Here is a 72,089-nt window from a genome sequence, read left to right as displayed (position 1 = left end):
ATATGATCAAATAAAGGATATATTAAAAGGTATTTTCTATACCGTTTTTTATTATCCAACAACTAAATCACAAATGTGAGAAATATGTTAATTCTATTTTACAAAAAAAAAAAAAAAAATACCATGATATGAACGAATTTTAAAAACTTAAAAATAAAATGCAATTCGCATTCATTTTCTTTTTTCCGTTATATTTATGTTCATTCCTGTAAAATATCGCAAACAAATTTTACCAAGTGATTCTTGTTTTACTTATTTGGATAATGAAGGAATCATATAAAATCCCACAAGATGAATTTAATTGAGGAAGCGGTTGAACAAAGATACAAAATTTAACTGAATATTTTTCTTTTAAGCTCGGTGTATATTGCCTATACTGACAGTCTTCCTAACAAATGTTTTCTTGTTAGTTATATTCCAATATTCGTTTGTTTACTTTTTTCAGTCGTGTAGTTTTTTTTACGTATGTATTCCTACTTCACTTTCATTCGCAAACCTTCTATCTTTCTCACTTATCATATCAGTCAGATTATTAATATTGTGCTCGTTTGATAGATTTTCACACTGCTTGTAAACGAGTTTTCTTTTTGGGAAAATTTTTATTTCCGAAATTCTAGAACAAACTATTTAGTATATCCTCTTGCTTAGTCCTATGATCTATTTTACCATTCTGGCTGCATTATTCAAGACAATTACAGTTGGAACTTGGCTCAAAAGATCAGAGACATTTTTGGTACCCCCGACTTTATTGGATATCAACTCTGCAACAATCATTCTTTTATTGTTTTACAGTACCGCCAGCAGTATTACGGATATACTTTATCGTTTTATTCGGCAACGTTTTCTATCTAAGGTAAACACGCTGTTTATTCACTTACTACTTCTAATTTCTGTTATAATTTCCATCAAGCTACTTCGTTCGTAAATCGAACCTTCAGAACATGTATCACTAACTTCCACACTCTCGTATTTTTCATGGTAAGCGCCGGGAAATCTCTCAGCAACGTTTATATTTTCTACGAACTAATTTGTCATTATTCACATCTTCCATTTCTGTGTCTTAGGATACATTTTACGAAAAATGCTTAGTTGGAATTTATCTTTCTTCTATAGCAGTTAGTTGAAATTTATCTTTCTACTACAGCGGCGATGCAACCGATGCGTTATGCTCATAAAGACACTTAGTTTTAGAATTAAAGAATAATATGAAGTTAACGGCAAGTTTCTCACTTGAATGGAAATGAACTTGCTATTAGTTTTAAAATTAAAGATGACTTCAATGATTAACATTTGTGTGTTCGATATTCGATTTATAAGAATCCAAGTAACAAATTACCGCAAAAAATGCACCATAATATTTGAAAAACTTGTAAAGAAGATTTATAAGACAATCATCATATTTCGTGCTTAGGATTGAACTTATCTTTTGTTTTTATATTTTAAACATTTATTATTCCTCAAAATTGTAAAACTGTAGATAAAAAACTGTATTCTAAACTGCGGCTTGGTTATTATTTGAATAGTGCAAATCCAAACTTACGAAAATATGTCCAATACTCAATTCCCATTTAAAACCGAATAAACTATTTGAAGCACACTAACGATTCTTCTCTTTCTTATTGTTTGACCGATTCGTAAAACTGGAACTTTTGCTTCTCGCGATAATGACAAACTAGAAAAAGAATTCAAAAGTACAGAACAACGGAAAAGAATGAAAAGCGAATATTGCTCCTTTCCATCAAGATTTTCTCACTTCCTGCTTCACTGTGACTGAACACTATTTGCTGGTAACCTTTGTTTTTTTTTTTCATTTTTTTTGTGAAAAGCTTGTGCTGTAACGGCAACACATATTCTTACGTAATGTTGTTGTAACATTTTAATTTGAATCCGGCATTTCTCATGAAATTCTCACGAAAAGAGAAAACAGTATTCTTTTTATGGAAAAAGCGACAATTATTACCGGTCGTTTTTATAACAAACGAAGGAAAATAAAGCAACAATTTGCTTTAATTTTAATCAATCAACTGTTTGCATCTGAACAATCTTGGATCGCGAAGCAAATTTGAATGCGTCGAATTTTTATTTTTAATAACAACAACAAAAGATGAAAAGTAAGCAAAAGTTTGTTTTAATTCAATCTGCTGTAAATCCGCAGCAATAGCCCCACTATCATATTCATGTCTTGTGAAAGCCAAAAGCTAAGGAAGTAAACCCGGATACAAATTTGATTTGGAGTCCCGATAGGCGCATGGTGAAGCTCTGCAAAATCTTTTTAGCGATTGGCATACACTATATTGACATGCCTTTCCATAGACGTCTGTCTGTAACCCTACGTAATTTTATTACCACCCTAGGCCTGCACCCGATAAAATCTCCCCAACATACTGTATCAGCGTAGAAACAAGTCAAGTTTTTAGCCTAATCCAATTGGCATAGATCCAGGCACAGTGGTTTGTTTCTGAGAGTTAGAGGGACTTTTGGAGTCTACTGAGCAGTCATTGTCACCCTCCGGCAATAAGGTACTACTCCGCCACAACTTTTTTTGTCATTGGGTGTATGAAGATTAGACAGTAAGAAAGCATACTGTAAAAGCTAGCACCATGTGAAAAGGAAACAGAAAATGAAATGAAACCACTAGCTTTGCGGCTGTCAACTTGAAATGTTAGAACTATTCGTTCTGCCCCCTCGAACGACCTTCAACAGATTGATGACACTACAAAAACAGCAATCTATCCAAACCGAACATTGACATTGTTGCCACCCCCAAGAGATACAACTAGCCGACAATGGCAATCTCAAGGAAAAGTTCAACACATTCTTCTGGCAAGGCCTATAATCAAATAGGCACCGAAACAATGGAGTCGATTTTGCAGTTCGCGTCCTCATTCTGTCGTCAGTGGAGTTCTTTTCCAAAGAACTCTAGCGCACACTGTCACTACGCTTCATAAACTTCTTTTTAGAATATATGCCTCTGCAAAGGCCAAATATTTATTCTACGAGGAGGTGGGGCTAAGATAAGATCAATCCTAGAAACTGCTCGGAGAAATCAACGCCTGAGTGGGCGCAGACCACAGCTCCTGGTCATACCGCATTGGACACTTTAGCGTTGGCTAGCTCAACAAGCTCTTCTTCTACAGGAATCTGTGCATTACTAAGACTTTCTATACAAGCTAAGTTACATTACAGAATGTAATGGATAAATCTCAAATCTAAGCATTGGCACCAGATGGATTTTTTCACCGGGAGATCTATGCTGAACAAGGTAATTTTCACACGCAGTTACCACAGTGCCGACTGCGAAACTGACCACTTCCTAGTCGGTAGTAAGGTGTGTCTCCATAGATACTGTTCTCATCGTGAATGCTATGCCCACAACGTTTCGAATAATGTAATCATCGACCATCTTCAGGAGCATCTTGTTGAATTTGGGAATCTCTCTAATTCGGAAACTCGAGATTTTATATGGGATTTTAAACTAAACCCATTTTTAAATCCATGAAGGTAGCTTGCTCCTATTCTATTAGCTATGCTCGGATAACAGTCTTAAGTAATGGTATTCTTAGTATCGTCTGCAGTGAGGATTGAATTTTCAATGTCTAGAAGCATTTCACTTAGAACTGATTACTACTTATCACTTACATGCCATCGTTTGAAACGTTGTGAGAATAACATCCATGATGACCGATCGATCGCTTCGAGCACAATGGTCATCCTCATGTTGATATATCAAGAATGTTGATACAAGAACCCCGTAGACGTTTGCCCAAAGGCATTCGACAAGGCTCTTAATAAATGCCACACAGATTGCAGCTAGGCGCGATGGTACTTCATCGTGTACAAGGCTGCCGTTGATAATTTTGGAAAAAGGGCAAAGAAGAATGAAGACTGGCCTGAGGCTGGGATAGAGATTATAGACCCTGTCATCACTGCTGAAAGTGGCAGTATAAGGAGCAGTCCCGTGAGACTGTTATGTAATAGGTGTTCTTGAGTGTTCATATTAGTGTGAGATCATATTGTGAGTGAAATAGACAGGGCATATATAAAGAGATAGGCAGTTCTGAATATATATAAAGAGGCAGTGTACATGTTAATACAGGAGAGCCGACGGCATGTAATACACAATGATAGGAGATTTGATATATATATATATATATTATATAGATAGTTAGATAGATAGATAGACAGATTGATAGTGATATTGAAATTTATACTGTTGACAGTTCTGTGAATGGGAGTGTTTCTATAACATTAACACATATATTTCTTTACCTATTTTTGAGATGATGATTTTCACAAAGTTCTTATAATATAAATTCACAATACCTTTCTGTTGTTGAATAACATAAACACGAAGACGCATATACACAATTATGATGATATTCGTTTATTCCATTCCGACCAGTCAATGGCTTTGCATGATTCTTTCTTCTCCCCTTCGCTTCCAAGGCTCCATGTATGCTCTGTCTCTGACTCACTGACTTCTCTCTTCTCCCTTGGCAAACTGACTTACCCTTTGCCAAGCTCCAACTATATTGAAAACTTATGATGTCGTTGCATGACGGACACTTTCATATCAGACACGCGGCCTGACACGCCTCACGTTTCCACAAAGCCGACTCTCTAACCTAATTTTTGATTAACCCACTTTACAAACATGTTCCATTGTCCGTTTTTAAATTCCTTTTTTTAATTTCATTCCTTTAACAGAAACAAAATTACATCATTATATTCCTTTTTCAATAAACAGATATCTAACTATTTTATGTGAAATAAACAATGGTAGTTCTACATACCATTTTCAATAACATTCTGTATTATTTATTTTAACTTATGATCGGAATTCTCAATTCCAAATAAAGCTTCGCAAGTTTGAATCCTCGGCTATCATATCTCATATTTACTCACTGACAAGGACAGACGACTTGTTCTTGTAACATCCCTTCCTTCCTTATTTTCAAAAAATGTACGCATTTTTAATTCTAGTACATTTTTTCCTCTATATCTACACAACTACACTGTTAAGAAAGATGTGGCTAAAAAACTGACTTCACAATTATTTATTTATTTATTAATTTATTTTATTAGATCAGACCCTCTCTGATCTTCTTGGCATTTACTTTTTGGGTGTAGGGTATTCCTCCCCTGATCCACGTCAGCTGCTTTATCCATCCATCTTTATGCCCTAAACTAGAAGTCTCACTTTACCTCTTTCGAAACTGACGACTTCTTTCGTCCCAAAAGTGCTTTGATCGTATCCTTTGCCCGGTTGTTGTATTAAGTATGGCTTTGTTTTCATTTGTAACTATCTTATCTTTTCCGGGACATCTCAAAGCTCATAATTAATCTTCGTGGTTGGCTTCCAAATTTTAAGGCAGTGTACATGTTAATACAGGAGAGCCGACGGCATGTAATACACACTGATAGGAGATTTAATATATATATTTATAGATAGATAGATAGATAGATAGATAGATAGATAGATAGAGAGATTGATAGTGATATGTACATTTATACTGTTGACAGTTCTGTGAATGGGACTGTTTCTATGACAATGACACATATATTTCTTTACCTATTTTTGAGATGATGATATTCACAAAGTTCTTATAATATAAATTTACAATACCTTTCTGTTGTTGAATAACATAAACACGAAGACGCAGATACACAATTATGATGATATTCGTTTATTCCATTCCGACCGGTCGATGCCTTTGCATCAAGGTATTCAAGTCTTTACATGATCCTTTCTTCTCCCCTTCGCTTCCAAGGTTCCATGTCACCTCTGTCTCTGACTCACTGATTTCTCTCTTCTCCCCTGACTAACTGACTTACGCTTTGCCAAGCTCTATTGAAAACTCATGTCGTCATTGCATGACCAACACGTGCATATCAGAAACGCGGCCTGACACGCCTCACGTTTCCACAAAGCCGACTCTTTAACCTAATTTTTGATTAACCAACTTTACAAACATGTTCCATTGTCCGTTTTTAAATTTCTTTTTTTAATTTCATCAAAATTACATCATTATATTCCTTTTTCAATAAACAGATATCTAACTATTTAATGTGAACTATAATAATGGTAATTCTACATACCATTTTCAATAACATTCTGTATTATTTATTTTAACTTATGATCGGAATTCTCAATTCCAAATCAAGCTTCGCAAGTTCGAATCCTTGGCTATCATATCTCATAATTTACTCACTTACAAGAACAGGCGACTTGTTATTGTAACAAGACGATATTTATAACCTATAGAGAAACCCGCAGCAATTTCAACGACGTCTGGATGAGATTATGTGGAGACATCCAGACAGCTGCGAACAATAGAAATACCAGTGTTACGTATGATAGAATAAAGAAGGCATTTGGTCCCAGTTACTTTACTATCAAGGCCACCTATGGTGAGATTATAAAAAATCGCGGTAAACAAATGGAGAGATGGTTATGAGATTAATGAAAGTTATGATGTGGATAATATGGGGCGTCGTGTACTAAGGTTTTAATTTACTAAGATAGGGGTGGGTAGTTGTAAGAATATAATAATAATTTTCAGAAGATAATATATAGTAATAATCCTAGGGTTGCGTTGTTATTAGGTGTAACTGGGGGGTAAAATATAAGGCAAATGTACAAAGATAGAGGAGTAACTTTGAAAGAAGGAGATAAAGAGGCAAAAATAATTAAGATGTGACGAATGGCGCGGTGGAATAATAGGGTAATAATAATAATAATAATAATAATAATAATAATAATAATAATAATAATAATAATAATAATAATAATAATAACTCAATAAATAAAATAAAAAAATAAAAAATAAAAATGAAATGAATAAATAAATAAATAAACTAAAATTTAGTTAATTGGAGACAGAGTTGGAGAAATAGGATACATGTATACAAAATTAAGGCACAAAAGTATATATACGTTTCGCCAGCAAAGCAGAAATTTCGATGAACGAGAGAATATCCCGATACAAATGGAAAATGCATGCAGATGCCATTATTATAATCCGTAACTTCTTGGTCAGTGACAACAGTTATTTATGAACAAGCAAGATATAAACTACAAATTATATTTAGGCTTATATTTGACGTTTCCCATGTATGGAGATTCGATGAAGTGTGTTATTGATGCTAGTGAAAAAGATTTGCAAATTCAAATCAGGAGTTCTATTTTGAAGGAGATCTGAAGGATAGGAACATTATCTCTGTCTTAAATAAAGGTGATAAAAAGATTGAGGAGTCCGTTAGGTCCAAGGTTGGACTTAGTATTTCCGTATTTTTCGTATGTTTTCCTTATATGGTGTCCTAGGTTTTCCTTAGTGTAATGTCATTATATTATTTCCTTGGTGTAATGTTATTATATTATTTCCTTGGTGTAATGTTATTATATTATTTCCGTGGTGTAATGTTATTATATTATTGCCTTGGTGCAATGTTATTATATTATTTCCTTGGTGCAATGTTATTATATTATTTCCTTGGTGTAATGTTATTATATTATTTCCTTGGTGTAATGTTATTATATTATTTCCTTGGTGTAATGTTATTATATTATTTCCTTGGTGTAATGTTATTATATTATTTCCTTTGTGTAATGTTATTATATTATTTCCTTGGTGTAATGCTATTATATTATTTCCTTGGCGTATAGTTTCAAGAGGGAGTGAAAAATCTGGAAACTAGGTTGAACCAGCTAGCTGGAGACTTCAGAGGCTTTCAGCGAGAATGAAATCCAAAGGTTTGTGAGTGGTAGGGGAAAGGGGGTTATGGAATTTAAAAGATAGTACTGATTTTTAGACAGGGGATAGAGGTATGGGGGTATGCATGTTGGAGGGCGAATTTGATGGAGATGAAGGTCATTTGCCATTGTCGTTAAAATTTTAGTTCATTTAAATATGAATATTTCTGTTTTGTATAGGTTAGGATGTATTTTTTCTAATTGCATAATTTTATATGTGTTTTAGTATATAGTATGGTGTGGTTTAATTAGTTCTATTTGTGTAGGGTTTTGTAGGTGGAAGAAACAGGGGGGAATATCAGGATATTTATTTTTGGTTTGTGGGGTGAGGTCAGTGGAAGCGGAGCGGATGAGTTTAAGTTACTTTTTTTAATTAAAATTTGGCTTTAAATTGAGGAGACCACAGTTTGGGTATAACTAGCGGGAATTGCCTATTAGGGTGCAATTGAATAGGTAATGCTAAATGTTAGATGTGGCTTTAGATTGAAATTTGGTTCGACATAACTGTCTGTAAGATTACGAATAAAATAGTTGTGGGGTAAGTTCAATCTTGCCAGCGAAAGAATGAGTTAACATGGGTCTGATGTTGTAAGGTTATATGTATGTTCCATGTTTAAAAATTATATTAGGAATTTATATTTAAAAATTAAAGTCTTTGTGGCGAAAGCAGCTGGGGAAAAGTGGGTGGTGTTAGAACCAATGATTCGCAGGTAAAGAGGTGTTAAATGACTGCATGTTTAGCCTTAGACGTTATAAATATTAATCCTTGCCTGGCGGTGTTTTTTTCGGTGGAGCTTTCGGTATTTTCGTATTTGAATTGACTTTTGTGCCTGCAACTGGAAATTATCTCTGGTTTAGAGTTGAGAATATTTATTAATTCGGTGCCGTTATTATCTCGGTCGCCTCTGTGTTGCAAAGTAGAATGCATTTTGAATCTAGGCTGTATGATTAAGATTTTCTTAATATTTTCCATTTTAATGAGAAGTTTCCGTTATTTTCTTTCAAATTTCTAACATTTCGATAGGGTGGTTTTTGTCTTAGGAATCTCTCTGGAGAACGATTACAAGTGATTCGAGATTTTGGTTTTCATCGGGAAAGAAGATAATCGTATGTACGTGTGTACTTTTGGGTTTAATTGTGGTGTATTAGAGTTATTTTCGTTTATGGGGGGATTAATTGAGTTTAGAGGTTCTCTACCCTTTTGATGATAATCATTCAGCTTCGAAATACCTTGATATTAAGAGTCCCCTTTATCCTCCACCTTATTAAATAAATGAATCATTCTATATATACCAATGTATAATTTTTCCAATCTTATTGTCTCATATATATATATATATATGAAAGAGATTTTTTTATTTTAAAATATTATTGAAATAAGGAAAAATACAACTTTTATTTATGGTATGAAGCTCTGTTTTCAAAATATATTCATTTTGGAATTATACGCTAACTGTTTTGAAAAGGTTTCTTTATATGCGATTATTATATATTGAAATAAGCAAGTTTACGTTATGCAATGATCTAAGATCGAAACATGACTACTTTTATATAGTCATTAATCATGTCTTATAACTTACATTGTGTGCGTGTTTTTGGGTGCATACATTCGGCTATGCTTTTCTATACCTGCTATTATATTACACTGAATGTAAAGTGCTTGCGGTGTAATGTGTTCTATTGTGAATAACAATGCATGCGTATATGAGAAATTTCCGGCTTGATACACACACACACACACACACGCACACACACACACACATATATATATATATATATATATATATATATATCCATAAGTATGTAAACACATTTATATCTACGTCAATGGCGGTGTCCTTTAATATATATTAGAATGCGCATAAAACGAATGAAAGGAACATACTGTGTCATCTATTCAATATAGAATGATGCATTGAATTTCGCTCACCGTGAAACAGTCTGTGATAAACAAAAAAAAAGCCAGACTGTCATGTTTCTGTAAATAAAGCGAAATCGTTGAAAAGAAGGTCGACCAATGTTTAATGAATACAGATTTCACTAGATACACAACAATTAGTGAGCCATGTGAACTAGTCGATGGCGGGATCAAGTGACGTCGCACCTAACAGTGTATCGAAATGTTATTCAAAATAGCAATTACTATCAACACAATCCAAATTTAAAAAAAAACCTCTTCTGTTAATTAATGTTAGCAGATTTTAAAACCAACTGTGTTTTCTACCATAATTACCCATTGTATCATTTTTTAAAATATAAATAGAATATATGTCAATAGAGTCAATTACAACAAATATTTAAATCCAATTCTGAACTTCATTTATATGCATTATATCGTCTCCTTGCTCACAAAAATGTGACATCATAGATGTAGTTCCTGTCACGAAATTCGTCACATGATTAGCAGTCTCTTGCGTACTAAAAGCGCGACAAATGCGTTGGTATATCTGGTACTTGCATTTTTATATCTATTTACATAAAGTTTAATACATACATATATATATATATATATATATATATATTTGCATGTATGAGATTAACAAACTTAATACGTCATTATTAAATTTTCAATATAACAACAAGCCTATATTTAGTTTAATTATATTCTATACAAAGAATGTAGAAAGTGATATTGGTTATAAAAATATTATCAATACGTACACCTTGTAATAAAGGACAAAACTACTATCAGAACAGTATATAGAAACTCGCCATGAAGCTAGCGAACAACAGAAGATGTGTTTTGAAAAAAAAACAGCTTACTTTTTTTTTTACATGGGCATCACCACTTATCAAGGCCAAGAGGCCACTCGGGGATAAGGGTTAAAGAGTGTAAAGTAGAATTTGGACAATATAGAAATCGTTAGTAATGGAAATTCGGTAGATTTGTTAACTTATATGGAACAGCTCATCAAAAACTTGTTTAAGTTAGACTTGAAGACAACCATATTATAGTCAGCTGGAAAGCGGGAAAACGGAAGACAATTTTGTTCATGGAATCTACGTTTAGGTTTAGGCACAGATAAAGAGTGGGGGGAATTAGTGATAGTGTTGGCTTGTATATACTAATGTTTATCAGCTTTTTTTCATTTGTGAAGAAATCCATTTCGGATAAAGTTAATGTCGGTTGTCAAGATTAAAAACGCGCCTTTCTAGGGACTTCCTTATCTTAGTTTTTTTTTTACTTGTATAGAATGGTGTTTATCGTTTTTAAGGGGTATTTCATTGTAATTCATAAGTTTATTTACTCATAAATCATGTTCTTGAGGAGTATATTTCGTAGCATCCCTCAGATAATTTTAAGTTTCGGGGCCTTCCTCTCTACGGCCCAATTATCTGAATTAAATTTGAATAAACTGATTGAAAGCCCAATTACCTGAATTGCATTTGAATATACTGCTCAATACGATTAAAAAAAATGAGATTTGATAATTAAGCGGTTCCTGTTACTATGTCACACATATTCATTACGACGCGCTCATATCGAATAAAATAATAATGATAATATTAAAAATAGTAATAATAACAACCATAATAATAAAATTAAAATATATATTAGAAGTTCCGATTGTCATATGTGTGGTCGGGTTTCGATCCTGGCTTGAGGTAGTGGCTTGTCTAGCCGCACTGATGAGCTGTGAAACAGTACTGTATGTGGATGACTATATATATATATATATATATATATATATATATATATATATATATATATATATATATATCTTGGGTTGAGCATATTGGAAAGTGATATACAAATTACCGTTAGCATATGAAGTGATGCTCTTTGTGTAAACAAATTGAGCTTAGGTATTTGGATAATGTCAAAATATTGTTAATTCACTGCTCGCATAGCAGCAGCTGAATAGCTTAACAGTTAGAAGATACGACTGTCATATGGGTGGTCGGATTTTGATCTTGGCTTGAGGTAGTTGCTTGTCGCACTGATAAGCTGTGAAACAGCGAGTCAGTACTGTATGTGTATTACTATATATATATATATATATATATATATATATATATATATATTTAACATTAAAAAAATTATAGACGTAAATAAATTTTTAAAATTATTAAATAAATGAATAAATCTACTCACAGAGATAAATATACTGTAGACGCATGATACTATAATATGCGGTATCCCTTTTCGCCTATAGCCACATTACATATTGTTCAGTTACCTCTATGAGGCGTTTACTAGCTGCAATTCTTTTTTAGCCTGTAATTATAATCTATTATAAGCTATGAGACACCGATTTTGCCAGATTTCCTTAATTCCAATTTTTATAAAAGACGGATAAGCTTTAGACTTTGGATATTTGCTAAAATCAAAGTTGTGACATTGGTTTTGATAAGAATGAGAATATATATATATATATATATATATATATATATATATATATATATATATATAGCTGCATGCTGCCCAACGTTGCTCGGTCTAAAATACATTTAATTCCTGCAGATTTCATATTTATTATTATAAAGCCAGTACTGTATTAATTATTATATACAATAACATAGTTTCTACTGTCTGACCTAACTCCATAAGCGTATACGAATTAATAAAAAACAATGTACATTGCGCAGAAACGTAGAAATAACATGTACATTCGACTTATGCTTGCCAAGTCTATTTTTTGGACCTAGTAGCTACTGTTACCGTCTAAAAACTAAGTAGAGTTCGATCAACAGGTCTAAACCTCATTTCAAGTCACTAGACCAAAAATAGAAGGGTAGTTTGGAAGAGACCGTTCTTTACACAGATATAGAGACACACAAACAAGGTCACATTATATATATATATATATATATATATATATATATATATATATATATACTAGCAGAAGTGCTCGTCGTTGACTGGGTTCAAAAACAGCCTACAGAAAATGGACTGTGATTGATGAAAGTATGATAGGTTATGAAAAGGAGGGGACTGTAAAGAGATAAGTTTTGATACTAAAAAATTTTACCCTAAGCAAAATATGATGAAAGTAAAGATAATTTTCGCGAAAATATATTTTTTATATCAACTTTGTTTCCATTCGTAGCCAAGAGTGACCAACAAAATGATGTTTCTTACAAAGAGAAAATGCTATATATATAATAATATAAATATACAAGAAATAAATGTTACCATAGTCATTAAAAGTTACTTTTATATGAGAAAAGTTCATTGGTTTGTATTTTTAAATAGTTTATAAAAAAACTGTTTTTTTAATTCACGAACAGGTTTAAAAAAAAATCAAATGGCAACGACTTTGAAAGGGAGAGTCCCGTTTTCAATTTGAAGGAGGGGCACCTGAGCATTCTGTGTTAACAATTTAAGAGAGTTCCGTCAACGTAAGGAATATTTATAAACATATTTTAATGTTTTCCGTTATTTTGTGCTTGAAGAATATTCGATTATGGCATGTGTAGTTTATATAAAAATTCATTTAAGTAGTTATCGCCTCAAATTTCGTTTTAATTTCGGTTCGCTGAAATTATTTCAAGTAAAGAGCATTAAACACTATTTAAAATAAACAAACATGAACTGAACTTTTATAGACTATGGTAACATTTATTTCTTGTGTATTTATTTTTTCGGGTAGTCGTTTGTTGGCTTTTCTGCTAAACACTCTTACTTAATAATATCGACTAAATATCGAAAAACAGTTTTGAAAAATAATGAAGCTTTACTTACTTTAGTAAAATAATCTGAAACAGCAAAATGGGATATTAAAAAAGTAAACACTTTAGTATTTTAAAGCAAAGAGTCGATATAAATATAAATAAGAAGAAAATAGCGCCCTTTTGAAGCAGAACAGCTTTGTTTCAGTTTTACAGTATTGAACGGTGTAGTATTGCGCTGTAGGATTTTGGGTTGTACGATTGTAATGTAAAGAACACGTAGAAAGGGTTGTAATCAACTGAAGTACTTCTAGTACACGGACAAAAATAAAGCTTAAACAGATATATAAATACAAATTAAAAGGTTATGTAAATGTTTCAATAAAGACATAATCACGTAGGTAGGATTTTTTCCTTCGTTTGACACGATAACAAGTAATGTTCTTATTTTTATTATTTATATATTTATCTATTTTCGAAAGAGTGCCACGTGCAAGTGGATAAGGAAAAGACAGAGTTATGCAAAATTTGTGTCGAGAATTGTCTAAAGTTCCGACTTTTTTTTTTTTGGCTTTCACTTTAATCAGAAAGAGAATTTATGAAGTGAATTTATTCAACACAATATGATTCAACTAAAAAAAATAAATAAAAGCTAACGTGAATTAAGATTAAAGTTAAGGTGTTATTGTGGACACTCACCCCTTTAAAAAAACCTTGTTAAACTTTGTGACATATTTCCATTCTATGGAGGTCAGGCGCGAACGAACACCCCATACTTTTATTATACCATATTTCTTCAAACTGAAACATAATTATCAAAATATACTTACGCAAATAGATATGAAAAGTCTTTATTAAAGTTTGTGCAATATTTCCATGGAGGACAGGCGCGAACGCAGACCCCACAATTTTATTATACCATCCCTATTTAAGTTGAAACATGTTTATCATAGTATTCTTATGTACATATATATCAAAACCCCTTCTAAACGTTTTCATTTTTTATTTCCATACTTTGGGGGCAAGGCGCGAATACAGACCCCACAATTTTAATGAACCACCGTGCTGCCAGATCAAACATACCCATTTCTGATCCTCGATACATCTATCATTATATGTAATCAGTCTTTTGAAATAGTCAAACATATAGGACTCTATTCGTGACCAGAGACACAAACAGACGTTCAGCTTTATATTATATTATATATATATATATATATATATATATATATATATATATATATATATATATATATATATATATATATATATTTCAAGCCCCCATCTTTGGGTAGAGCACTGTCGTGAATAATCTTAACCGATAGTTAATTTGCTGTAAATGCGAGGCTTGTTCCTTGTTTGCAAATACAAAGACAAGCGGCTTCAACACCATAAAAGTGGTGGATGAATGTTTGTTTGAAATAGATACTTGTTGAGATCATTTGCGGGCGCCGCTCCCGTGGGTCGATGGGTAGAACTGCCGACGCGGTGGGTCTAGGTTCAATTCTGTTCTCAGGAAAGGTGATAATCTCGACGAGACGCACTAATGAACTGTGATAAAACGAAAAAGTACTATATGTGAATGACCACACACACACACACACACACACACACACACACACACACATATATATATATATATATATATATATATATATATATATTTCTCCTCCCAATTCTGAGACGAGCGCTTATTGTAACTGATATTGCCTGCTACTGCTTTAGCATAAATGCAAAGCTCTTAGTAAATAAAAACTCATTGAGCACTGTTAGCGTGGCGCTTAATGTTTGTATGAATTATTGTTATATATTATTATCGACGGCGCCTGTCACAATAGGCTGATAGATAGAGATACTGAGTATCAACCCAATGTTTGTACGATTCCGGGTTTGCCAGGGGTGCTGGTGACGCCACACTGAAAAACGGTGGTATAACAAAACGGTCTGTTAGTGGATGATTATCTTACATTTAAAAGCAATGTAAATCGTGAATGAAATCTGATAAGGCGTCGTGGTTATTGTTAAAACACTAGCTTGCGGATAGTGTAGTCGTAAGTACGATCCTTGTTGATGGGCTATCCATGCTGATGACTGGTTATACCTAACAGCGCCATGGGTAGATTTCATGCACGTAATCATATTTAAATAAAATATTTTATGCACGTTAAAACTATTTAAATAAAATATTTTATGCGCGCTAAAACTATTTAAATAAAATATTTTATGCGCGTTAAAACTATTTAAATAAAATATTTTATGCACGTTAAAACTATTTAAATAAAATATTTAACTATTTAATAAATAATTATAAAATAAATGAAAATACGCCCCGGATCGAAAGCGAAAAGTAAATACAAAAATAAGCAAAGATTCAAAACTGCTTATATATTGCTAAAAATAACGATAATATATTATACATGTAGATGGGACAAAAATCGTGCATGAAAGCCGACAAGGCGCCGTGGCTCATTGGTGAAACTCTCGGTTGTTGGTAGTGTTGTGAGTTCGATCTTCGTTGATGCGTGATCCCCATGCCCATGGATAGATTTTATATACATAAAAATACTTTATATATATATATATATATATATATATATATATATATATATATATATATATATATATATAGTATGTTATAAAATGTATATGGCGATTAAGCTACACTGAATATTCCGCGTTTCATCCACTCTAGGAGTCTGCAGGCTTATGTGCATAAGCCTGAAGAGTCCTAGAGTGGATGAAACGCAAAATATTCAGTGTAGCTTAATCGCCATATAGATTTTATAACTTACTAACTAGCTCTACCTTCGTATTGAGCACTTTTGAAGTAAATACTTAAAGTTTACGCATAAATCTATAATTTTATGTGAGTAAATTAAGTATATATATATATATATATATATATATATATATATATATATATATATATATATATATAGTCATCCACGTACAGTACTGTTTCGCTGTTTCACAGCTCATCAGTGCGGCTAGACAACCAACTACCTCAAGCCAGGGTCGAAACCCGACCGCCTAAATGACAGCCGGAGCTTTAACCATTGCGTTATTCGGCTGCTGCTATGCGGATAATGAATTAACAGTGTTTTGCCACTGTATATATATACAAACATATATATACATATATATATGTATATATACATGCACACACACACACACGGCCCTGTCGGTGGGGCATTAGAATACGCCGACTGCCCCTCTGCAGAGGGTAAAAGTCCCTCAATGGGGTTCCTGGATATGACCTTAAACTATATCCAGTGGTGAGGCCCCAGCTTGTGGGCTTTGGGGAGTGTGGAGCCACCCTTTAATTACCATTGCTCCCAGGTCCACTCTGACCTGGAGTGGTAGTAACTGTTAGGGTCCCAACTATGGGTTGAATAGGAACCGACGTGAAAACAACAAATATATCCTGTTAAAATTTTTTTTTTCAAAATCTTTGGATTCGGCATTAAATAACCCGAAAAGGGTTGATATGCCGTAAAACAAAAACAACCAACCAACCAACACACACACACATACACACACACACACACACACACACACACACATATATATATATATATATATATATATGTATATATATGAGGCATATTTGATATACTATTCCTGATGAGTAATTGTGTTTCAAATCCGACAAAGTACTCAGTAGTATCATACGACAGAGATTCTATTTTCAGCTTGAGCAGATAACAGATCTAGCAGAGAGGTGGCAGTGGCTAAAAGGTTAACGACACGGACTGAAAACATATTTGTTCCGCAGAAATATTTTCACTTAGATATGTTGACAACCTTCTCATTTTCCATCCCGTATGCACCCAATATATTTTGAGAAATAATTCTAACGAGAAAGATAGCGAGGAAGCGAGTGTCAACAATAATCATTGGATTCATAAGAAATGAATGAATAATGCATAACATCATCATAATCAACAACAACAACAACAAAAACAACAACAACAACAAAAACAACAACAACAACAACAACAACAACGAAAAGTAACGGATACTTCAAAGATGACGACGACTTTGTTTTATATACTGAAATGGTTATGTGACGGTATTTCCTAGTATGGAACTGTACGGAATCTAGATATATTGTAGTTACGTTCGATTCTTTCTTATTATAAATGTGTTGAGTAGAATTTCAGATAAGAGAATTGAAAAAAATAATATGGGACATCGCCACATTATCGTAATGATTACGATTAAATTTACAGAAGGATCATATTGACTTCAAAAAGAGGCTTGTTGTATACGCGATTATTTGAGTCACTGTTTGAATTAGGACTCAGTGAAACATGTTATAACAGAAATACATTTTGTATCCGTGAAATAATTTTTTATTACATTTTCACCCCAAACAAGGCACATTGCCACTTTGATGTAGGGGGTTACTATCAGGGACATAATCTACAGGGGTACTATGTGGGAACTTGGCCAGCAAGGTGTTGGTTCACGTTACACTTGAACTTCTGCATATCAGTACAGTTAGGGAAGCAGGAACCCGGAAGGGAATTCCAAAGTCTAGTGGTTCTGGGGAAGAAACTACTAGAGTAGAAGGCTCTCTTACATCTAGGGATCTCTACTGTGAAGGGGTGTGATTTAGCTGTTTGTCGGGTTTGTCGGTGGTATTTAAATCGAGGGGGTCCGAGTGCTTGCAGTTCGTCGGAGCATTCAGCGTTAAAGCACTTGTAGAACAGGCAGAGGGATGCTACATCTTACTTTCCGGTAAGTTGCTGTTCGAGTCGTGTTTATTCACTGGAAAAATAATAAAGTCGATGCATGCATCCATTACTTTTGCGGACTGTTTTCCTTATCTCCATAACTGTTGTTGCTTCACTACGTTTTGGCAAACACATCTTGTGATCTTCTTCAAGGGAAGATGAGTTGGCCGAAAGGTGATTAAACAACAACTATGATGAGGAGGATAACACCCCGAAAATAAGAATGCATACACAATTTATGAACCCTTATTCCAAAGGATTCCCCCTCCCCCAATGGCAATGCATGCCTGTATTTACAATACCAACGGACTATTTTTACTGCGCAACATTAAATAGTCACTTTGTAAAGAAACCATAAAATATTTTTATAAGATGCAATGTTAACATTATTCTAAAATAATTCTAATACATTGATGAATAGATAAATAGACATATTGAACATAGAGATAGAATGTCGATATCAGAATGCAATCGATTACGCGCAATTATAAACGCACGTTTACTCCTTTCTTTTTTCTCTCTTCCTCTTCCTCTTCGCACACACAACACATCCCTCAATACGATGGAAGCGATTAGCAGAAAAATAAAAGATTATATTTATGAAAGAGATATTAGCAGATAAATTGTTAGCGAGCGCGTTGAATAACACAGATCGATCGAATAGACAGTGCTTTCGGTGGCGGTGACGGTGGCGGCGTAGTTGATTGCACGATCAAGTGTAAGTGCGTCTGCTTCCTCCTAACGGGAGGAGTCGTAGGAGGAGCATCAGCGGCATCGGCCGTATTTCAATGAGTACAAGAACAGAAGATGGGCGTGAATTATGAGTAGCGATAAAGTCTGATTATTGTTGAGTTATTGTCGGATCTAGCAGCGGGTCTGAATGTTGAGCGGGAAAGGAAAAGAAAGAAAATGGTTGCCATTGAACGGACAAGTTTTGGCGAGTTTGTTGCGACAGGTGGGGCGTGGACTAGCGATTGCTGTTAAGTAGGATGATACTGGTGCCGGTATGAATTAAAGCACATAGATTTGTGGAAGGAAAACATTATCGAATTTCCGACATGAAAGTTTGCTAAAAGGATTGAAAGATTAAAAAGAAAAAAAGAACAGAAATAATCGATAGATAGATCGATGAATATACGAATGTTAGATATTTCTGAGTGTTTGCGCTGGTAAAGTGGATACTGATCTCGTCTGGAAACTCAGAATGCTGGGTTCTAGTCATGTCAGTTCCTTTAAAGCACTTTTAATTTAGGATATTAGTAACGTCTCTGTCAATTAATTTAGGATATTAGTAATGTCAAAATACCGAATTATATAGGAGGGAGAACAATGTGAACCAAACAAAATCACATGAGTTAAAAAATGTAATCTTAGAAATGTACACGCGAGTAATGATATATTAAAAATAATATTCGTATTATTCAGACTATTGTTCTCATTTTCAGTGTTATTTTTATAGAATTTCGGTCGATGCAATCTCCGACATTCTTCAAGTGTATCTTGCCGAACCCGGAAATCTTTCTCTCGAACTCGGGAATCCTTCCGTCGAACTCGCATGTCTGCACAGAATTTCGAACGGAACATTTTATTTAATCCTGATAGGTAGTATGCTCTTGTTATGTAAGCCAAACTGGTTTGAAGTACTAAGTAATTCGCAATTGTACTTCATGTGTCGCTTGCACTGAGGGTTAAACTTACAACTTCCAGAAGAGTGCAACTGAATTTTATCAAATATATTATCGACTACGCCACGGTTCCTTGAAGACCTTCTCGAGTTCGACAAGATACACCCCAAAAAGATCGGAGGTTACATCAACGGAAACGTTATGAAAATTACACCCAAGATGGAATGGTAGTTTAAAGATTCCATATAATACTAATAATCAAACCTCATCTAAAAAAAATTCAGAAATGTAATGATTTTGTTATTTTAGCATAGAATTACTGATATGAACAAAGGACGCTGAGGTATAATTGCAAAAAGAATTATTCTTGTGACATTGAATTAAAGTTATAAAGTTATAGATTGGAAACTAATGAGACTCGATGTGAAAATGAGTATGCCGTCAAGAAAAATAATGCAATTAATACACCTATGCGAACAATCTGGATATAAAGTACTCAGAATAATAAAAGGAAAACCCATAGATTCGTGGATAGAATATAGCTTTCGGTCTAAAAGTTGTAAGAGAGTCAAAAACATTCATAGAGATGATATATTATTTTATAGCATTGCTTAGGACAGAACCAGGACATATTTTTAATACCATTTTGTGGGAAGGGGGATTCACATGAAAATATAGTAGGAGGTGAGATATAACATTTCTGATAGGTAATTAAGTGGGATAGGCGAAATAAAAAAAGCAGATAAGAATGAGATGGATATCAATACGTTTTTAAATAAAAATGCGACTTTTTACCCCTTAGCCGTTCAAGTTACGCTGTTAGCTGTGCTAGTTTAGTGTATGAAATATGGTTTAAGATTCAATTGCCATCTTTCTTCTTGCATCGGGAGATAAACCATACAATTCTTAAGCGTTTTGACACATGAATGTGTATGCGCGTGTGTGTGTGTGTGAGAGAGAAAGACATTAGGGGGAAGAGAGAAACGAAAAGAAAAAAGACAGAAAGAAAGGAAGACCGTTTGAGAAAGGAAGACACTATTTACATGTATATCAAATAGTAACCATATTCCTAAAAGTATATACTATTTAAAATAGGAAATTCAGAATCATGCATGATTTAACATCATGTCACCATCCAGTCATAAGAAACAACATGTACCTCCTTTTCTGAAGCAAGGATTCCTCAATCGCAACTACAATCGATATTGCTTGATTCCAGTTGCAAGGAGGAGTCCAGAACGAGGGGAGACAATGTCGAGATAAGATGAGAGCAAATACAATCTCTGGTACGCCAAAATGATCACCCAGTTTATACTGGTCACGTTCAACGTCTCTTAATTTTGTTGAGCTAATTGCAACCGGTGTGCCAACGTGGTCATGTATATGATTTAACAATAACTTACGTTTTCTTCATTATTTTTTGGAGATTATCTTAATCTAATAATGTTGCGCCATTAGTGGCAATACGTGATGTGGTATAGGTGTATAGCAATTTAGGTAAATGCCGTAAAAACTGTCGTCATTGAAATGTGTATATATTAGGTTGAGAAGAAAGTTTTTCTCGAATTTTTAATCTTGATTTCAAATGATGTATTTTCAAATACGTTTTCGTTATATTGCCTTTACTTTATATAATATTTAAAAGTGCCCTTTTCACTATCTAAGCGTTTAAATTACACGATTTTTTTTCAGAACGTATAATACAAGATGAAAAAAAAATAAAATTCGCACAATTTTCTTTTTTCAATTCAAGCTAGGTCAGAAAGCTGCTGAAACGAATCGTGATATCAAAGAAGAGTTTGGCCCAAAGAACCACTACTGAATAGACAGTACAATGGTGGCTTAAGAAATTTCGTGGCGGCGATGAGTGTCTTGAAGCTGATGAGCGTGGTGGTCGACCATCGGATATTGATAACAATCAATTAAGAGCCTTAGTCGGCGCTAATTCACGCAGAACTGGTTGAGACATAGCTTCTTTAGAAGACTGGGTTATGAGGGCGAAACTCTAATCCTGGACTTCCGGTTGATTTACTGTCGTTGTTCGGCTGTGGAATTTATTATATATATATATACTAGCGGGGGTACCCGGCGTTGCCCGAGTGTTTGTTTCCGGGATGGGGGGGGGAGTTTTAAAAAATGTTATGGTAGGTAAGTAGGAAGGATCAAACCCGGAGTCATGAGTAAAAGTAGGAAAATAAAGTGTGAAAAAAAACAAAAAAAAAACATCTGCAACGTTAACAGTTCGGCCACCAAGAAAAGTCCATTCCAGTTATTTAGGAAAAAAAAAACAAAAAAAAACGACTACGGTAGGTCGGCGCGAACCAATACGCCACAGAGCACTGCGGCTTAGTTTAGTGATTTTAAATAACTTCACATGAAAGAACTACGAAGCCAAACCGGTGTTCTCTTATCAACTGTTCCTTGTGAACGATCCCCAAACGGTGTTAAGTGGTGGCAGGGGGAGGAGGAATTTATTAGAGAGAAAATATTTTACCACTTCCATTGATCTTAACCGATTTTGGCCGTGACTTCTCAGCAGAAAAGTATAGAAATCTAAGATTATCGAGGAATTTGAGAAATAATAAGCCTATAACACACCTTAGATATTGTTCTGCCGTTTGTGCATATTATATTTGCATGAAATATCTTGATTTTTAATCCTATTAATGTCAAAATCAGACGGGAAAAAATGAGTTCATTTTATATATATATATATATATATATATATATATATATATATATATATATAACCAGCGTTAGCAGGTTTCTGGTGAGCCGCTCCCTTAAGTAAACACTTCATCAAATCTCCACACTAACGTACTTTCAATGACCCTTATCCCTGAGTGGCTTCCGGGCCTTGATAAGTGGTGACCACCGTGTAAATATATATATATATATATATATATATATATATAGACGTAACGTATACGATGATTTTCAACAATTTAAAAGAGATTGGAAAGATAAAAAGACTTGATGGATAGGTGCATCACGAATTGAACGTCAGCCAAAAGAAACGCCGTTATGAAGTGTTAAATTCCTTTCTTTTCGCAAAAAGAACGGTCCGTTTCTGGACTGGGTTATGACGTGAGATGAAAAGTGGGATCTTTACGACAACTGGAAACGCCTAGCTCAGCGGTTAAATGCCTACGAAGCTTCAAGATATTTCTCCAAGCCAGACTTGCACTAAATGAAGGTCACGCTGTCTGTTTGGTAATCTGCGACTGGCCCTAGCCATTACAATTTTTTGAATGCAATCGAAAACATAAGGGCGGAGCAGTACTGTCAAGAAAGGGATAGAATGCATCAGGAACTTCGACAACAACACCAAGCATAAGTCAACAGAAACGGCCCAATTCTCCTGCCGACAATGCCCAACCGCCCGTTGTCAAACCGATCCTGCAGAGGTTGAAAGAATTGGGCTACAAAACTCTGCGTCCTCTGCCATACTCTCCAGACATCTCACTACTGACTGCCACTTTAAGATGTCTTACCATCTGTGTTGAAGAAATTTCTTTAACACAGATGTTGAACATGTTAAAAACACGGGGGGTATTTTCTGCCCGATGTAGTTTTTACAGAATGAAAATGTGTCAAGATACGTACAAATTTGTATTTTTTCCAACATATCTGATGATGTGTAAGTAGGAAGCTTTTTAAATAATATAAAATTTTAAATTGTCTGGTTTATGTCGAAGCAATTGTAATATCCGAAAAAATACAAATATGATATTATTCCTTCTTGTTTTTGGTTTTTGCCAGTATATATATATATATATATATATATATATATATATATGCTCGATTACCGAAATGTTAATCATGTTGCTTAATATTTGACTCAATTCACATGGCTTAAATTCTTATTGATATAGGTATACTACTATTGGTTAATTGATTTTAAATATATTAAATCTTTTCTTATATATATATATATATATATATATATATATATATATATATTTATATATATATATATATATATGATTTTCAGAATATAAAAGAATATATATAATAAATTCCGCAGCCAAAGAACGTTGCAGCCCACAAGCTATGCAGTCAGCGGAAATCCAAGACTCGAGTTTTGCCTTCATTTGGGCTCATCAGTTAGACAACTCCGAACTCAGAATTCGAAATTCAAGCCTCTCGCATTTGAGTCAATCACTCTGCCAACTGAGCAAACGCACCGCAAACAAGAAATTCTATTAACTAACACAGATCAAGAAAACTGCGCCGAAATCCGACTGTAAAATGGACCTACTTCGTCTCGACAATGGAAGTGGTCATCCAACCAGCTAATAACTACAAGTTGATGTCTCACAAGAAGTAGTTTCAAATCGAAATGACGATGCCATCCGGCAATGATAACCTAGCGAGCAATTAATGATAGGATTTTCAGAATGTGAGAGAATATATATAACAAACCACAGCCAAACAACGTCGCAGCCTACAAAATACATGACAGTCAACGGACCGGAAGTCCAAGATTCGAGTTTCGCTTACATATCGGCTCATCAGTTAGACAATTTAATTTACTGATGAGCAAAAAGTAGGGCGAAACTCTAGTCTTGGACTTCCGGTTGATTGACTGTCGTTGTTTGGCTGTGGAATTTATTATTATGTATATACATATATATATATATATATATACATATATATATATATATAGAAAGAGAGAGAGATAGAGAGATAAAGAGAGAGAGAAAGAGAGAGAGAGATCGCCATGGGCAAGGAATATGTGCCTATATTAAATATGGCTTTCCATGTGATAGGGATATCTCCAGAGAAGATCTTAACTTACCCTATATGTGTTTCCGGGTTGCACTAGCTCACACTACTGCATTTATATTTACTCTCTATCGCCCCCACAACAGCGGAGTTACTATCTTTAAAAGCATATCTGAGAAAATTGACCAAGTCCTATCTGCTTATCGTTCAGCTAACATGTACGTATGTGGAGACTTCAATGTTCACAACGTCAAATGGTGGACCCACTCAAACAAGACCGATGATGAGGGAAGGTTCTGTCATGATTTCTCCATTGCTTATGACCACACTCATATATATGTATATACTATGAAAAACAAATGACTATAATAAAAAAATTTATGGCTGTAAAAAAGTGCCAAAATTAGGCTCTGGATTATGGATGACCTCCTTAATGTGCGACCTTAAGTGCAAATGTTATATAGCCCACTATACAATGCAGGTCATTAGCTTTCTCAACGAGTAGTCGCTGAGATTTGGAACTTATAAAATTGCCGAAAAAGGTAGCATACACACACACACACACACACACATATATATATATATATATATATATATATATATATATATATATATATATATATATATACCTCTAGCCAAATTGAATATTAAAATATTCATATTTTTGCTTATGGGAACGAAACTACATGTAATTTTCAAGCATGTTATTATTTTAGTACGTATTATTAGTCATAAATTATGAGTTATGCACTACAGATTTTTAACAGATGTTTATATATTGGAAAGAGTTTTTATAGTGTAAGAGTTTCGCCTAGATTTGTATTCTATAGATTTCTTTACGTGTGCTCAGTTCTTTAGAAACATACGGGTCTGCTAATCTGCCCATCCGTACGGAAACTTAAAGAATAGCATCAATTCGTGCGAAAAGAGCCAAGAAAAAAATTAAAGGCTGGCGCAAACTAAAAAATAAAGATTTTGGATGTCGAAACGCAAACTTATGAGGATCCGATTTACAATGCAACATGCAACCGGTTTTCTCCGCTGCTTCTACGGCGAGGCTTCTTTTCTTTTGTGAAGTGAATGTTTCTAGAAAGCGAAAATGAGTTCATAGAATTGGAAACACGCGCTGAATGCTTACGTTTTGTCCGCTTGCTGTCATCATTGTTGCTGTCATATCGCGTCGTTACTACAATCAGCTAATTAGTTACTTTCAAGTAAAACAAAAGATTTGATTCTCTTTTAACTGCACGCCATCTTTTATGATAAGCTTACTTTTCGTGGGATATGATTCTATTGATCGCACCGGTCGAATATCATGAGCGAATGTGGACAACGTTAACCGCACTATTTTCGATAAACTTTTAGCAAGTAGTGATGGAACTGTTCCCATAATTCAATTAAATATTTTATTATAAATTCTGAATTTCAATACAATAACAGATTCTGTTTTTTTAAAAACATTTCTAAATATTTAATCAGCGATTACTTGTTTGTTTTATTTTCTAATTAATGGGTAACCCCTATTTGATGCAGACATAAATTTTTGCAACCGTAAAAGATACATTTGGGCGTAGAGCTTATGTAACACGACTAGATCTAAATATCTAAATAATTTTCCAGACTATTTTTCTAGTAATCGATTGGAAATTGTTAGGCAGTTAATGATTTTTCTATCTCTTAAAAACGCCGATTTGTATTGGTTCGTTGTTAGTTAGTTTATAAAATGGCATTAGATATTTTCGTAATTAAGGAAAATTATGACTGGGAAAATTTTGCGTCGGAAAATTATAAAATTTTGTCAAAGAAAGAACATTAGGAAACCATAGAATAAATATCAATAGCAAATAGGGCCGATCTTGAAAAGTGGATAAGCACTCAACTCAAATGATAATTAAAGATAAGCATTAATAAATATTTATTGTTGTTTTAAAGGAAATTAAATCGATATTTCAATGTTTGGTGTTGTTACCCTGAAGAAGGATCAGAAAAATTGACTGGAATAACAAGTTTAGGTAGAAAAATATATTGTATAAAAAAGTGAATACAGAGAAAGGTTGTCAGTATTTACTGACTGTTGAGTTGAACAGTCTGTAGTTTCGCGTTTAGTTGTATTAAACTCATGAATTTATAATTATTAGAAGAGTCCATTATGAGTGAACAGCTAAGTCCCTATAACCCCCAAACCGTTACAAGGGCAACTAGCATCTTTTTTGTTTTGGATTGGAAGTTAAATGTTCCGTAATAATTAATTTTTCGTTCCCGATTGGCGATTGGGATGTTTTGATCTCAAAAGTATCATATATCGTCTAAATGTCTATAATGTCCTCGTGGCATACATAGTTCGAATCATCCAACAGACGCTTTCTTATTTAATTAATGTGTTCTCAAGGATGAAGTTGAGAACTTGAATAAAGTACATTATATTGTCGATGCATTTGTCTACTGTGCCTTGTTTTTCAGAAAGATGTGCGGTTTTTGCACGTTTTGTAGAATACATTTCTCCTGAATCATAGCGTTTCTAGCACAAAATAGAAGTCATTCTCAGTTCTGTTTTTCAAATGCGGATTCTATCTTTCGCTGGAACATAATCTCGACTCGATATACGGCTGATGGTGGGTTAGAATTAGGTGTGATCCTATAGACCTTTAGAAACTATTGCAGTGTTGTTTCAGTAGCTGTATCGCATGCTTCTCTGAGTGTTCGTTTTAAAGTGTTGAGGATTCGTTCTACCTGCCCGTGTAATTGCGCGTGATACTGGGAAGTAATGGCATTATTAATTTGGAACGTCTCACAAAACACTTTGAAATTCATGAATGTTAATTGAGCCCCGTTGTCATATACTAATCAGTCGACAATTCCAAACTGAATAAATAATTCATGGGGGAGTTAACAACCTCCGTAGTGGGTCTCTTAATGTGAGTACTTCCGACTATTTTGTGTAGCTGTCCACCACAATTCTGTAGTACCAATCCCATAGTGGCCCTGCGAAATCTACATGACTTCTAGATCAATGTTAGTCTATTTTGGGTCATGGTTTAAATGTTATTGGAAGTTCCTTTACCGTCAAAGCACAACCCTTGCATACGTGGACCATGTTTTCGATGTCTTTATCCATCAAAGCCCAATATACGTAACTACGAAAGAAGCTCGTCATTCTGATTATTTCTGGATGAAACATATAAACATATTTAGTTCCCTTAGGTAACTAATATGTAAAATGCAAGCGCCTATCCATCACATGATATCTAGTTTTGGGTGAGAAATAATTCTGACGTCAGAGTTTTATTTTTATTTTATCAAATGCCGCATATCATTCAGGTATCCATTTTCACACTGTCGTTTTGTGTAGCCTGTTCAGTGAAGCCCCTAGGTCGTGCATATTGGAAATGAATATCTGATAATAGTACGCGACCCCCCCCAAAAGCTTTTAAATTCTGTAATATTTATCGTCTATAGCTCTGGCCATTTGTGGGTTTGGTTATCTGGCGTTTTTATCGATGATCTGTCCCAAGTGTTTTATTTATTCTATGAATACATCACACTTTCCTTCTTTCGTTCTATTCGAGAGAATACTTTGTGAACATGTTTTTAATGTTGCTCTCTGGTCTCAATTGGTATGATAATATAATCCAAGTATGCTTCGCAGAAATTAAAGTTGCCTAACATAGTATCAATAATTGAATGAAAAAAAAGCGGGAATTACCTTGACTTTAAAACCTAATCTTTCGAATTTGAAAAACTCCTTATGAGTATTCATACAAAAAAACTTCCATCTATTTCCTCGACTTGAATTTGAAGATATGCGTCACTCAGATCGACTTAGAGAAACATCTCTTTCGTTTCGTTTTCGTGTAAACTTCTATAAAATATAGGGCTAGGAAGTGGCACACGATAGTTTGTAGTACTTATTTAAACTCCGACCTGAAGTCAACGCAAATACAGATTTCTTTCAATCTATTTTTGACATGAACGGTAGGGATTGTCCATTCACTAAATTTCATTTTGATAAGATGCCGGTTGTTTTAAGCCCCTGGTTAATATTCTTCAATGAGGTGAACGGCACCTTAATTTATTTTTCTTGAATACTGGCTGTGTATTTTCATTGAATTTTAATCGGGCTGACATTTGTGTGTATTTTCCTCAGATCGGCCTTGAAAGCTTCAAAGACACCTTCTTTTTATTTTGACTTGAGATTTTCTTTCTCTCGCGTTAGAGTTTCTACTTTTTGACAATAAATATTGATAAGTGAATCCTACAAATCAAATCGTTGCATCCAATTTGCCCCCTTAAAAATTTTCTGTATTTTTTTTTTAACACGAACACTTTTAATTTCTTTGTCGTATCGTTAACTGAACATTAGTGATTAATTCACCTCCAACATTTATTTTCGACCCGATAATTCTTCTGGCTGTTTTGCAAGATTTTAGTATTGTAATCCCCTTCATGTATGCAAATTTATGATCAGTAATGAAACTTCACTTCTTTTTTAAAAAAATATTTTCATCAGCACTTATTTACGTATCTATTTATAATCTTTTTTGTTTGTTTTAGTGTGTCCTACCTGGGTTTCAATTTTGTCCTTTGCTCCACAATAGAAGTGCTATGTCCAATTTTGTTACAAGTTAAGTAAGTCTTTGTGCAATATGAGCAGTCTTTTCTTCAATGCAAGGCTCTGCTCCGCTAACATGGACTTTTTACAAACTTTGATTTTCAGTGTCATTTCTTTTATATCTGGAGGAAGCATAACGTCATTTCCTTTATTTTTTCAAGAGAATAGGGGTTGACTTTTTATGTATCTTTTCCTACGTACGAGATACCTTATACTTCAATGCCCTTTGAATCATTTTTTAAACGCTAATCACTTGTTAACAGACTTCTGACAACTTTTCTAGTATCAGATATGGTCCACTTTTTTATTAACTTAAAACTCTGCATCGAATTTAAGAGTCAAAACTTTGTACGAACATCAGGTATTTCAAATCGTCAGCACGCAGGACAGCTAGTTTAAAATCGGCGTCATTGATTTTTAGCGATTTTGGCAAAAGTTTAAAAAGACCCACAACTATACATTTTCAAATTCTCCATGAATATTAATTTGTTTTAACTAAATTAAAAGGAAAATAATTGGTTGTTTTTTTTTGTTTTACGGCATACCGACCCTTTTCAGGTTATTTAATGCCGAATCCAGTGATTTCGAAGAAATGTTTTTAATAGAATATATATATATTTTTTTCAAATAGAAATAAGCATCATGTTTAAAGAAAAAAACATGAATATACACCCATTGAATGGATGGGATTCGGTTTGAATTTCCGAGTGTATGTCAAGAAGGTCCCACGAGATACCTTATACTTCAATGCCCTTTGAATCATTTTTTAAATAAGTTTTAAGTAAGTTCGGCGTAGTACTCCAAAAACAGACCAAGGTAGAAAACATTGCGGTGAGGGCACAGGAACCTGGGCTAGATAGACTGTATGAGACATATTAGATTACAGACTCTTTTATTAGACTTTGTTGAAGATTAAGTGATTACTGGTTCATACACAGTCTCGGAAGTGACAGCAATACTTTATTGTAGGCAGATGGTTGAGTTTTTGTGATATAGGATACTGAGAGGTGTGATAATTTTTCTAGCGACGGATAGAGCGCCAACTTTCTCTGTAGCTACATTGGGACATCTTAATGTAATTTTTTTAATTCCTGCTATCTATAAATGCCCGGTAAGAAAAAGTGGATAAGGGATGCCCGTTAGTGAACTCTAGTATATTTACTTTGTTTGCCGTAATCGACCAATAAAAAAGATGAATTAGACTTAGACAATATTTAATCAGTGCATGGGACTTCTAACCTACGATCTTGTGGCTCTTAATATCATCTTGTAAATAAACAATATTCTAATAATTAAATGTATATGGGTTTAGATTCCTTTTTATGCATAAGACAATAATTGAAGTACTGTTCACAGAAACTATCTTTCTGATTGCGACACACGAAAAATGTATCGATCTTTTGATCCTTAGAACAAATAACTATTTAATGTTATCTTATTTTAACAACGTAACGTGATTGTGACTTGATAAAAATTAAGTCTATCTATTTACCTCTCTTCAAAGAAGGTGACGGTGGTCTAGTAGCTAACGGTATGGATAGACGACCTGGGTGTTTCATGTTCGAATCCAGTTCGATCCACAAACGTCAGTCTCACTTATGATGTTGCAACTTTTTCCTGGTCTCTCTTGTAAGCACTCACTATCTATCAAGAAATAATTCTGATTCAAAAATATCGAGGAAACCAATGCCAACAATAGAATTATCGTATTGATACGATATGATGATAATAATCTGTCTGTCGCTTTCCTTCTCTCCCCTTTCTATCTATCTATCTATCTATCTATCTATCTATACATATATTTAAATGTTATAAATTTAGCAATAATACATTAAGTTCAGAACTGAAAATATGAATTACACAGTGCGATTAAAATTACAATCAGCATCACGTCACGCTCGATGCTTGCAAGTCTCTCTCTCTCTCTTTCTCTGTCTGTCTGTCTGTATCTCTCTCTCCCTCTCTCTCTCTCTCTCTCTCTCTCTATATATATATATATATATATACAGCGTTGAACAGAACGACTTGCTTATTTGGAATATCAATTAAAACACAAGTAATGCAGGTATACATGGAATTCCTTTAACTGCAACTTTAACAACATTTAAATTTTGTTTTTTCCAGTTTTAAAGATGATACCAATAAAATGACGCCCATTCGTCTCTATACACTGAGTTAATCAAACTCTGATGTTTCGGTCAACTCTTTCCAGCATATCGATGGTTATGTTGGCGACAGCTCGACGACTGTTGTCTTTTAGATGAGTACCGATGCTAGGACGATCGTTGTAAACAATTGATTTCAGATAACCCCATAAAATAGTTACAAGGTGATAAATCAGGGGATAATTCTGGCCAATGCAGATCGCCCCTTAAGGAGATAAGATGTCCTGGGAAGCTCTACCGCAAAATAGTCATTTCATTGACACGCGCGCTGTGTGTGCCGTGGCACCGTCTTGCTGGAATCACACATTTTCCACACCCATCTGGTTCAGTGTTGACAAGGAACACTAATTGATTATATTGACATAACGGTCAGATATCACTGATACTTCCTGATTTTAACCTCAAAATGCCATGGGCCAGTTATACCAACTCGCGATAGGGCACACCAACCAGTCACACGTACTGCGTATAGAGGACGTTGATGAAGTTCTTTGGGGTTTCAGGACTCCCATAACGCATGTTTTGCTTATTTACAGATCTCAAAAAATGGAAGTGACCTCATCACTGAAGAAAACACGTGGTTCGTCAGGCAAACTTAAAAGCGTCTCATGAATATTCACGAGCAATAAAATTTGTAGGGATAAAAATCAATTCTCCATAGAGAATTCGTCTCACAGAACCAGCTGGCAACCCAAGAGCAGATACGTGTTAGCCAGCAGACTGTCGGGGAGATCTCAAAACAGCGCAATGTTTTGCTGTTTGTGGAAGGCCAGTTTTTTTGTTCTTTATATCACCGGTTTTCTTGAAGTTGTTTACCTATGAAACAACCGACTTCTGGCCAGGAACGCGACCTCGGGTGTAATATTGAAATGTCTACGAAATGGATGTTGCGTTGCAACGATTGAGCGACCGTTTGAAAAAAAAAAAGGTTTCAACATCGAAAGCGTGTTCCAACTTTGTCCACTCCATGATGCTCATTAAGATCCCTGAAAAATAAACAAAGTATAGATAACGCACACTAAAAACAAAATTATAAGCCACACCATCTCAAATAAGTCCATCATAACCATTATTGGAACAACCATCGATTGAGGGCGCCAAATTTAAATAAGCAAGCTGCATGTATAGCTTCACAATATTTCGGTCGATTCAGGTGCACACTTTCAAACTTGAAAATCCGATGTCAGAACCAAGAATCTATAAAGAATTAAGAAGTCTATTGTGAATATAGATTGTCGACATTCCTTTAGTAATTGCTAGGAATATGACTTAAGTAAATATTTATTCATTTATTTTATTTTCTCGTAGCAGGAACCTCTGGAGACAAATTTTATACTTATTCACACAACGCCTTTATCAATTGTCCAATGGATGCATAATTGAATAATATTATAAACAGTGCATTTTTAGCACATCTTATGAAGTAAAGAATGAATAATAATAACCAGGAAACAAGCAATGAATTTTCATCACGTGATTAGAAGATTAATTCTATGCACAACTTTCATCTCACACTCTCACCTACTTCGTTCTTCCTCTTTTTCTCTGACATTTACATCATTCTTACCAACTATCTGCATATGGTTTTCTATGTCATAGTTTAATCCTTTTAGCTACCTTGCATTTTCTATACATTTTTTCTCTCTTTTACTCTAGCCCTATATATATATATATATATATATATATATATATACATATATATATATACATATATATATATATATGTATGAGCAAACAGTTAATAAAATATGTTAAAAAACACTTTGAAATGGGTTAAAAACATATTTAATCTGAAAAGGAAACATTAGATAAATTGGTAGTCCTTAATCCGCGGCGTTTCGAAGAAATACTCTCCTTCTCATCAGAGGGTAGGAATTAGCAAAATGCGGGATCGGATTTTGCATGCAGAAGTATTTGATGAAACAACAAGTAAGTCGAAGATCTTACTTGAAAACAAAAAAAGTGAAGCAGAGGGAATATGGTAAAGAAAAAGGTGATTACACATGAATGGATAGTCTGGTGGAAGATAAAAAATCCAGTGACGGTAAAATCCAAATGTAAAACTTCAAGAAAGTTAAAAGAATTTCCATTTGTACTTTCTTGGAGTTTTACATTAAATATTAAATAGATAAATCCTATAATTTATTATACCATACCTGTTCACACTGAAACACTTATCACAATATTCTGTGGATCTATATTAAAAAAACCTTGTTAAACTTTGTGACATATTTCCATTCTATGGAGGCTAGGCGCGAACGAACACTCCATAATTTTATTGTACCATATTTCTTCAAACTGAAACATAATTATCAAAGTATATTTACGCAGATAGATATGAAACGTCTTTATTAAAGTTTGTACCTATTTCCATTCTATGGAAGCAGGCGCGATCGCAGACCCCACAATTTTTATTATACCATCCCTATTTAAGTTAAGACATACTTATCAAAGTATTATTATGTACATCTATATCAAAAACACTTGTAAAGGTAAAACACTTGTAAAGGTATATATTAAATTTTTTATTTCCATACTTTGTGGACCAGGCGCGTATGCAGACCCCACAATTTTAATGAATCATCATTATGCCAGATCAAACATACCCATTTCTGTGTTTCGATACATCTTCTATCATTATATGTGATCAGTTTTCTATAATAGTCAACCATATAGGACCCTATTCGTGACCAGACACACACACAGACGTTATGTTATATATATATATATATATATATATATATATATATATATATATATATATATATATATATATATATATAACAACAGGTTTCGTTCAGTCTTTGACAAATTATGGATAACAACGTAGGAATGTCTTCCCGTTAAATTTTTCTGGCAGGCGGTACGCTATCTCCAACTACACGGCTCCTAAGTTGACATTGTTAAATACTAGTGACAAGGGAAGTGTATGTACAGGACGACTGGCAACAAACACCGAGATAAGCGGAGAGCACATACAGCGCTGAGAACTCCCAAATGGTCATCCATTTAGTAGTAACTACGCTCAACGGTAGTTAAGTTCAGTCATCTGACGAGAACCGGTGTGTCAAGGCGATTATGCCAGACACAAACACACACACACACACACACACACACACACACACACACACACACACACACACACACACACACACACACACACACATATATATATAAATATATATAAATTATATATATATATATATAATATATTTCGTTGCATGACAGTTTTTCAATGTGCCGTTACAAGCAAATATACTTGAGATTAAGATACGACTATTTCATCAACTGTCAGATTTTCTCTCTCTCTTTTTTTTTCATTTTCCTGTATCAATATTACTACAATATCTAATCTTCGTTGTTGTATTAACTCTCTCTAACACTTTCAAATATGGCGCGTATATAGTTGTCTTTCTTGTCCTTTTTTGTCCTCTTTCTCTCCCTTTTCGTTTGATATCTTGCATCTTCCACATTATTCCAAATTGAAATCTTTATTTATCAGCGTTCATCTACGTCAAAATACCACTTTTATTTTTGGCATTATCTTTCTCAAACCTTGACAACACCTCTCTCACTCTTGCATTTTCCACACGCATTGACTCCTCCTCCCCAATTCACACGGTAACTTCTTTCTTTCTCATTCAAACCTCTTCCTCAAACCTCGTTCGTATACCACCCTAATAGCATCAGTATCTTCCTTTCCCCCCTCCACATCATTCTAATCTTTTTAGGCCATCCACATCTATCCACCATTTTTATTCTCCTCCCACCGCTAACTCTTTTTTCATCCATGCATACTTCTTTTTTCACTTGTTCTATCTATTCAGATGCTGACAATGTATCATCCCACGGCGCCACAAGTCTCTATCTGCATGAAATATACGGCGGTCAAACATGAAAAGACCTGATGATATGCGATATGACCGTCCATTATATGAGGCGAGCTGAAAGACCGCAGAGTCATTTCAATGGAGAGTGACCTCACAATTTGAAAGCGAATTGCGAAATCAATTCTCTGCCTTATTCCACCATAGGTAAACGTCGGTCAGTTGGCGCAATATTAGCCGGCGGGAGGTTGACTGACTGCCTGGCTCGCTTGTCTTGTAACAACGGACAGTTTGACATTCCAATAATGAATAAGCCGCACACACAGCACACATAACATGATAGATACGATCACACCAACTCTTCCATCAGTCAAATAGTTTCAACACTCACTCAAATACAGTACGTATATACGATGCTTGCAATTCGTGTTAAATTGTTAGTTTTTGGCTGGAAAAGTCGAAAACTGTAAATGTAGCATTGCAATGCTATTAGTTGTTATAAGAAATGCATTTGATTGAAGCTTTTTTTCGTGTGATATGAGGTCTACACCAAAGTTTATCTTATTCTCCGAATAAATATTTTATTTGCCAAACATAAATGCTAGAACACGTTATTAGAATAGAAGCAAACACTAATTTTACAAAGTGCATTTGTCTTCATAACGCGCTCGCGTATATATATATATACATATATATATATATATATATATATAACTGACGTAAATGAACATTTAAAATTAAAATGTTTAAATTCAACGTTATTTCACGCGGTTAATGGTAGCCAAAATGATACGGTCTTCGCTAATCGAGCAAGAGATGTCTCGTGTTGCGGGGTTCGAATCGCTCGACTGGTGTTAATCGTGACACCCTGTACTGAAGATTCCCGAAAGGATGAAACACTAGTGTCTGTAGGTATTTAGTTGTTTTAGTAAAAATAAAAATTATATATATATATTTCTCTCTCTCTCTCTCTCTCTCTATATATATATATATATATATATATATATATATATATACACACACACACAAGTACCCCTGGATACAGTGGTTCTTGGATACGTTTAGTCGATTAACAATGTGAAATGTGATGTTTTCAGCCCCTGGTTACGGTATTTGCCCGCCTTACGGTGTAGTTTATAATGTTATTTGATTACATACATATATATTATATCCTCTACTGTACTTTGTTACTAATTTTTTTATGCTGTATCGCGGGGTTCTTATATATATATATATATATATATATATATATATATATACATATACATATATATATATATGTATATATATATATATATATGTATGTGTGTGTATGTGACAGAAACTTCTCCAGACAAGACATAAGGACGCTTGATGAAAAGAGATAAGAATATTATCTTAAGGTCAAAAACAAGCTAACTTTTCGTGTAAGATATATATATATTCCTACCGAAAGAATTATTTATTCCCTTGTGAGGGAACATTACTCATGGATGTGAATTATATAATCAAATAAAGAAAGCGAAAATTACGAGACTGTCAAAAGCAAACCTAATTCCATTTTACTATTTCACTTACTCTCTCTCACTCTTTCTTTTCCTCCCCCTCTCTCTATCTTTGTCTCTCTCTCTCTCTCTCTCTCTCTCTCTCTATATATATATATATATATATATATATATATGAATAAAAAAGAATGCGAAAAGTATAAAAGCTTATAACTTTTCTTTATTCGTTTTAAATTGGTGACGTGCAGGAATACAAAATAATAATATTATGAAAAAAAATTAAAAAACTTTTTTCATAAGTACATAATTTTCGACCGATCCTTCAGTCTTCATCGGTGTAGTGAAAGTATGAGGATGCACGGGGAAAAGGGGAATGGAAAAGGAAGGAAGGTAGAGGAGGAGGAGGAGAAGAAGGAGGAGGAGAAGGAGATATAGCCAATGAGAAGGTGTCACGTCAGTCTTAAATATACAAACATATAAGTACGCACATACACACATGCACACAGTACATATACACATACAAACGAAAAATTAAAAATTAAACAGTAAATAAAAATGAGAAACGCGTCTTTAACGGTCTAATCCTTTGAATTCTAACGATATTATTTATTCTAAGAGAGAATAAGAATTCAAAGGATATGAGACGTTATGAGGAGAAACGCTATGATGCTCATTTGTAATTTAACGGCTATGTCTCGTTCGAAAAAGAATGAAAACGTCGTTTCTAAATTCAACCGTTTTAAGACAAAAACGAAACGCTACTTTTTATTAATATGTATATTAGTATGTACATATACATACGTATACAAACAAATACTCACTTGTACAAATATATACATACATATATATAATACATATATATATATATATATAAAATATATAGTCATTAACAGTGTTTCGCTACTACATTACAGGTGTATATCGAAATCCACATGTAATAGTTGAACTTAATTTTCGATTCCAAAAACGATTACTTTATTTTATTTATATAGTTATTTATTTAAGACTTAATTTTCTGGTAGCAAAATGTAGTAGGCAAAAATCAGGAACAAAGATAGGAAATAGTCAGTTTGGCCTGCACCACCAACCTACAGAAACGAGGGATTTTTTGGCTGTAATGACTGTAGAGAAAGAAAAAGGAGACAGAAAAAAGGAAGAAGAAAACTCGCTTCTCGCAAAGAACAACCCAACGACCAGACCACGTACGCACAATCTGTAAAAACACTGCTGACTGCTTCCCTGCGTCCTGCCTTTATAGCTGCCGGGAATTATATATTTGCATAATCGCGCGAGAGCACACGCGATTCTGAGAGAATTGCATGGGGTCAAAGCCAATAAAACCCATGGACGCCATCTTGGAACTCTCTTCCATTCGGCCCGCAACACAATGACAGACGTATCCGAGATTCGCTCCTTATTCCCAGCGTTTACGATTGGCTGAAACCAGACATTCTCATATTCCTACTCGTAATGAAATAAATTTCTACATTAACAATTGCGGGTGGGTATGCTGCCTACGATTCTCACGGTTAAATTTAGGGGATTTATTTATCCACCACCCCAACTAAAATGATGCTGCTCTGCTCCGATATACATTCTTTACATGCGTATGTTGGGGTGTCTATTCCAAGGGATGAGTGGTACTATCGATTCCGAAAGCCTTTCTTAACATGAGGAGTCTCTATCAATCTAAAAAGTTCATAAAAACTGATAATACCTAAATACTAAAAAATCTGTTTATACTTTCTATGCTTATTTTCTAATGGACCATTTTTCTTAAGTTCATTGCATACAGATTTGCGCATTCTCTCATTTGCTTTTTTAAGATTCAAACATTACCTGCAGGTTATCAAAAATCGCAGTTCAATTTTTGCGGGTGGGGAGGCTTATATCGGGCAACGCCGGTTAACGGATTTTGCTAGTAGGATATACAATTGTTAATGCCATTGAATTCTCGGATCAAGTCTCCAAGAACTTAAAGTCAACGCTTAAAAAGTATCTCCGCTGCTACTGTTGTCTTGACCGCATATCACCAGACCACTCCGATTTAATTCATGATGACTCTGACTTTAAAATGGGGGCTACAGATAGTGGACGTTAGGACATCCTCTGTTGTTAAAGAGGCTGTCCTAACGTCCAATATCTGTAGCCCCCATTTTAAAGGCAGATTGATGCCCTTCATCCTAGCACCGAGTTCCGCAACATTGACGTGGATGTTATCATCCTTTTTTCGTAGGCAAGAAGCATCTTCAACAATCAGTCCTATTTCCAATAATACCCCTAATAGCAGGCTGCTAGCGTCATTCTATATTACACCTTCCTGGTTCCTTTTTATATGCAATTCTCTTTTTACCGGGTCCATTTTCTTTTAATTTCTGCAATGACTTTTAGTATCATGAGCAACATTCCATCATCAACTGCATACTACCAACTGTCTGTACCAGTCTGCCTTTTAATAAAACTGCACGCAGTTCGCAACCATCCAACTATAAGGTAATGGCCAACCAGTTTTCTCCTGGTTAGATCATCATTGGCTTTGGATATCTTTTTTCCTCGTCCAAACATCAATTTTCCTGTCTTATTGCATTATAATCTTAATTCCAAAACCATTCCCTTTTCAAATGACTCGGACCGTTTTGCCGTCAATATATATGTTTTGACATGATCTCTCACCTTCTCTGCAGTCACCTCGGTTTCGTCCACTAGTACATTATTGATGTAAGAGCAGGTTGTTTCCTTCAACACAGTTATAGGAATTGCTGTCAATATTTTCGGTGTGGAATTCAGTCCAAATCCTTATCTTGTCAAACGATAAACTTGACGTTTATAATCTACCAATTGAGACTGCCATGGTTTTTCTCTGTATGAATTTGGAGGCCGACTTTATGTTCACGGTTTTAATTACCCGTTCTGTTCTTCTCCAGTCCCTCATGACTTCTTGACACGTCGATTCCAGATTATGTGTGACAAGCTACATGCCTGTTTAACTCCTGGAAATCCAACACTGACATAACTTTCTTCTTAATAGGTTGGACTACGGCCATGAGTTGCAAAATTGCTTCGACCTTCTCTGACCCGGTATCAATATTCCTTTGTCTACCTACCCCTCAACTTCCTTCTCAAACTGCGACCCTAAATCTCCTGTCTGCGTATTTTTTTTAGCAGCTAATACAATTTGTCAACACAGGTGTTTTTTACCATTCTAGCCTTCATCAAGTCCTAATCATTAATCAGACATGGGCTGGGTTTTTACGGTTAGATGTTATTGCTCCTAGTTTCACTTCTTGTCTTTCGTGGTGCACTCTGATTGCCAAACTTCACCTGGCCTTTAGCAATGGTAGCTCCTACCAATCGGTCTATAACATACAGACTCAGTACCACGCCAATCAATGCAATAAGCCTATTCAGTACAATCACCACAATCTCAGCATCGGCCTCTCTACAACATTTCACTTCTCTGCCAATCTACTGCTCATAAGAGCCATCTACTGCTTATTAGAGCTGTATATGGCAGGTTGCTGTTCCTTTTCAAGAGTTGACGACATTTGTAGTAACAAGCGTTGTTATACATCAGGTATCAACAAGGAATCTAGCCTTTTTCCCGTTAATAGTGATCACTATCCGTGGTTACAAACTTTCACACGCCTTTCCAGTATAAAAGGAGTGAATACTGGCACAATAGCACCTCTTTACTCGTTTCCAGGAAGCAAACAGCAATGCTTGCTAATGTGGACCACCTGACCACACCGAAAACAGATAATGTCTGGCCGCGGCTCCTTACAGTCTCTCATCACCTGGGGTACCTGACAACTGAAGCATTTACGACTTTGTTTCCTTAATGTTTGCTTGTCTTTGCTTTTTTACCACAATGACTGCATCTGTTCCAAGTATACGAAGCTGTTTTACCAGCACTCTGGCATGCCTAAAAATCTCCTCCACCTCTGTGGTTTCAATTTCAGTAAGTCATTGCAGTTCCATAGAGATGCGGTCAAAGAAACCACTTACGAAAACCAGTCTAACAGTCTTCTTAAGGCTGCGTCCCGCATATCAAGCCAATCACGCTAGACGCCTTATCTCTGACGCATATACATCGACTTATTATTATAAGCCTCAAACGCGCTCTCTGAAAATGCGGTCTTTAATCGGTTCTCAATACTCTAAGCAATGGTCTTATCTGTCTCTCCCATTTCTAGGTAGACCGTTACACCATTCCCTTCCAAATACATTGGGGTCAATGTGGCTGTCTTGAATCTTTCTGCAGCTTTGCCAACAACTTAAACTTCTAATGCAACGCGACCGCATCACCGTCTCTAGTTAACGGCCTCAGGATGTCGCTGACTAATCTTACTCGTTCGCCCATTTTCGTCATTGTGCCAATATAGCTTGCAGCTAAATATGTTGGTTATATTAGAAAGTAAAATCCAAAGAAATAATTCTTAACGATTATGCTCTCCTCCTCGGAATTCTCGGTTTCAAACTCCAGCGCACATCTGTCAGAACTTACATCTGCCAAAGGAGCACATCCTATCTTTCTCTGACAAACAGGCTTTTTATTTGAACAACCGACTGCATCTTATTTGCACATTTCCTCCAACTCTCGTAACCCCACGTGAGCACCAGTCAATAAATAGAAGAAGCGACCAATTTTTTCTTTATCCTTTACCTGAAACGGACGGCACGTTCTACAAGGTAAGGTTTGTACTGCGGTTTGGTCACATGAGTGTTGTCGCATATTAAAGCAGGTCCAATCCGAACAAACTTATCAAGATTATTTAAAATAACTAACATTTTCTGGACATAATCCACATGATTCAGGATAATGACACAAGCACTTTTGTCCGGTTTACATATCTAAACATATATAAATGTATTTGATATAGTTGCGACACACGTAGCGAAGTCCATCATCTGAACCCAACTCAATAGGTATATTCCTGGAGCAGTACATTTTATTAAAACGAAGTTTCAAAAGAAAAAAAAAAGACATTTACAAGACTTCAAACGTATTGGTTACTTTTTTCTATTTAATTCAGATGGATCTGCATAGATTGCCGATTGCATTGTTATGATAACTGCACTTATGCATAAATGACTTAAGAGGTTCATACTTCTGTTGCAGATATTGACGAGGCGAGACTCTGAAAAGCAACCTTTGTCATGGACGTGATTATGCAGTGCCTCATGAAATTCATGGCAAAAGTGCATTGAAAATGGGACTATGTAAAATAATATATGTTGGAGCACAAAAAAGTTGCTTGTCTTAACGGTACCACTCCCGTTTTTGTAGCTCTTCAATTGTTTTGAGTTATAAAAATAAGAGACTTTATTTGGATAGACCCTCTTCAATAATGAATATGAGAACGTGAGAAAAAAAAGCAGTAAAAAGCGTTAGCTGTCATTTAGATTAAAGAGATTTCTTGAATGATATGAAGTTTTCTTTGGAGCTATGAAGCGTTCATAGAATTCCTTGATATCAAAGGAACATTTACGATATCATGTGTCCTGTCATCTACATACGATCTGCTATAAAACGCAACAAATAAAGATTTGTATGAATAATATTTTCCAAACTTCTATGAAATACATGTAAATCAAACTGAAAAATAAAAGGCAATTTCGTACAAGTTATTTTTTTTTTTTATCTTGAACTTATTTATTTGGTTCGATCTAATAAAAGTATATGTTAATGATTCTACGATATTATAAATGCCCCTGCTCGTTGGAGTCAAGTTGTGAAAAAAAAAAGACAGGGCGCAGACACGTGTTCACTACAGCTCGGTCGCCATTAATTTGACGAGCAAGCTTTTTTTTATTTACGGCGCATGCTTATGTTTTTTTTTTTTTTTTACATAGGCATCACCACATTATCAAGGCCAAGAGGCCACATTATAGTAATCATTAGTAATGAAAATTTGGTAAAGTTGATAACTTATATGGAACGGCTCATCAAGAACTTATTTACGTTAGACTTGAAGACAACCATATTGTAGTCAGCCGGAAAGCAGGAAATATTTTCAGATTCTTTTCCACACCGCTCTCTCGAGTCTGGTTTATGAGCTGATGGGATAGCGATGACTACAGCTTGACACAACTACGATAGATTCGTTATTATCTTGATTATTGAATTCTGTTTATGTAAGGAAGATAACTTTTTGGGATCATGTTTCTTTAATTGTAAACATTACAGATTCCTTTGTCTAAAATAGTTTCCATATCAGGATTTTATAGTCTAGTTTCCCCTACTATACGATCCGAATTTGATAGACTCGTGTCAATCTTGTTTTCCGACTAAAATTAAATAGAAACAAATAAAAAGTGATGTAATAAAATTCGAATGTTTAATTAATTTTAAGTTTTTTTTAATTGCCGATTATTTTAGAGTAAAACATTATTTATTTCAACCAGATTAAAATTCTTACATTAATAAATAAATTAAAATTGTAAAGATGAATTTTATTCATTTACAAACATGTATATCGCATATATTTCATGGTGATAATTTTTTTTAAATGCAGGACGGCAACTATTTTCGATCGCTACACTCTTTGTTTGATGTTTTTTTTTAAATTTCACTTATCCTGCAACCAAACATGCTTTATAACGATTAATTCACCTACATTTTCAAAACAGAATTCAATAATGAAGATTATAACGAATCTATCGTAGGTGTATCAAGCTGTAGTCATCGCTATCCCATCAGTTCATAAACCAGACTCGAGAGAGCGGTGTGGAAAAGAATCTAAAAATGATTTTAAAACCTCTTTTAATCAAACTTTCATAAATTCACTATTGATATAAACATTATCACATGCGTTTGGATGACGTATGCAAGTTTAAAATACTTGCAAGTGTGGCGAGCTCATTGTATACAGTGTAACACTGCATAAGATTCTTTAGAAAGAAGGGATCAAAAAAGGAATAGACAGTTTTTCCAATTAATAAAAGACTGCTATATATATATATATATATATATATATATATATATATATATATATATATATATATATATATACTCGTGAGCAAAAAAAATGGGCAAACAAATTTTATACATTTTATCGCACTAAATGCTATATTGAGCAAAGAACAATCGAACAAGGAAACTTAAACGAGACTAATAACACAGAACAAGACATTTACTTTAATAAATGCTTTAGAAGGAATCGTATTCTCTTTTGATTTCTTTAAAAGATCAATCCGTTTAGATATGCTCTCAACCAAAGTGAAACACTGTGAAGAGGAGATGTTATTTCATTCGCTTTGCACAGTTTCCCGCAGTTGGTCATTGTTAAAAAAAGTTCTTCCGGCCAATGCACGAGATATAATAGACCAAATATTCTCGATTGGGTTTAAATCGGGACTTTCATCTGACCAAAATATCACATCAATTGAATTATAAGAAAACCATTTTTGTGACTTTAGCAGTGTGCGCAGGAGGTATTATTATGTTGAAAACTAATGTTCTGAAATATTCCCAGCTTCTGGATACTTGGTAACAGTCCTGTTTCGACTATTCGAATGTATTCCTTTGCATTGATTGACTTCTCACATCTAATAAGTTCCCCAACTCTGGCGGCAGTAAAAGTTTCCCATACCATTATCCCCCATTCCCGTGTTTAAATGTCATTTTTATGCAACTTGTCGAAAATCTTTCTCCAGATCTTCGATTGCACCGTTCGGGACCGCCAGGAGCATAACTAACAAGACAAAATCTTGATTCATCTAACCATAAAACATTCCTGAACCAGTCTGTATCTTTCTTGCCATAACACGAGAAAAATCTCTTTCTATCATTGATATTCTTCTTAAATAAAAGTGGCTTCTTCGCAGGCCTTTTAGAAGAAAATCCCATTTCTTTAATTCGTCTAAATCATATATCTAAAAGAGAATTTCCAGCCCCTATTTTTAATTATTTGCTATGGCTAACATAACTTTTCATTCGATCCTTTAAAACAGTTAATTTAAGCATGTACCCGTCCTTCAAAGTGAATGGTCTAGGGCGACCAGATCCAGATTTCCCTTTTACTAATCTTCGACCAATTCGCTTCACTACAGAAAGAGATGTTTTCACATTTTCTATTCTTAAAATATAAGAAATCTGTTTGTAAGCCATTTTGGACGGCCTTAATCCTGTAATTCGGGTTTTTTATATCCTCGCCAAGATGCGGTCTTACCATTTTTAGGAATAATCTTTTCACTTATTATTATATGCTATAATAAATAATGATCTGCAAAATAGAAATTTTCAGTTAAAATTAACAAAAAATGGGGAAAATATGAAAAATCGATGTATTCCTTCTTTCACTCTTAGCTCATTTGTTTTGCTCATGAGTGTATATGGTCTCCTTCAATCTTTGAGAGCCTATTGATACCAACGGAGGGGTGCCTGTGCGTTAGGTTTTTGTGATAGAAGGTGCGCAATCTCAAACCACGCCTCTCCTGACTCGACATGGTTAAATACTAGTGGGAAGCGAAGTGTCTGTTCAGGACGACTGGAAGCAAATGCAGAAATAAGCAGAGGGCACATACAGCTTTATAATTCCCAAATGATCACCCATCTGGTACTAACCAAACTCAACGTTGCTTAACTTTATGTATTTGTCAACGCGATTATGCCGTGTATATATATATATATATATATATATATATATATATATATATGTCAACGCGATTATGCCGTGTATATATATATATATATATATATATATATATATATATATATATATATATATATATATATATATATATAGGCTGCCGGGCTTTGCCCGGTCGTAAAATACGCTTGAACATGATATTTTGATTAATTCAGAATTCGTATTTATCTTATTATGTTCTATTGGACCCAATATATAGTAATGATTTTAAACGTTGAAAAATTACTTTGCCCCACCATCGAGAATCGAAGTCAAAACATTTAGCTCACGATTTACTTTTTCATTTGACGTTAATGCTTGACCTATGAAGACATGTTTACTGTAAAGCTAAAAATTAAGACATAAACCAATAGCAATTACGTTACGCATGCATATTCCTAATGCCGTCGTTTTATCTTTACAAGGCAAATACAATTTGTTTTTTGAATTTTCACACTTTTGCACCAATTTTCCACTGCTAAAACCCAACTATAAAGTTTCGTATGGGTTCGAATACCCTATATATCAAGTTTCATGTCTGTAGACCGAAAACTGACGGAGCAGTTAGGTAGGCAAAATTTTTAAACAAATATATATACGCATACAAAAATATACATAAAAAGAGGTTTGTGTTCAGTATAACTGTTGCAATATTTTGGACATTTAATGGGGTAAATATTTAATTGCTGCCCACCTCAGCAAAATGAGACACAAGGCCGGAAAGTGGGGACCCCGCAGGCTTCCCTAAAGAAGGGTCACTCCTGCAATTTTAAAAATTGCCTGAGTAACCCCGTCGGCATTCCCCGGTCGGGGCGCCTCAGGCAGCAAGCAATAAACTTGCCCCACCGGAAAGCCCGGTGGCAAGGCCTGGGAGGGTGGACCTCTTAGGTATTACCCAGGCGGTGTACCTCAGTCCGACAGGTCCTGAGCCGGTTCCCGGCCCCTCACCTGTCGGGCTGAGTGTCAAGTGACGAATCCTTGACGTGTACTACCCTATCTCCCTGTAGTCGAAGCCGCTAGAAGACACATCCCATCACAATGGACATATAATGGGGTAGTATCCCACACAGTCGGACGATTCTATTTATAAACGATGCTGCTAGGAACTGACGAATCGAATTAATTCACAGAAACCAGAATTGCTCCATAAATATCAAACCTTTTCTGTAGCAATTTCGCACGTATTTTCCGTCTCGACACGGTAAGAATATTTTGCTCTGTGGAACTGTCTACTGCAAACCAGTCACCTCTCAAAACTTGTTTAGAACAACGAACCATCTTAAACTGTTCTGAAACTAAACATGGCTTACACTTCTAAAGATTATGGGCCCAGCACGCTTCCACTGCAAATATATACAAATATTACGCAAGTATAACGCATGTAGAATATCTGCATGAATATATTTACAAGTAATAGTTAACTAAAGATGATCATTTCATAAGAAAACGTAAAAACTTTTAAGGAATTAATTGAAATGAATATTAAAAATAATATATAAATTAGCTAGATCTTTTGCAGATGAATGCAATTCCCCGACTCATATATAACAAAGTTGTGTTTTTAAAACAAACAGAAAAAAAGTGTTTTTCATATGGATATCAATACACACACACAAAAACTAAATTTATAGGAGTATAGATATAGATATATATAATTTACCAATGATACTCTGCCATATAACCAGATATATTGTTTTATACCTACTTTAAAAGGAATAATATTTTAAATAGTATTATTAAACTGTATTCTTTCTCAAAGTTCTGAAAAAATGTGTCTTACATCTATGTACACATAATTGACTTACGTCACAATTATTGTAAGGAACTCTGTTAATCTGTGTGGATGGTTATGGGAATGATCTGAATATTCACAAAATCCTTTTCATTTAACTCGTTTTGTGATAGATTCAATTCAATTGCAACCTTTATGTCCTGAGGACAAAAACCGCCATTGATACTATTCTGTATGGACAGGTCACTGTTATCGTGGTTAGTCTGTCCGGGGTACGTGTCCAACAGCACGAGAATACGTCCACATCTAATGCTGACCGATTTAACTATTGAGATAGGATCAAAAGAACCTACCAATATGTTGTCAAGCCCATTCGTTCGCACAATTGATATTGTCTCAATAGACGAAAGCGTTTCGCTTAACTAGTTTCCTTCTTTCTCATTGGTTGATTTAATAATTAATCTATTCCTATTCAGTCTCGTTGCCTTTACCGTCTTCTTCATTTTCTGTTGTTTCTTACTTTTCTTTAAAATCTAATTTGGAATTACACTCCTCCATTTAGTTACACTTCTATTAATATTTATTGGTTTTATTTTTTCCATCGTTCAAACCTTTAAATACACACATTTTCCATCGTTCAAACCTTTAAATACACACATTTTCTATCGTTCAAACCTTTAAATACACGCATTTTCCATCGTTCAAACCTTTAAATACACGCATTTTCCATCGTTCAAACCTTTAAATACACGCATTTTCTATCGTTCGAACCTTTAAATACACGCATTTTCTTCCACATATTTTCCTAACCATCCCTCTTTCATTTTCTTTTAATTTATTCCATTTTCGCCCCAAACAAGGCACAATGCTACTTTGATGTTGGGAGCAACTATTGGGGCGATAAGTTTCAGGGATACTGTGTAGAGAGTAGAGCAGCAAGATGTCTGTTCACATTACACTAGGAACTTCTTTATGTCAGTATAGTTGGGAAAGTAGGAACCCGGAAGGGAGTTCCAAAGTCAAGCAATTCTAGGGAAGAGATTATTAGAGTAAAATACCTTCATACATCTAGGGATCTCTAGTGTGTAGGTGTTGAATTTTTCTGCTTGTCAGGCTTGTTGGTCGAGTACAAATGCCTGTAGTTCGTCTAAGTATCCGCCATTAAAATACTTGTAGAGTAGGTAGAGGGATTCAACATTTCGTCGATAGGACAGAGACTGAAGCTTAGATGACAGTTCAGGATCTATCAGGTTGGCGACTCTCTTATGAACCCTGTCCAGGAGCTACAGATTAGTAGCAGATGAATCAGCTCAAATGTGACAACAATACTCTATATATGGGCGAATGGTGGCCTTGTAAAGGCCTTGTAGAATAGTGGTCTTGTAGAATAGTGGCCTTGTAGAATTGTGGCCTTGTAGAATAGTGGCCTTGTAGAATTATGGCCTTGTAGAATAGTGGCCTTGTAGAATAGTGGCCTTGTAGAATAGTGACCTTGTAGAATAGTGGCTTTGTAGAATAGTGGCCTTGTAGAATAGTGACCTTGTAGAATAGTGTCTTTGTAGAATAGTGGTTTTGTAGAATAGTAGCCTTGTAGAATAGTGACCTTGTAGAGGCGTAAGTAACTTTCTATTTCTTCTTGCTTTTTTTATCTTTCCTTCACATATTCTACTTGTCTATATAAGTAGTTATAACAGAAATACATCAAACTATCAAGATAATACCGTTCACTCAATGTATTCGGTCGATCTGAAAAAACAAAGACTTTGTGATGTGTGCGATGAAAGCCAAAGAAGAAGAGATAATTAGTCTCGAAAATTATATTTACCGAGGATGTTATTGTAACTTTAGCATTCTCAAACCATTATATTTCATTATTATTCTCCTCCTTTTAAGGCCATTGAGTTATAACGAGAAAAACAGTAATGAGTATAAAGAAGCTCATCGTATTGAAACAAATTCCTAATTCACCTAATATTGTTCCTTATGAATTTTTCGTTGGTAAAGCTTGATAGCAACGTAATAAAGACCCTACAGGCATAGCCGTTTCAACACAAGAATTTAAATGGGAAACGTTTATTTATATTTTAACTCTTCTAGCAACAGAGACTCATATACAAAGAATTTGATAATATTCGGAGTTAATGCTTAAAATTGAAAATATCAATAAAATGATGAATGATCGCACACAATATGATAACACCAGCCTTCTCTGATTCACACAAAATATAATGTAAAATGTTTTTGACTCCTAATGGGGGTAGTTATTTATTTGCCACCCACCTCGCAAAGTGGGAAAACCAGCAGGCTCCCCTAAAGAAGGGGCACTCCTGCAATTGTAAAAATTGCCTGAGTAACCCCGTCGGTATTCCCCGGTAGGGGCGCCTCAGGCAGTAAGCTATAAACTTACTCCACCGGAAAGCCCAGTGGAAAGGCCTGGGAGGGTGGGCCTCCTAGGTATTACCCAGGCGGCGTACCTCAGAAATCAATATCGATAATAAACTGTGTGGGAACTCTTATTGAGTAAAAAAAAAATAAATAAAATAATAATAATAATAATAATAATAATAATAATAATAATAATGATAATAATAAAGGAAACCTTGACGCAACGAAAGGTATAGAAATATCCAAAGAAGTGGACAACATGACAACATTTCGGAGTTTTCGGAGTAGACCCCGTCAAAGCAACAGAAATGAAAGAGAACATTAAAAAGAATATTTAAGAACAGGGAAACTCTTAGAAACTAAACTATTTGGTAGAAAACTAATAAATTGTATAAACGCAGTCCACTATCACTAGTAAAACACTCCGGACTGTATAAATTTTGGACCAGGAAGAATTGAGGTATCACCACAAAACTTATGACCACGCATAATGCACTACACCCAAAATGAGATACTGTCCGACTTTACATTAAGAGAAGATGGCTGGTTTGTATAAAAGACTGCGAATGACACAAATAAAATAAGAAAAAATACATAACGCAGAATACAGAAAGGATATTTACAGCAGTCAGATATATTAAGAAAATGAATACGGCAGCAAACAGAGCGGCAAAAGATAAGACGGGGAAAAAATGTAAAAAAAAAACGCTACACAGACGATTCATAAGGATGACAAAAGATGCGACTCACGAAAACATGTGGATATAGCTACGAAAACGAAAAGCTAAACGGAGAAACTGAATTCCTAGGAAAGGCTGCCCATGGTAACGCGATTAGTACATACTACATTAAAGTAGAGGTCGAAAGACACAAAAAACAGCAAATACATACTCTCTGAACAAAGAGACGTAACTATAAACTACATAATAAGTGAATGCAGCAAACTAGTCCAGAAAATATAAAAATAGATAAGATCAAATGGAGAAGGCAGTACACTGGGAATTGCATACCTAGATAAATGATATAAGCAAAACGCAGCGTACCTACTTGTATAATAAAACACAAAATCCTATGTAACATAGACGTACAAATAGATAACCTCATCCATATGTCGTAATAGCATACAAGAATGAAATGTCATGCCAGATCGTAGATTTCACCGTTCTTGTTGAACACAAGGCAAATATCAAGAAATCGGGAAATAGGAGTAAAACAAACACGCAAATAAACACCTCAATGATTTCAAAGATTACTTACTCAGTTCTGAATTTTGATCCCCATTCACTGACAACTAAGATTGTTACATTACAATCAATACAAAACAATAGTTACTAAACCAAATGAAATAAACAATGGATATTAAGCAGAAAGCCTTAAAGAGATTTTTTTTACTCATGTTCACCCCTTACGAAGCATATCGCCATTTGGATGTAAGGGGCTACCATTTGAGGTCATTTACAGGAAAGACTAAAAGATATTTGTTTATGTTACATTTTAACTTCTACATATAAGTACAGCCAGGGAAGCAGGCAGCAGAAAGGGAATTCCAAAGCCTAGCTATTCGAGGGAAGAAACTATTAAAATTAAAAGCTGTCTGGCATTTAGAAACATCAACAATGAAGGTGTGAGATCTTACTGCTAAGCAGGTTTGTCGAGATATGTACCTCGAGGGAATACAATTGCAATGAGTTCATCAGAACACATTCCATTAAGATAGTTGTAAAATAGGCACAATGATGTAACATTGCGGTGATGAGACAGGAGCTACAGCTTAGTTGATAAAGTGGGACTGATTAGATTGATAACTCTTTTTGGACCCTATCTAAGAGGGAGAGACTAGTGGTAGATGCATCAGCCCATATGTGGAAACAATACTCAATGCATGGGCGCAAATTGAAAGAAATTGAGAAATAATTAAGGAAGTCAAAGAAAAAAATGTAAAATAGTGCATATGAGCGTGTGGGAAATTATCAGCAGCAGCGAAGGATGGCTGGCTCGCGAAGAGATTAGCAGCATCAGTAATTGAAAAAAGCAGATATGCAAATTAAGAAATGTGCACGAAAGGTAAAAGGAACCAAAGGAGAAAAAATGCACCACGTGCTCGTAGTAAAAGCAAAGTGATCATCAAAGCGAATGAACATATGAAATCGAAAACGTAAATGGGTCGGCTAGGCCTAGCATGCGGTCGGAAAGAAGAGAAAATGCGTACCTGGCTAAAATCGACAGGTGACAGGGAGATACTTTTTAAGTGGTACCAAAAGTACCAGTAATAACTGCTTGTTTAAAAAAAAAGAAAAAATACTGACCTAGATTTTTATATGTTTCCAGTTTTTTTTTTTAATGAATTACTTAAATAAAATGTTACGGTCACGTTACGGACTTACGAAAGAAAGAAATAACGTTAAGATATACAGGGTGGCCGAAAAGTCCCAGGACACTATACATGTATTTTTAATAAAACACAGTATTTTTTAATGAAACACACAGAAAACATATATATTCAACAAGAAAAAGAGAACTTTATTAGAAACAAAGCAGAAAACAACTAGAGTAATTTAGTGGTCTAGGGGATCAGTATGTTGGCCCTCGTTGTTCTTGCATAATTCCATTCGCCTCCAGGTTCTTTGTGCCATTTTTTTTAGAGAATTCCTTGATACGCTAGCAAAAGCTGCAATAATCGAATATTAAAATCAATCATATTTAACAGCATTAAAATATTAAAAATAGAGTGTTCTGGGACTTTTCGGCCAGTGTCCTGGGACTTTTCGGGCACCCTGTAGAAATCAAGCAAGATGGACATTCCGCCTCTTTGATAGGGTCTACAAAATATATATTGGGATATAATAATGAGACATACAGTATAAGGGACCACATATTCTACGGCATATCTCAAGCAGGGTACCTAAATCGCTAGAAGGTACCGAAATGCTAAGTCTATCAAATCGTAGCAAGCGACAATTGTTACACGGTATCTCTTGTTTAAGTTGTTAGGTGAAAGTACCGAATAGTAAAAAAAAACTCTCTTCCTAATGGCTTTCCAAATAAAAACTTTATTATTTCAGCTCGGTCCGTAAACTGCACAAGTACCGCTTTTTTTAGTGAAATTACCATACGATCATACTTTTGCATTTTTCCTAATTTTTAAACATTAGCTTGAGTTTTAAATATTGACCAGCATTTTCGTTCGCCTTCTTACGAACAATTTGCCAAATGTGTTTCGCAAAAGTTAGCAAAGCTAAACGAATTTTTCTTCGGCACTTTCCGGCGATGTACGTAATATGACGAAATATGTCGATAATTACACGGTCCCTATTTTGCATAAGTAACAAATAATTTTTAACTTATAGTTCCCGCACTGTCTGCGAAATTTAAGTTTCAAACGCATCGCCACAATGTTGCATTTGTGTGCAAGTACAGTCAAGAAATATGCTCCGAAAGAATTGCAGCGCTTGTCAACCTTTCAACAAAAATGCCCCGACCCACACCTCGGACAGCAAAATACCATCCCTGTCCTTCAGGATCCCGTAGATGTCGATCAGTGTATTTTACTCGGATAGCTTCTACCTTAGAATCACCTTAATGCTTCCTGTTAGTATATGCAGAAATTTTGTTTTTTTTTACAAAGGAGTCACCATTAATCAAGGCTCGAAAGCTACTCGAGGATAAGAGGTAATGAATGTAAGGTAGTAGTGTAGTAATCGTTAATGGCGTAAATTGCGAAGAACTTGATTATTTATGGGGACGGCTCAACAAGAATTTGTTTACATTAGATTTGAAGGCTACCATGTTGTATTCAACTAAAAAGCAGGCCAGCGGAGCAATGTTCCACAGTAGAATACTTCTGGGAAATAAGCTTTGTTCATGGAATCTGCGTTTAGATTTAGGCACAGATAGAGAGAGCGGGAAATTGTTTATGATGGTTGTTGCTAGTTGAGTGTTTTGTGAAAGTCTGGCAGGGTGTTACCATAGATTGGAGTTCAATCGAACATTTAAATATATATGAACAAATATCTTGCTACTTAACTTCCCAATTAAAATCTAGGATTCATCATAGTAACCATGTACGCGTCATTGGCAATATGCTTTGTAATGAAAAAAAACGTAAAAAATGGAAACAATGATAAAATAAGGAAAAAAGCAAGTGACAAGAAATGGAATTAAAAATGGAAAAAACACACAGAAAAGTTAGAAAAATGTAGAATTACATAAAGAAAAAATGAAATAGAAGAGAAGGAATGTATCTGAAATTAAGACACACACGGAATGAAAGAACATAAAAGAAAGAAAGAAGAAAGAACATATGAGAGAGGAAAAAAGAACGAGAACTCTCATTTTCTACAAATCTTATTTCAGAGAAACGGAAGACGACGTAACGATCTATTGCTGCTGCGACGGACTGTTCATCGTTCACAATGGAACGTCATTCAGATCTCGTCGCACGAAAGAAATATATATATATATATATATATATATATATATATATATATATATATATATATATCCCTCTTTACGTCTTTCTCAATATTTGTTCGATAGTGTATAACATCGCCCGGGGTTCGCGAGCGGCACATGTATGGATGGAAGAGTGTGGAATGGAGCTTAGTGGTCTTTAGAATCTGTATAGAAAGACACCATAGACCGACCGGCAGCAATTGGGAAGGGGGAGCGAAACGGCATCGGCTGTAAGACGGGGAGATAATCCCTCTTGTCCTCGGCTAATTCTGTGGTGCTTTATCTCGGTCTTTGAATGCGAATTCTTTGGCTCAGAGTGAAATCTAAAAAAGCCGATGGCTCTGTTATTATTATAAGCGATGATGACACAGAATGAAGACCATAGAATTTCTTTCCTTGGTGGGATTTCTTTCATTTGGCGTTAGTCTTAAGCATACAATAAAAATGAATAGATTAACGGAGAAGTAGAAGACGGGGAAGAGTGGAAAGAAGGGAAAGGAGAGGAAAAAAAAAGGAGAAAATGAATATTTAAATATACCAGAATAATGAAAGATGATAATAAAGCAGAGACAATGATAAAATGGACAATGGAAGAAGAATTAAACCGAATGAGACTAAATTGAAACAAACAAAAAAATCATAGAACACAAATAAAAAAGAGGGAAATAAAAAACGACACAGAAAAGTAAAAGAAGGAAAATAAGAAAGAAGGAAAGAATGTTTCGTTTTAATGAAAAATTAGATTGAGAAAAGTTATTTTTTTCTGATACATATAGAAAAAAAAGAAATTATTGAACAAGAATGAGAGAAAATACATATGTAAGTTATGCACAGGAGACAGAAACTGATAATAATAATTTGTTCAAGATGGGGATAGACTAGAGGGCAATTAAAGTCAAATATCTATTTCGGTCATTTACCATTTAGAGTAGCATCGACTCTGACGTCGATTTGCTATTACTCACAACTAACTTATTTTTACTTAAACGCTACTTTAGTAAAAAATAGAATTAAAAACAACCAGTTGTCAGTGACGCTCTACTGAAACAGTAACACTCAAAAGGTTTTCAACCTTCATACTAGCATTATCCATAAGGATCCTTGGTCTAAAAGATAAAGAACTCCGTAAAATTCAGTGTAAGTGACACTTCTGTAGGCTAAAACTACACTCCTACGTCAGGCGATACGAAGAATTACTAAAGTCTTTTATTCTGACGCAACGAAAGCATGCAACCTCCCCCTCTCGGTGAATCAAATTAAGAATTCCATTTGAAATTCTGTGCCGATTCCAGAGTTCGAAATCGACAGAACGATTCCCACGTTTCATTAAATAGACCTGAAAATCTCCGAGGTTACACGAACAAAAATATTGTATGAATAACACTCAAGATGAGATTAGTAGTCCGAATAATCCAAATAATACGAATTAAAATCCGCATTTAACACATTTAAACGCCGGAAACTTTTATTGTTCACGTCGAACACGTCGAACACTATGATAAATATCGTCGCGATTTTTTAAGTGAGCACAAAGAGGCTAGCTATGGAAAAAAAACCTTTAGTCAAGTCCAAATTTATTGTGTTAAAGGAAAATAATTAAAGTACATAGCACTTTAAAGAGACTTTTTTTATAAACATAAAAAGAGTAAGATCATGAAAAAAGAATGGAAGAACAACAATAAAAGTAAAAAGAAAATACGAAAAAAAAAACGAAATTAAGACAGACAAGATAATTGAAAGAACGTACGTAATAATTATCTAATAAACTATCAAGTTGACAAGAAATTTCTTGCGGTTTTTAACTTTTAAATTCAGATAAACATATCTCGGCTCAAGAAGAATTTATTGATCGGAATAAACAACATCAGAATCAACACACTGATGTAAAAATTTTGCTTTCTGGTGCAATAAAGTCGCTGAAGGATCATTGATATCGCTTAGTTTTTTTAAGCATTTCTCACGCAGATATTTGTCGAGATGCATGAAAAAGTAATAGTCCGATTATGAGGCGTCTGGCGAAGACGGCGGATGAGAGTTTCGTATCCCCATTCTTTCAATTTCTCCAGGCTCGGTTTAGTAACGTGCGGTCGGGTTTGTCGTGAAGGAGAATTAGCTCTTTATGTTGACTAATGCTGGGTGATTTTGTCGACGTTTCTAATGCCTTTCATCAATTTGGTTTCGCCTGCATTAAAAAAAATGTAATAGATGAGACGGATCGAAGACATCTAAACAGTCAGCATGAGTTTTTTTTTATGCAACTCTGGTTTCGGGAAGGTGCTGCTTTTTCGTCGGCGTCTAACCACTGAGCTGAGTGTCGCCGATTGTTGTAAAGAACATATATTTAATCGCAAGATACAACACGGTCGAGAAACGGGTCGTTCTTGTTGCGTAAAAGAAGACACTCATAAATATGTTTCTCTTAGTTGTCATTGAATTCGTGAGATACTCATTTATCAATTTGTTTTTTGTCTTTCCAATGTCTCTTAAGTGGTTAGAAATCGTTATGTCTATTTCAAAAGCAAGTTCTCGAATATTTGTGCGTCGATTAGCTTCGGCTAAGACTCTTAATTGATGGTTGTCAACATCCGATAGGCAACCACTACGCTCATCATCTTTAAGACTTTCGTCGCCGTCATGATATGTATTATGTGACCATTGTGCTATGCGTTTAGTAGTGATTCCTATGTCCAACGCTTTGTTGATATCGCGAGCTGATTCAGCAGCTGTTTGGTTTAGATTATATGGAAAAAGAAAGTTGTGCGAATTTGCTTTTTTTCATCTTGTATTTAGCGTTTTGTAGACAGAATTGTTTTAAAAAGAATTGTACTTCAAACAATTAGATATAGCGAAAAACACTCTTTACAATAATATATAAAGTAAAGGTATTATAACGCACACTTATTTGAAAATAGATAATTTAAAATCAAAATTTAAACTTGCGCAATAACTTTCTACTCGACCTAATACTAGAAATGCTGCGTTTATGTGAGACTAGCAAACAGACTCGAGGTTGTCCGAGATAGAATTAGGATTAACAAATCGTCCACCCTTTCATATTTTTATTGTCATCGAGATCGGCGAAATTGCCCATCTATAATTAAATCGATTAATTGCATGCTCTTATAAGTGAACTTCCGTAGTGTCCCGAGGGGAAGCTTCACATGCATCCCACGGTGACATAATCCCAAATACATTGTATTCTACATTGCACTGTAGAGAATCTACTGTTGATTCTATAAAATTATGGCTCTACTTAAAGTTTAAAATACAAAAGTCAAGTGCCATGGTTCAGTTCTCCTCTAAACAGACACGTTCATTTCGAAAGCAACACTGTTTATCAAAGAACTTACTGTTGATTTCATCAACTGGGTCTTTCTGTTTGTTAAGTGAAAAAATTCCTCAAATGCACTTGTGATGCTAGGTTATATCAAACTGTAAACTTTGGTCAAGATCAAACTTCATTTTTAAATCAGACTTTTCTATTATCGATTTTCGATACATCAGATACATATTAACACAAAACGCTCTCATACAGCTCAAGTACTTTCCTGCGAAATGTCAAAAAAATTACCCAACCGTTTCCGAGTCTGTACGGAATGAACTCACAAACTCAGAATAATTCCATTTTATATAACAGAAGATAGATATATTAAGTGATGCAATAACAGCAATCTATATTAATATTAATAAAATAACGAAAGAACGTGACGTGTGTCTTCTTTGACATAAATCAAATATTGAATAATTATTTTAATTATTTATTTAAATTAAATGCAATAGCAAAAACTTAAAATCTATTTATATTTTTATATCTCCATTTATATTCAATTTTCTTACCTTATCTATCATAAAATACTGATGCTACTAAGTTACATATCCTTGCAATTCATACTTTAAAGTTTTAACGTCTATGAGAAAAGAAAGATGAACTTGAAGTAAAAAGGAAATTTTAAGAAATGGCCGAGGTAAATCCGGATAGAGATAAATAGTAATAGATAAAGTAATGTCAATACCTTACCATTGCAAGTGCAAAATTGTAATAATCAACTTCAAAATAAACTTATTTTTAAGTAAAAACATTAATCAACTCCAGAATGAATTAATTACCTTCCAAATGGATTACTCAACTTCAAAATGAGAAATAATCAACGTTAAATTGAGAATTGAATAATATAAATAAATTTAATATTTAGTCTTTTATTTTTACTTCAAACGGATACAAGATAAAATAAAAATTCCATTATTTATTTACAAAAATGTAATATCCTCTAAGTTAATTACAGCGAGGAGTAATCTCTGTATTTCAGATATGAAGTTAATGCAAGTCTCAGGGAAAATATTATTAATAGCCTCGAAGATCATCAATTCTAACTTGCTGAGGCGAAATTCTGTAGTTGTTAAAAGCCCCTGGCCATTACTCAATATAACTCTAACAATTGATTCTGCCAAACCTCTTTTTTTCGTCAGCTTTTATGAATGACCAAACCTTTTCAATAGGATTTACCATTAGACTATGGGGATCCAGTCTTAAAATTTGGTGTTACTAAAATTCATTTTCTCCCACAACTTTTTCAATTGAAGTCCAACAAATGAGGTTACCAATAACTAAGAAAACACAACTGGTCCATTCTTTTGCATCCACTTTTTAAAAAGAGGCTCTTCTAATTATATGGTGAATAAATTCATTGTTACTAATGCACCCAATAAATTGGATGTTATTTCCCCTATATCTGGCTTCGATTGAAGTGCATGTTGTACCTTTTTTAGAGTGATCCTCTCTTCTTAGAATATAGAGATTAAAATTGGTTTCATCCATATAAAAAGTTGGCAGACTTTGGGATTGAAATTCTATTAAAACTACTTTGTTGTTTTGCCTTATTGATATTATTCTTGTCAGCTTCTGGTTCATGATGAACCGCTTTTAAAGTAAAAGCCATCGAGTCCAAGTGCGTTATTATGCAATCTTCTGTCACAAGAATCTCATAATTTTCGATTAACTAATTTGCGATGTCTTGGAGTGTAACCTAGGTGATTCTTGAATTAATTCGGCCATGCTTTTGCATAAATTTACATTTTCTTGCTTCTCGCCTCGAGTCAACCTTATCAGCATTCTGGTGTATTTAATGGTACGCTATTGGCAGAGGCACACCGATTTTTCTTGCCAGGTCTTTCTACTTTCCTGCTGCTGGGCCCTTATTTTGACAACAATCGTTTTCCTAAAGTAAATCCTCTTGTTTCTAAAGCTTCTTTTGTTGAGGATTCATCATTCTTACCGATATAGGACTTTCTTCTTTTACTTTTATGGTTTATTCGCCTAATGATTTCTTGACCTCTAATTTTTTTTGTATTTTGTTTTTCTTCTTCCTTTGCATATATATATATATATATATACATATATATATAATAAAAAGAAACAGTCAAAGTTAAGTTTATTGAAAAAAGAATTATCGAGTTACTAAAAATATTTGAATTTGAATTTGATTATTCCATTTTGCAGTTGCTTACTATTATTTTGAACTTGAAATAGTATAGACACGTTTGATAAGTGATCCTCATATATATGCGCTGCTCGTTTGAGTCGTCCTTACTCTAACGTTCCCCTGTCTAAAATTTTGTCTTTGTTGCATATGGATAAGTAGTTTCCCTTTTGCCCTCCACACGTGGTCAGCCATACCTGACTTTTCAATATATCCACGTATTAAGGATTTTCCATGTTCTTGTAACCTTACTTTAAGTGAGCGGCATGTCGCCTCTTTGTATAGGTTTTCACATTTACATGGAAGCGCATACCTACCGTTCTTAACCATGATTATTTATTTCGGATAGTCGGGTCGTTCCTGCATATTGTGCTGATGCCATATTTATTACTTTATCTTTGTGTTTTTTCCAACAGCCTTCCATACATTGCATAGAAACTCTTTTGTGTTGTCATGCGGTGTCTTTCGATGTTTGGTCCTAATTTCTTAAAGCCATGCCATACTCTCTGGATAGTTATTCTGGCCGAGTGTTTTTCTCTGTTTACTCCATCTTGATATGTATTTCTGTTACCACACATTACATTTCTGATGTTTTATGCAATGGCGGATTTCTTTCTTGATATTATATGAAGTTTAGATATTGTCCAGTGAAAATTAGTTTATGATATGCGGATGACTGATCACTGCGAGTTATCAGCACAGCTAAGAATGACACTTGTTTTTATTATGTTCTTTTTTCATTGGGAATTATATAATCTGAATACTTAAATAATACAAATGATCAATCTTATTTTTAAAAATCAGAAAGCTCGATTTCTGTTCATTTGAAATGATTAATTAAAGACAAGTTGCCTTTTCTTAAATATATAGAACCTACTAAATTTTTATTCTGCTTATCCACTGTGTATATTCACATTAAATGAAACGTGTTAGCTAATGAAAGTAAATAAATAGAAAGTAAAATAACATTCTTGATGTAAATGCCTTCGGGTTTTATTAAAGAACAGTAAACAGAAAAAAGCAAAAGAACTTGCAAAATAAGAAATACGCATGTCAAATATAAAGTACAGTTAATTTCTAAAAACGGATCATTAGTACATCCGTAAATTGAAATTATAAATATAAATAATATAACTAAAATAAACTTACCGCAACAGGGTCATAAACATGTAGACTATCAAGCTCGTTTGTTTATGTCCTTCCCACGACGGAAAGATGTGACACAAAATTCGTAAAATGGAATTAAAGAGCCAACTCCCTAGAGGAAAACAACTCTGCTCTGTAAAAATATGTGCGCAATCACGTCAGAATCCCCGATAGGTGCGCTTCATTTGATAAGCATTAACTAAATAAGAAATTCATAATATATCTCTAGGTCCTGGATATAATCTTAAACTATATCCGGTGGTGAAGCCCCAGCTTACGGGCTTTGAGGAGTGTGGACTCACCCTTTAATTGCCATTGCTCCCAGGTCCACTCTGACCCAGAGTGGTATTATTGTTAGGGTCCCAACTATGGATTAAATAGAAACCGGCTTGAAAAAAATATATTCTTAAAAAAAAATTCTTCAAAATAATTGGATTTGACATTAAATAACCTGAAAAAGGGTTGATATGCCATAAAACAAAAGCAACCAAACTATAATATATGTAAATAAGCAAGATAATAAGTTCAGGTGGGAGAAATTGTTCAGAAAATAACAATTTGGTATACATTTTACGAATCTTCACTAATAATAATACGTAATAATATGAAAGCTGTTGGTGAAAGCAAGTTATAAAATATTTTCTTACATAGTAAATAGTAATTCCAGTCGTATTAACTTCATGACCTGAGTTCTACACACTATGTGCGTATAAAACTATCGAAGAATACTATCCCTATTACGAACCAAGATGGCGAATGTACCCTGTTGTACAGACGCTTATATTTAGAAAGGTAAGACAAGCTGACCATATATTGTGTATATTTAGATTTGACCATCTACATTTAATTCCGTATGAAAGATCTTTCTACAGACTTGAGGTCGTTAGAGTTGGTTCAGTGTCATTATATCGATATTATTTCATGGACCTCAACATACAGCTTGTTGTGCAACGGGTTAGCCTTAGGAGTAGAGTTAGAGCAAAACATATTTAATATGTCAGAATGGTACAGTCAAAGCGCTTGTCTGAATTGAAATGCTGTCACTTGTAACATAATCTGCATCAATCTAGAATGACTGTGAAGCACACATTAAAAATCTTGCAAGCTGTAATTACACTAAATATATTTCTACAAAGCATTGCCGCAGAAGTAAATACATTTACATCTAATAGATTGTTACCTTGCAGTTCGAATTTTTTTTTTTTTTGCGTTTTGTGTATTTTCACCAGTGATTTTGTCTTTATATTATAACAAATAAAGATTAAAATTTATTTTAATTATATTTGGAAACACTACAATATTCTAAGTACAGTATGTCCGGTGATTGACCTTTTCTGAAATAGTTTTGGGTTCTGATTTCACCATCCTTTGATCAGCAGATTCCGAACTGTTTCTTCCGCATCGTATATTGGATGCAATGAATACACTATCTGGTATTTTCGAAATTGAATAAACAAAAATATCTATAAAATACTCAGTTTCTCCGATCAAGGCGATTACGGAATTTAGTAGTAGATCATTTTTCTAAAAGCTGTTTCGCACTAAAGACGCGTTGCTAGTATTTCCCTAATCTGACAGATATAGTATGTGCTGGACTGAAGTCGTATGTATGTCCTGGTAAGGGAGATGACGACATTAGATTTTTCTAACTCTTGTAGGGAGGTGTCGACGTTCACATACATACAGTGTCTGATATTTCCAAATCGGTCAACAAGCTGGTATTTCAAAACTGGTCACCTATCTGGTACTAACCATGCCCAACGTTACTTAACTTCCGTAATCTAACGAGAACCAGTGTGTCAACTTGATAATGACATGCACACACTCTTTCGTGTAAAGATTTACGTTTGTTAAAGATTAATTGAAATCATGTTTTATCTATCGTTCGGGAGGTAATTGTAATATCAGTTTATTAATTGGACGATTCATTTTATTGATGTAGCAAAACTCGTTAAGCTACAACCAATGCAAATGGCTTTCTTTACTTCCTTTACGCAACTAAAACAATGTCTCTTCCATGAACAGTTTTTTTAAAACTTCTAATATGTGAAAGACAATACCACGGGACTGCTGCCTTGATGACTACACCATGATTGTTCTAAAATACCGGTGTAAACGGATACATGTCGATCTGTCTTCATAAAGAAACAAATTCTTCCCATCCTATCGTGGTTAATCCGTTAATATTATTGCTCCTCTTAGAACTGACAATCTCAATAACTATACTCGAGTTGTGTTTGGTCATAAATTAATCGAATTTACATTCTCTGTTCAACTTACATGTTGAGAGACTTGCGTGGTAAGTCACACACAAGGTTTACTTTTCAAGGTGCGAGTGAAATTAACATAATACACCGATCGCTGCAGTGCGCTTCACAATTGAAAATTTATTGCTCGCTGATTGGTGAGATTAATACGAACATTATTTTCCGTTGAAGACGAGCATTGGTTGGTTGTTGGGGAAAAAGAAAACAAAAGTCGGAGAAAAAAGTGAAATGAAATTGCGATGAACAGGGAAACACGAAAACAAAACTATTGAGAGCATTGTATGAAATATCCATTGTGCTTCATCTCAGTAAGCATCAATTGTACTCGCATCAATTGTACTTTGCCCTATTGAAATTGCATTGTATTTTTATCAGTATAGATCAGAGGCGACAGAGATATAAATATATAGATACACACACCGTTGTATACTGGTGAAAGTCTATTTTAACAATCAAACTCTCACCCGCCACACACACACACACACACACACACACACACACACACACACACACACACATGAATATGAATAGAATGTGCATGTGGAATATCGCTATAGAAGATTCAGTATGTGTATAGTCTAAATGTTGCTTTGTACAATACTCACTCCTAAATAAACCAATCATTATGAATTTCGGATAACAGCTGTTAAGCGCAAGGGATAGTAATGTGAACTATATTTATTTTACTTTTCTTATATATGAAAAAGAGTAGAATGAGAGTAGACCCCATTCGTTAAAATTCAGATACTCTAATATTTGTGAGCATAAAACTATATGTAGTTGATCATAGTTTGTAAATATTCTTCAAATTTCAGTTTTGTATTGTATTTTAACAGTTTTTGTTATATTTACTTCTTCTTCTTATTCTTATTATTCTTATTCTTATTCTTCTTCTTCTTCTTCTTCTTCTTCTTCTTCTTCTTCTTATTATTATTATTATTATTATTATTATCAGTTAGTATAATTGTCCTGTCTAATTAGGGACCAGAATAAAAGCACGCTGGTGCGTTGTTTTTTTTTAAAGTTTACGTCATGTAACAGCTCGAAAAACAACCTTCCTTCACCATTCTATGCGAAATATTCAATGTCAAAGAGTACTTAGACGACTGCAGGAGATATACAAGTTGTGGTTCTTTTCCGTTAAAACGAATGTTGAATTTCTTATACTTTTCTAGCGGGAACCACGTTGGGACTCAGTTGATCGATAGAGCTTTGTCCGGCACGTTGCCTGACATGATACTACTCCGGGTAGCCTGATGGTGACGTTTTTTCTACGGCGTTACTCATAGGGTCGATGAAGCAACCATATTCAAGGTGTCGATGCAAGATGCGTTCTTGTATACATTAAGGCAACTTATTGGTTTGTGATGAGGGAACGATGGATCCGGATATATTATTATTAAGCTTGGGTAGAGGCCGATCGTTGTTCCTGGATGAATGTCTATTCTTGAACTGGAATAGAAGCATATTGTTGGACCTGAGTGAATATTATTCATCAGCACTGGGTGAATACACGTTAGTGTTCCTACATGTACGCCTATTATTGAATGAATTTGAAAGGAATCTATTATAAGGCCATACTATTAGAAATCGTTATTTTAAATTTCCTACTTTTTCAGAGCATTTGTAGTTTTGTACGATAGTGATTCCACCATATGCGTGTCTTTTTATCTGCTGATCCTATTTTTTTTTCTCATTTCTCAGCGTTTGTGTATTTTTGCTTGTGTTTCAGTCGTGTTATTCATTACAGCAGTAGCTATTCCGTTTCTCTGTTAAAATGTTATGAAAAATATTTTCAGTGCATTTTCTTTAGTAAGTTTTATAAATCGTTCATTTATTTCTCTTCAAATCTTTATTTTCGTGGCTATTTGCTTCCAGTTTCCTTGTGTTTTATTGGTGATGATTGCCGAGATGATCAGTCGTAAACCATACTAGCAATAGTGGTATATTCATTAGTTATTGCTATGGCTTGCAATAAACCACAAAGAAAACAGAACAACGGAATAGAGTTTAAACAATGTATTACTGGAACAACAACGTAAAAAGGTTACAACTGAAAAGTGTAGTAAGCGTCCCCGAGCAGGCGAGGGTCGCTCTGGTGTTTAATCCACACCTGGGATAAAAAGGTCTATGGTTTATATAATGGATAGAACAGTCCATTTGGAGGATAGTTCCCTACACCCCCCCCTCCCAAGCTGATTTCCGCGGTTGTGAAAATCAGTATTTCTTCCTTTTGGGGGAGCCCACTAAGAGGTCTGTGCGCTTCCTCTTTCTGCCGGAGCGTCTCGGTTCTGACATCCCTTTTGGAGGGTCTATGTTAAAACAGTCATACACAGTATCAATCGCCTAACTGCCGTCATGAGGTGGTTCTTTTTGATCCTCGTAGAAGCGCTTCCTGATTCGGTTCAGGTACCTCTTATGTTGGAACTTTGGGTCCTGAATGATGTATGTAACATGGCCGATTCTTCGTAAGATCGTGCCCTGATCCCCCAAAAAAACGTTATTTCTAAAATGTCTAAAATACACGTTATCTCCGCGGTTTCGTTGGCATTGTAGAGGCTCTGTTGTGTACTATGTGTTTGGGTAGCAGTTTATCAAATACGGATTTTATTTTCCGTCCAAACATGATTTCTGCTGGGGATCCCGCATCTGGTTTGTTCGGATTTCTCGTAATTCTGTAAACCTGCAGAAATTGCTGAAGGGCCTTTTCTGTCGGTGTACCGGACGCCTATTTTAATGCCCATTTTAGCGTATCGACGAAGCGTTCGGCCTGGCCGTTGATCTGGTGTGGGGTGTCGTAATATTCTTAGCTTGATACGTCTCGCAGAATTCTCTGAACTCTGTCGAGGTGAACTGTGTAGTGTTGTCGCTAACCAGACAGTCTACAACCCCAAACCGAGCAAACAATTTCAATTAAAAATTGTCGTTGTTGCCGTGGTCGTTTTTTGGCATCTTAGTACCTCCGATCATTTAGAGTAAGAGTCAACTACTATCAGGTAGTAAAAATCCTCCACAGGTCCCGCATAATCGATGTGGATCCTCGACCATGGTTGTTCAGCCTTAGGCCAAGGTTTATATGTTATCGGTGGTGCTTTTGCAGCCCAAGCACAGCCTTTGCATCTGTTCACCATGTCGGTAATATATTGGTCCATAGCTGGCCAATAAACAAAACTTCTCATTAGGCTTTTCATTCTGTTTATTCCTGGATGCCCCATGTAAAAATCCCTGATAATTTTTTTTTGAAGGGTTTGGGGGATGACAACCCTTTCACCCTATTACAGTATTTCGTCGCAACCAGAAAAAATGTCTGAACTGGTGTCACCCAGTGCTAATTTCTGTTTCATGGTTTGAATGAAATTGTCATTTAGAGATTCTGACTTAATTTCCTGAAGTGTGACCGGAATTCGCGGATAATATTGTTTATCATGGTTTGTACATCACTATTAATACGTAGTGCCGCGATTACTGAATCTTCAAGAGGTTCTATTTTGGCAGGAATCAGTCTCGATAGACTGTCTGTATGGGCTGGTTGTTTTGAGGGGAGAAATTGAATTGTAAAATTATAGTTCAACAGAATAGTTCGCCATCTTAATAGTCGGTTCGCAGTGAATGTTGGAAGTCCTTTTTCTTATCCAAAAATGGATATCAACAGCTCATTGTCGGTTTGTAGAAAAATGTCTTCCGGACAAGAACCGGTGGAATTTTGAAACTGCAAATATAATTCCTAGTGCCTCTTTCTCGATCTGAGAATAGTTCTTTTCCGCTGGCAGAGAGTCCGTGATGCGAAAGCAATAGGCTGTTTCGAGCCATCCGGCATTCGATGTAGCATGCACGCCCCGACGCCATATTGACTAGCGTCGCTAGCTACGATTATGTCCAACTGCAGATTGAAATGCGCTAGGAAGTCAGGATTCTTTTTATTTATTGGAATGATCTCTGGCAATCTTCTGTCCACTCCCAAGCCTTATTCTTTTTTCAGCAATTCATTAAGTGGTGCGCGCAATTTGTGAATATTTGGGATGAACCCCTGGTAATAATTTGCCAAACCTAAAAAAACTCTGCAATTGAGTTATGTTTACTGGTGCCGGCATTTCTTTAATAGCGGTCGCCCTATCTGGGTCTGGGCGTCTGCCATCTTTATCTATTATTTGACCCAGGTATTTAATTGTTTGTAAAAGAACTCGCATTTATCTGCTTTTATCTTAAATCCATAATCTTGTATTCGACTGAATACTTGTCTGACATGTTTTTCATGTTCCTCCCTGCATTTGATAATGTCATCAAGATATACGATTGCGGTGTCCAAGCTGGACAGCATAGTATCCATTACTTGCTGGAATACTGAGGGTGCCAACTGGACACCAAACACGAGTATTTCGTATCTACAAACCCCGATGAGTGTTAATACAGAGGAGGTTAGCACTTTTGTCGTTTACCGGAATCTGTAGGTAAGCGTCGCTTAGGTCGATCTTAGAAAAAATCTTGCTGCCATTTAATTTCGTGAACACTTCTTCTGGACTAGGTAATGGATAGTGAAAATCTTCTAAGGACCCGTTAAGTCGGGTCGCGAAGTCGGCGCAAACAAGAATTTCCCCGGACCTTTTCTTTACGTAAACTGCCGGAGCAGCCCACTCACTATATTCAATTTTAGCCAGTATACCGATGCTTTCTAATCTGCCTAGTTACTAATTTATTTTGTTCAGGGAAGCGAATGGGACATTACGTTTCTTTTTAAACACTGGTTGTGTGCCAGGTTTCAACTTGAAATCTGCGGCCATTTTTGTACATCTTCCCAGGCCAGGAGTAAATACGTTTGTGAATTCTTTTTTTAAAACAAGTTATAAGTTTCTCCGTTTCTGCTGGGCGGGTATCTATTTTCTTGCAGAATGTGGATATAGGAAGATCCCAGCGACCAAACTCCTACATGCTGTCAGAACCGAACAGGTTCTCACTATCTTTTAGCACATATAATCTTAGTTTTTTTTGTTTCCCTCGTAAAGTGACGTTTGTAATTAATTCACCTTGTAAATGAATTTTTGTACCATTAACGGCCGTCGCCGATCTGTTAGTTTTTAACATAGTCGGCTTTTGTAATATTTTCCACGTTTTGAGATTTATTATTGAAAGATCCGATCCACTGTCTAATTGGAATTTAATAACCTTGCCGAAAATGTAAACCGTTACATATTTGCGTAGATTTTCATCTACGACGTCCTTAGTTCTGGTTTGACGTACACGGCTTCTATTCTGAGTTTTCCTACAGTGCGAACTTTTATGACCGATCTTATTGCATAAATGGCATCTTTTTGTTAAAAATGGGCAATCCCTTACCCAATGTATTCCACCACATCTGAAACAAGCGCTCGGTGCCTTTAGTTTTTCTGAGTTTCGGTGGTTTCTGAGTGCAATTTCGACGTTTTTTTCTTAGTTACTTTTTTATATTCGCGATACCTGCTTCTTGCATGTTTTTTTTTTTTTAATAATTTCTACTTGTTGACACTCCTCAGCCAACTTTTAAAATGTTAAGTTCGGTTCATTTTCTAATTTTGTAAGGATTCTGCGCCTTATTTCCGCATCTTTTCCCGTGGTTAACCCTTGCGCAAACACAAGACATTTAAAATAGTCTGCTGTTAGTTCAGACAACTAAAAGTCATCACAGTGTTTGTTCACTACAGCTGCGTAGGTGGCAAAATCGTCATTATCGTCTTTTACTACATTCAAACATCTCCAACGCTTATGGAAAAGAGACGTTTTCGGCGAGGAAAGTTCTGTTAACAAATTTACCGTCTCATTGAATGATAAATCTGCTGTTTTCCGAGACAAGATCTAATCCACGAATTTATCATGCTCAGCCGTTTCCAATTTTCGTAGTAGAAATCAGGTTTTCTTTTGCTGCAGTCAATATTAAAAAAAATTTCATAACGCCGAAAATACGCTGCGAATGATTTTTCCGCTTCCTCGTATTTAAAATTGTCTATCGCGGTCCATATTGTATTCTGAGAAAATGCTGAATTGCTTTCCGTGTTCGCATTATTCTTAACAATTTCTGTAAGTAACTCCTCTGTTTGTAATGGATGTTCGGCTAACTGTTTTTGCAATTCATTTCGCTGTTCCTCGAATAGTATTTGACGTTCAGTCCAGTGTTTTTCGGATTGTGACGGACGCTTTGCGGCATCGATATGCAACTTGGTCAAATGTTCCAACGCTACTTTCAATTTGTCCATTTCGCTTTGTCAGCATTAGCAATTTCAAAACGTTCGCTGAATTTTACAAAACCGTTTTATTCTTTCTTATTTCTTCCTCCAGACAATAAAACATAAAAAACATAAATATATAAAGTTCATTGTCTAACGAAAAAAAATCAAGTGTACATTTTTCTCCAGAGAAAAAAAATAACGCCCGATTTTAGCAGCGAAAACCACAAGTGACGAATTCTTTTTCCAAAAGTATAAAAAATGTACATTTCTAAGTTGCGACGAACCTTTTTGTATTTGCAAAAGTACAGCGCTACCTTTGAAAGTCATGACGAACCTGTTTCTTTCAACTCTTTTTTTTCCGTAATGATCTGCGTTTTTTGTTTTTTTTTTAGTTGCAAGTGTTATGTTAGACACTTCCTTAGGCTTGATAACATTTGAGTCCCACATCGTTAGTATTTTTAGAATACTATTTCAACGCGAGTATTTTTTTTCAATGTCCTTACTGGTTTCGATTTTAGTATGCTCCTTGAATCCGATGTTGTCAGTGTTTAGTATTTTTAGAACACTGTTTTTAAACGTGTGTACCTTCTCCGAATCCAATATCGCCAGTGTTATGGCTTGCAATAAGCCACAAAGAAAACAGAACAACGGAATAGAGGTTAAATAATGTATTACTGGAACAACAACGTAAAAAGGTTACAATTGAAAAGAGTAGTAAACGTCACCGAGCAGGCGAGGGTCGCTATGGTGTTTAATCCACACCTGGGATCAAAAGGTCTATGGTTTATATAATGGATAGAACAGTTCATTTGGAAGGTGATTCCTCCACAACAGTTATCTTTTTTAATCTCCATTTTTTATAGTTAGTCAGTCAATATACAGGGTCTTTCTTAAAGTAATGCCTCTTACTTTTTATTTCATGTGAATGGATCAGAGCAGATTGAAAATTGTATTGTATCATAACTGAACTTATGCATTAATAACATGACATTTTAATTTCATTGTTGCAGATATTGACGGCGTGAGACTCCAAGATAGCAACCGCTGTCATGGTCGTGTATGAAAAGCATCAAAAGCAAAAAGGCGTCATTGAATTTCTTCATACAGAAAAAATGAACCGAACAACATTTATTGGCTCTTGTTGAACGTTTACGAAACCAATACAGTTGATATTACACAGTTAGGGGATGGGTTAATCAATTTCAGAATGGTGAGAGAGAGATCAGTGCTAATACGTGCTCCGGACGCTCATATACAGCAGCCGTTTATCGCTGATAAACATACATTGAGAATGGTGGTGACTATGTAGAAATATAAATTCTGTATTACAAAAGTTCCCTCATTTTAATGCTCTCCCAGTCTTCGCAGCTCTTCAACTTTTTTGGTAAGAAAATATATATATATTACTTTTACAACGACCTCCGTAGTTGTACATAGTCCATATTTCCTACTCTTCTAGACCACTTCTTTTAAATATTTTTTGTTAATTAAGCATATAGATGCTTTGGAGTTTCATAGTATGGACACTGTCCACACATTTCTTTCTTTTTATCAGGAATCCTCTATATAACAAGGCTTCTAAGAGTATTTCGTATACGGAGGGAAAGAGAGAGAGAGAGAGAGAGAGAGAGAGAGAGAGAGATAAATTGATAGATACATAGACATATTCAAAAGCACGAAGTGTCTCTGTTTGATTGTTCTATTTTTGAGTTTTTCTAATTTTCGTTTTCTTCCTTGCTTACTTATAGTCATAATTAACAACAACCTTTCAAAACAAAAACGTATCAGAAAAAAAGAGCAAGTTTATCCATCACTTTAATTTCCCGTTGGGAGAATATCTGCCCCAAAATCATAACACTAATAGTTACATTCGTCAGACTACCAACATGGTATCGAAAACTTTCTCTTCAGTTTTCTGACTATAGTTTATATGATAGCACTTAAATAAACATGGTCTTCCTACATACACAATTTCAAAAAAAAATCATGGTCAAAAATATTGAAATTTTACCTGGTGATAAAAACATGAAAATGTTTAAAATACTAGGAGCACGGTACATAAAAGCCAAACAAGCACAAACAAATAACATTAATTATGAATCTAGCCGTAATATTGTAAAATGTCTACTTTGTAATTGACTACAAGTAAGCGTGCAAAAAACTTGTAAATTTTAGATTTTAATATTTTGTAGGGATTTAAATTATCCGCTTTAAATGACGTTCATGCATTTATTAAGTCACATTTATTAAACGTGACCACGATCTTGCACTCATCCATAATTTTAAAAACTATAAATTTTCATACATTTTTAAGTTTCAAAAGAGAGTCGCAAATCTGATAGGCCCTAAACTGGCATCTAAACTTCAGCCTCTGTCCCATCGTCGAAACGTTGCATCCCTCTGCCTGTTCTACAAGTATTATAATGGTGAATGCTCTGAAGAACTGCAAGCACTTGTGCCCCCACGACGTGAACACCCTCGACAGACCCGACAAGCTGCAAAATCCCACCCCCACACTGTAGAGATCCCTAGATGTAAAAGATCTTTCTACTCCAGTAGTTTCTTCCCCAGAACTGCTAGACTTTGGAATTCCATTCCAGGTCACTGCTTCCCCAACTGTACTGACATGCGTAAGTTCAAGTGCAACGTGAACCAACATCTCGCTGCCCTAATCCCTAAATAGTACCCCAGTAGATGTTTCCCCTGATAGTAGCCCCCTACACCAAAGTGGCAATGTGCCTTGTTTGGGGTGAAAATGTAATAATAAAAAAAAAAGTTTAGTCGACATAATCGCCTGATGACGAGTAGTTGACTGTGTTGAAAATGCTTTTTTTTTTAATTTTCAGAGGCACTTCGTGCTTCTTAATAATATTTTACTAAATAAAAGTATGCTATATATATATATATATATATATATATATGTATGTGTGTATGTGTGTGTGTGTATCTTGTGTCCTGCAGAACTGAAGCTGGTCTGCAGGACATTGTATATACAAACGTAGGCACATTTTGCCATATTTTATTGGTGTGAAAATATAGGTAATTTTTTTTACCAATTGTCATAAAACTTTAACCATAGAATAGTATCATAATCTTCAAAATAGCTGCAAATTGTCTTGTAGTTTCGTCCGATAGAACTAAAGATGTAAACATTTCCACATTCAATGTGTCTACCAGCATATATATATATATATATATATATATATATATATATATATATATATATATATATATAATCTTTCTTGGCAATTTTATAAGTT

The sequence above is a fragment of the Euprymna scolopes genome, chromosome 11 (genome assembly GCF_053919585.1).
Source record: "Euprymna scolopes isolate OS-2025 chromosome 11, ASM5391958v1, whole genome shotgun sequence".
NCBI classification, from domain to species: domain Eukaryota; kingdom Metazoa; phylum Mollusca; class Cephalopoda; order Sepiida; family Sepiolidae; genus Euprymna; species Euprymna scolopes.
Note: the sequence above shows the minus strand (reverse complement) of the source record.